Source organism: Artemia sp. Qi Xiang Cuo, chromosome 12 (genome assembly GCF_049724085.1).
Source record: "Artemia sp. Qi Xiang Cuo chromosome 12, ASM4972408v1, whole genome shotgun sequence".
Taxonomy (NCBI): Eukaryota; Metazoa; Arthropoda; class Branchiopoda; order Anostraca; family Artemiidae; genus Artemia; species Artemia sp. Qi Xiang Cuo.
Window position 1 is genome coordinate 39,320,514 of NC_142805.1, and position 72,089 is coordinate 39,392,602.

The window sequence follows — 72,089 nt, forward strand, 5'->3', positions numbered from 1 at the left end:
AATCATAAGTTTCACTCAACACACATCAACGAAAGGCTAAGAAACCTAGCTCATAAAAGCCTGAAATAGCAAACTACTCATCCCAAACTATTGGTTTCAGACAACATTCACCTAGGAAATACTAGGAAACCTTAGCTCAGAAAAGCCTGAAGACTCTGTAAGTAGTAAATTACTTAGTAATATGATAATTTTTAGACTGATTTTCGACCAAATGTGTCGACCAAATTTTCACTCTTAGGTTAATAATTTAGAAGTGCCTGAGTTGTCCAACACCTTTGGTCCTCAGTTTTATAGATTATGAGCAAGCGTTCGATTTTGTTGATAGAAGAGCTTTAGTAAACGTTTTATAAATGTATGGTATACCAAACAAATACATTAAAGTGATTAGTGCTGTGTACGAGAATAACAATGCTGTGGTTAAGGTAGGAAATATGGTTAGAAGCTGGTTTTGTGTTAAATCAGGAGTTCAGCAGGGTTTTGCTCTATCCTCCTTTATATGAATTATTTTGATGGACTTTGTCTTAAGGACCACAGGAAATGCAATGGGAGACCACGGAATCAAATGCGGAGGGAAAAGTCTCCTGGACTTAGATTATGCTAATGATTTAAGCATCCCAGATGAAAGTGTGAGCAAAATGAATGAAGTTTTAGAGGGTTTGCGAGTTCAGGGTGCTAAAATAGGTGTGAAAATTAATGTTAAGAAGACTAAGTCACTAATGCTAGGAATAAGTGAAGATGAAAAGGTGACGCTAGGTAATGAAAACATTGATCAGGTGGGCTCCTTCGCTTACCTTGGTAGTATTATTAGTAAAGATGGTAGGAGCAGTGAAGATGTTAAAAGTAGAATAGCCAAGGCTCAGGGTGTTTTTTCACAGTTAAAAAATTTTTGGAAGAATAGGAAGATAAGTCTGGAAACCCAGGTTAGAATATTAGATGCTACAGTGATGACAGTGGTCAAATACGGCTCTCAAACATGGACGCTCCGAAAAGCGGATGAAGATTTCCTAGATGTTTTCCAGAGAAATTGCTTAAGGATTGTTCTGGGTACCCGGCTGACTGACCGTATTTCAAACAATAGGCTATACGAAAAATATGGTTCAATACCGCTTTCTAGGGCTATGATGAAAGAAAGGTTTAGGTGGCTAGGGCACGTTGTGTGGATGAAGGATGACAGATTGCCGAAAATTGTTCTTTTCGGCCAACCGTCTAGGGCTAAACGAAAGCAGGTCGTCCTCGTCTGGGGTGGGAGAACGTCATAAAGAAGGATTTAGATGGAATGGGAACTTCGTGAGCAGATGTAAGAAGGGAGGCCTTGAATAGATTGGGGTGGAGGAGGAGCGTGTGTAGCTGTCATGGCCTCAGGTGGCTTGATACTGCGGTGAGTTGTTAGCAGTAGTAGCATTAGATGAGAATGTATTTCAAGTTTGTGGGAGAAAGAATAAGGGCCAGACGGTTATGAAAAGTTCTTCAAGGAATTTAGTGCAAGACTTGAAGGCCAAGAATTGCAACTATGGCAATCACCTGTGGATAAATCTCCGAGTCTTACTTTGTATAGAGAAGTGAAAGAGAATTTTGGACGGGAGTTTTATTTTAAGCTGGGGTTGCCCATTAAGAATATGAGAATTTGGATTCAGAATCGAGCTATTTGTCTTCCAATTTATGTTAAGGTTGTAAGGAAAATGAGGGAAGGTCCGGAGGCCGAATCGGTCCGGTGGGGATCGATTATCCAAGAATGGGAAAATAGGCTGCTTCATGAGTTAATGGGGTTTAGGTGTCCCCGTTATATTTTTACAGTAGGAAATTTTGTATTGAAGGGAAGGATGTCAAATGGAGAATTTTTCTTTAGCATTTGTCTTTTTTATATGGCTTTAAAAGGCTTTTAAATACAGATTATTTTTATTTTTATTACTAATCGTTTAATTCTGTTACCTAATTCACTGAAATGTCTTCAATGCTTCTCAAGTGCATAAAAGTAATGAGGCACTTGACAATAAACTAAAAGAAGCCCAATATTAGGGCTTGTATTGGATACGCCTATACAAGGCCAAGACATGAAATTATAACTAGGTTTAATTATGTAGCATGGACTTATAAAACGAAACAAAATATATGTATATGCTTAACTGCTTGAGATATAACCAATAACAAAAAAACAGAAGGCTAAATAAGTATATTTTAGTTCCCAGCATCTCAGGCGATGATTTCTCACCTGCTCAAGAAATATTGGCGGTTCAACCACATCCCTCACATTTCCAGGAAAGCATACTCCAAACAGTGGGCAGAATTATACGTAAGCTATGGAAGAAATCATTCCTGCTTGAGTTTTGATTTATCAATGATCTACCACTAAAAGATTTTTACCATATGAAATTAGCTTATGAATAGAAGATTTTCAAAGAATCAGCAGCCTAATAGGAATTAGCAAGTAAATAAAGATCGAAAGAGATGCTGAATTGGTCAAACGAGCCATATAGTACTAATATCAAATAATGTGTGGATGTCACAAATTTTACTAACTTGAAAGAGTCTCTGTGTTGTGTATTTCTCAATAAAAAAAGTAAAATTATTTTGCAAATTACCAATGAGTTCTAGGGATATGCCTCTTTGGTTGAATTAATTTAAAATTTCGCAATAAGTGGTTTGGTATTATAGTGACTAATAATCATGACCTATATTTCATAATTAATTCAGTGACTTTCTATCCTTTCGGAACAATTGGCTTGGGGTAGTTACATGTAATACTGATCTATATATATTAATTGAATTATTGGATTTTATTATTATTGGATATTTTTGCATTTTTGATTATGTGAAGTAAACCTTCTGACGAATTTCAATTAATATTTGGCATCCATATCCTTCACGCCCTACAGCACGCAGGATTCATTCCTACCTAGAGGCAATTACGCTGCACCTAAGGTGGCAGGAAAAAAGTAAGCAGAAGAGGGGTGACACTGTATTTAGCACGAGCCGTAGTACCCATCGATCTTGCCCGTTAAATTGCGGGGACAAGGTAGACAGCGCTAAACGCTTCAGTTACTTCTCTCGTGCTTACCTCTCCGGAGATGGACTTGTAAATTTCATTTTTTCTCACCTAAAGGACTGGCTATTTTCTATGGAAAACTATATTGGATTAGGGATCTTACTGATTGATTTGGAATCGCGCAAAATTGGTAGTTTCTATACGTGTCTGTCCAGTTTTGAACTTTCTGTTGCAAAACATTACAAAAGAAAATGATACCGTTATTAAGATTGCTGCAAAATTTTTGCAAAACATGCGATAAAGGAGGCACGAGGATGTGTGCAAAACTGCCTTGAAATTTGATGCTCTCAAAAGGCGTAGGGACTCACATCCAAGGGCAATATCTTTTATAATTTTTTCGTGGTTTGTTGAGTTGTTTTTAGCGCGCAAGAAGGAGCTACTCCTTTTTGTAATAGTTGATCCTTGGGACGCACCACCTATCCCTAATGAATCAAGCACTATTATAGCATCTAGTTTAAACGGGTACGTGAGGACGTTTAATTTTCTCGTTGAAAAGCAGGAAACCTCGATAAAGCCCCCATGTCCTATAGTCTGGCCCTCAGCGCAAGCTCAAGCGCAATGTTCTGAACAACTTGAATATTCGAATCCCAACAAATCGATGTGAGTTTGTGGAGAAACTCATTTGTACCGGTAAAGTCCGGCCTACTGTGGTGTGACGAAAAATCAGCGGCTGCCCTTGTTGCTGCAATATCGAGCACACTAAATATTAGAGCGAAGGTAGTGATGGACGAATATGCCGGCATTATCTGGATGGACCATGAAAATGAAGTTTCACAAATGCCTCTTCCAGTTAGAAGTGTGAACAGTGCAAGCAGATTCGGTAATACGTCGGTAGTCCAGTTAAAATTCATATCAAAAGATGAATTAGATCGTACTATTAAAGACGGAATCAAGATTGAATATGGTTTATTTCGAGTTACGTTGCCGATTGAGAATCCGATGCAATGTCACAATTGTGAAGGCTTTGATAATTTTGCTAGAGACTGTTTTAATCCAACTAAATACAGCAAATGTGTCCGTAATCATAGCAACAGTGACAGGAGCTTTCAGGAGCAGTCTTTTTCCTGTGCCAACTGTGGTGGCAATCATCAAAGCAACAGTCTGTCGGCTTCAGAGGTCAAGAAATATCTACCTACTCGAGGGTCTGATGTTAGAAGTGAAACTATAAACCGTGCGCGTTAATATTGGCTCCAACCCTAGTGGAATAGCTTTTGTATTTTTTTCAGAATATTAATAGCACCCGGGAAAAAATAAGAACTTTCGAGAACCTGTCATTTAAGTATCATATTTTCTGTTTAGCCAAACACTTGCTTAATGTGAATAACTCTTCAATGCTAGAAGTTTCGTCTGACCGTTTATTTCTTATTAGACCCGCTAAAACTACTGCTGACTGTCCATCTGGTGGCTTATTAGTTGCTGTAAATAAGAAGTTTAGATGTAGTCGTTTTGAATCTAGAGATATATACCTTGTAGTTGATTTAGGTAGTATTGTTGTTGCATGTGTTCATATGCCAACTAATTATTGAAATGCTACATCTAGCCGACAATATCCTAGGGATTCTTATGCGTCCCTGTCAAAATTATTGCAAAAAGTTAAATCATCAAATAAAGCACATTTTATATGTGGCGAATTCAACTCAGACCTCAAAGATGCTGCTGCACCTTATGTTGTAAAAATTACGTTATTTAGAATTTCGGTTACTGTTTGCCTGAGTCGCTCCTTACTAAAATTTCGTTACCACAATGTGTCAAATCCAAGTTTTTTGTTTAGAGCTGATAACTTCAAAGTGGAAAAAATAGGTGTATTTTATTGAAATCTAAGAAATTATTTGACAACTCGTGAAAATTTTTATAGGGGGGGGGGGTTTGGTTTTAGAGACTTCTGCTCATGTGCTTTCATGAACGACGTTCACTGTGTATTAAAATCATGTTTGGACTAAAACTCTTTTTTAGACTTGTCTGACCTTGACCGTCTTGGCACTATCGATTCACTTCGACCTGATTTCAGTTGTCTATAGCTGTTGGCTGCTGTATTTCCACTCTCAGAGAAGAGTTCAAATTCGCCGCATTTGGAAGTATTTCGTTCACTGCATTGGAATAATGCTAGGACTTGAATATTTAATGTGCTTAGGACTGCCTCCAATTTTATGCTTTGGTAAGTGTTCGGTCCAGATTATCTTTATGACTTCATCTACTGATCAATAATAAGACGAAACAAAATGCTCTAAGGCTTATATCTTCTTTCACTTTACACTTATGCTAGTGTTGATGTGGTATAGATTTTACCATCAGTGTTTTCAAGGAATGAAGAATTGCTTTCAAAAGTGAATATATCGAACAAAATTTTAGTAAAATAAAATCCGAAGAAATTAATACTATACTAATAAAGTAAGAAACATATCGTTGAAAGGAATGTATTTACAGCAACTAGGCCCATAAGTATTTTTATTAATTTTGTTTTGTGAGAGTCAGTTCCTAATAAATTTTCAAAAAAACAAAAACAGCAGAAAATGGTTTCAAACCTAGATAGAGGGATAAATTGAGAAAAATACAAAATTTGCCTTTATGCCAAACATACAAGAAATTATGGGAGAAATCAAAGAATTCTAGTGATATTTTGGAGGATTGACTTTTCAAAGTTGGAGAGAGTATTTTTTTTTTTATCAGATTCGAAAAGAAATGCAACAACATGTGTCTCATATCAAATATGTAGCTTGTTATAGGGCAGATCGCTAATATTTAGAAGACGTGGGACCTCCCCCTCTTCCCCTGCTTACATTTCTGACTTGAACTATGTTAAGCTAATGACTCCTCCTTATTCCTCACTCTTGTTTAAAATTATTTACACGTAAAAAAACGACATAACATGTTTCTGAAGATAATACTATTAATGGAAAAGAAACTAACAAAACCAAATAAATAAATTTTATAGCTTGAAATAGTGCAAAATAGAAAATAAAAATTAGTGCAAAAGTGAAAAAAAATGTGGAACCTTCCTTTTCAGATTACACACTTGAGAATTTGGATCGCAAAGATCGGAAAATAAACAGTTTTTACGATCCATATACCAGACAATTAGCTTAGGCTCAGTTGAAATCTACATTGTAGGCATATGATTATTAAATATTTAATGTATAAAGATGGTACTTTGATGGGTTAGGTTAGGTTTTTTATATAATGCGATCTGCCCTTCCATAACTCTTTGTTGTAGTTTCCATAATTTTGCTACTAAAATATCATATTTTCATTATATTTTGGTATATTTCATTATGACTAACCTAACTTCAAGTCCTGAGTGTGTACTAGCTAACAAGAAAGTACCGTAATATGATGCATACTTTAGTTTATTAATTTACTAAGTTTTATACTGATAAAGTATGGGTATTTAGGCCTAGACCTGTTCTGAATTTTACGAAATGGCTTTGGGAATCCTCTCTACCGCAAGCTTCTTTGTCCTTCCTATCCCTGGAAGGAGAATTCTACCTGCAAGATATCGTATTCGGGTCAGGGTGGGCCAATCAAAAGTTTTCCTAGCCAGAGCCATGAATGCGAAAAGTGTTACAGGGTGACCTTGAGAAGTAGCGAACATACACAAAATTACAGCTCATTAAACAGCGTTTGAGTGTATTATAATTTGAGTAATTGTCAGTTCCTTTGGATTTCGTTTATTTTTCTGTGGCTATTAATCATCGTTCTTGCTATGTTGTCTTATTGCGGTTTGCCCCTTCCTCAACACCTCACTTTTTACACAATCGTTTGACCTTTTGCCTTAATTCTTTAATAACTATAGCGTAAAGAGAGAGGTATTGAGGAGGTTGACCCCCCTCCCCTTATTTACGGAATAATTTCGGTTCGTTTTAAGTTTTAATGTTGTTCCTTACTTTCAGTTAAGAAAAACCTGCTGTCTTTTATTTGATTTCTGATCTTTCTTAAATAATGCCAGAAATTCTACCCTACCCACCTCCAAGGAAGTATCCCAGCACAAAAATTCAAAAACAGCAAATGGAATTATGATAAAACAACACATTTTTAATTTTTAGCAGGAGAAGCCGAAACCTTATTTTGCGAAAAAAATGAAAACCTTTTAATAACTAGCCCAGTTCTTTTATTTTTACTATGCATAGAATGATTTTATAAAATTATAAAGATAGATAGATAGATAGATACTTATTGCAAAACAAAAGCCTCTTTGGGCCATGGCAAAAACAAACACAGTTGCATATAAAGTCAAAATGCATGATAATCACATATATAACAATAACTAAGCATAGCCCGTAGCAAATAAAAATAAAATTACATAGCAATTGCAGCGTAAACGCACACACAATACTATAAAACTAACTCACATAATAACACACGATGTCACACACATAATAATAATAATAATAATAATAATAATAATAATAATAATAATAATAATAATCGTGTATTCAAAAGCCTTTCTACAGGGCCATATACACTATCCATCAAGTATAACAGGAAAACAAAAGTAAAACTCCCTTCAGCATTTTTATTCCAAACCATAACAAATCTTCTTCACAATAGTTCCTTTCTTATCTTTAGTGCCTGATCAAAAAATCTATATAATCTACACATGAGGCTAGGTACCGTCTGAGACAACATACCCCGAAGTGAAAAATTACTTTTCCCCAAAATATTCTCCCTCCAATCAGTAAGCCCCTGGCACCGGCACAGAAAATGGTCCAGATTTTCCTCTTCAATATTACAAATGGGACACATGTACCTAGACGCCGGGAACTCCTTACCTCTCTCAAATACTTTACTCCTCCATCTTAAAGGCAAACAGTTGGCCCGCAGCTGCAACCAATATGACAAATACTTACTTGGCAAATTAAATTTAAAGTAAATCTCCTGGCCAAACACCTTTTTAACATCCTTATAAACGCTTAATGTCTCGGATCTCTCAATTTCATTCCCCCATGTCTGTTTCTCCTGATCTTCTAATCTTTGTCTAACTATTACTATTATATAAAGTGTTTTTTTGCTGTCAACCTGGATAAATCCCCTCCACGGAAAATGTTCCCCAAAAAATACCACCCCCCAATGGAAAGTTTTCCCGCAGAAAACTCACCCGTAAAAATTTTTCCCACGGCAAATCCTCCAAGGAGAATTTCTTCGACGGAAAATCCCCCCCCCCCAGAAAAATCCCTTGGGAATTTCAACCCCGCTGATAATTTCCCCGTGGCAATTCCTCTGGAAAACCTCAACATGGAGAATTTAGTCACCAACAAATAAAAAAAGTTCTTGTAGGAATTATGGCCAATTTCCCCCTGTGAAGTTTACCTTGGAAAATTCATCCCCGGAAGCTTGGCTCCCCGTGGAAAACTCTCCCAGAGAACATAGTTCAATTATCATTATTGAATATCCAATCTGTTGAGAAATAAAAATGTTGGAATCCCACACCCGAATTGAATTTTCAATCAAGTTCACGGCATTCACCTAACACAGTGGTCAGCAGCCATTTTAGTTAAGAGACTCAAATATAAACAATGGGACGATTATTTGATACTTGTCAGGAATATATATCTATTAATGCATCAAATCTATTTCATAGCTTTAAACCTTGACTCATTTACGAGTGCCTAACCCGCAATTGCCCCCACCCACAAATATTACTATTTACATTATTTCTACCCTAGGATGAAAGGATGATATATATATATATATATATATATATATATATATATATATATATATATATATATATATATATATATATATATATATATATATATATATATATATATATATATATATATATATATATATATATATATATATATATATATATATATATATATATATATATATATATATATATATATATATATATATATATATATATATATATATATATATATATATATATATATATATATATATATATATATATATATATATATATATATATATATATATATATATATATATATATATATATATATATATATATATATATATATATATATATATATATATATACCTCATTGATTATTTTATAGGAAATCGAAGACTGGCAGGATCAATACAAGATACTAGGGTATATAGGAGTACTGTTATTGATATTAAAAGTAAAGATCACCATATAGTAGTGTCTAGAGTTACCATAAAGCTGAGATTTCGGAGGAGTAACTACCTCCCGGGAAGTTATGATGTTGGTTGACTCCAGGATAAGAATTTGAAAGAAAATTTCCAGGAACAGTTGAATACTAAACTTAAGAGTTTAAAATTTGGAAATTTGCAAGATGGTTGGAAAATTTTTTTTTAAATAATTTGGGAAGTTGCTAAGGGTTTCTTAGGGAAGAAAGCTAGAACTGTAGCTAAGACCATTAGTGAAAAAGCTTTATGTTTAATACTAAGGAGAAGGGATTTGTACAATAATTATCTGAGTGATAGGTCATATGAAACAAAGGGAATGTAAAGAAAGTGGAGAAAGTATTATAACTGGAACTAAGGAGGTGTGAAATGGAGGCGATGGGTAAAATTGCCGAGGATCTGGAAGATACACCTAGACGGAATAATAGTAAAATATTGTACTGGCATGTAAATAAAGTGAGAGGGAGTAGTCAATCCAGACTTTACCAAGTTAAAGAAAGGGACGGGGCCACACTTAGTGATAAGGGTAGAGTTAAAGAGAGACGGGCAGAACATTTTGAGAATTTGCTAAACCAAGATAAAGTTGCAGGAAAAGATAGATAGAGGAAAAGATAGAGGAAAATAAAAAAGTTTGTAATACCTTGGATGTAAAGGAAGATTTATTTTCTGAGGAAGAATTAACAACAGTACTAAAAGAAATAAAGAATAATAAGGCTCCATGTGCTGATAGTGTGGTAAATAATTTTCTTAAATATCGTAGCTCTGAGGTTAGAAATAAATTACTGAAGATTATGAATAAGATTTTTGAAAAAAAACTGAAGTACCTAAAGATTTTAGGAAAACCTTAATTAAGCCGCTTTGAAAGAAATGTGATAAGAGTGAGTGTAGTTATTGTCGAGGCATTAGTATGTTCTTTCTAGGTAGCAAATTACTTAGTAATATGATATTTTTTAGAACAAGATATGCTGTAGAAAAAGCCTTAAGAAAAGAACAGTACGGTTTTAGAAAAGGTAGAGGATGTTGCGACCAGACTTTCACTCCTAGCCTAATAATAGAGAAGTGTCTGTGTTGTAAAACACCTTTGGTCCTCAGTTTTATAGATTATGAACAAATGTTAAATTCTGTTGATCGAAGAGCTTTAGTAATGGTTTTATCCTTGTATGGTATACCAGACAAACACATTAAAGTGATTAGTGCTATGTACGAGAATAACACTGCTGCGGTTAAAATAGGAAATGAGGTTGGAAGCTGGTTTCTTATTAAATCAGGAGTTAAGCAGGGTTGTGTTCTATCCCCCTTTATATGGATTATTTTTATGGCCTTTGTCTTAAGGAGCACAGGAAAGGCAATGGGAGACCACGGAATCAAATGGGGAGGAAAAATTCTCCTGTACTTTGTTTATGCCAATTATTTAAGCATCCTAGATGAAAGTGTGAGCAAAATGAACGAACTTTTAGAGGTTTTGTGAATTCAGGGTTCTGGAATAGGTTTGAAAATTAATATTAAGAAGACTAAGTCAATGAGGCTAGGAATAAGTGAAGATGAAAAGCTGACGTTGGGTAACGAAAAGATTGATCAGGTGGGCAGCTTCACTTACCTTGGTAGTAATATTAGTAAAGATAGTGGGAGCAGTGAAGATGTTAAAAGTAGAATAGTCAAGGCTCAAGGCGTTTTTTCACAGTTAAAAATAGTATGAAAGAATAGGAAGATAAGTCTGCAAACCAAGATTAGAATATTAGAAGCTATAGTGATGACCGTGGTCAAAAATGGCTCTTAAGCATGGGTGCTCCGAAAAGCGGATGAAAATTTGCTACATATTTTCCAGAGAAATTGCTAACGGATTGCTCTGGGTACCCCGCTGACTGGCCGTATTTCAAACAGAAAGCTGTACGAAAAATGTGGTTCAATACCACTTTCTAGGACTATAATGGAAAAAAGATTGAGGTGGCTAGAGTACGTTGTGTGGATGAAGGATAACAGATTGCCGAAGATTGTCTTTTTCAGCCATCCGTCTAAGGCTAAATGGAAAGCAGGTCGTCCTCTTCTGGGTTGGGAGGATGTCATAAAGAAAGATTTAAGGAATATGGGAACTTCCTGGTAGGGTGTAAAAAGAGAGGTTTTGAATACATTGGGATGGAGGAGGAGCGTGCGTAGCTGTGGTGACCTCAGGAGGTTTTTTGCTGCGGTGGGTTGTTAAAAGTAGTAATTGTAATTGTTGTAGTAGTAATAGTAGAAGTAGTAGTAGTATACGTAAACAATCGGAAAAGTTCATAACTTGCAGCCTTTTCACCGGGGGCCGGGAATCATTTCATCCCCAAAGGCATGGTTACTGGACCTTTCAACTATTTGAACAAAATGACTATCTAAATATTTCGTCGGACGACTTTGGACGAAAACGGGGAGGGGGGGGGGCTAATTACCGTCCAACCTTTTGGTCACTTAAAAAGGGCACCAGATCTTTTGATTTCTGTTCAAATGAGCAAGAAAACACAACAGATTTTCCATAATGTCAGAACACGAACAGAAAGTTGAAAAGTACTAAACAGACATACAGAATTTTCACAATTCAGAAACACACTTACAGAGCTTTCAAAAAAGTAAGAAACAAGTGAACAGTATTGTGAAACGAATCAGAAACACGTCAAATAAAACGAAATTTTTTTTAAAGATCATTAACATGCAAATAGACTTTTCACGAGAGTCAGAAACGCATGAACAGAATTTTTAAAAAGATAGAAACTTGTGAACATGCACGAATGTATTTTTGAAAAAGAGTCAGAAGCCTGCGAACACAATTTACAAAAAGTAAAAAAAAGTGAATAGACAGCAATAGATTTTTCATAAAGTCAGAAACAGGCAAACGAAATTCAAAAACACACGAACAGAAATTTGAAGAGGTCACGTAAGAAGAAAGATTAAAGAAAAACCATAGGTGTAGTGATTCATGAAAGCCAATTTTTTCTTTGTCAAGACAATGGAATAGATTTTTTTATCAACTACATTCAGCTAAGGTTTGGCACGGTGGTTTATTTGTCACGGCGCGTGAAAACTAAACCTAACTTAACTTAAAAGCGTAAAAGCGTTTCTTCTGTTTCTTTAAGTATGTGAACTTTCATGACAAAAAAACCTTAGGTGAATGTCGTTAAGAAAAAACCGTTCCATCACAACCGTTTCATCACAAATCACTACAATTAGGTTTTTTTTTTAATGTTTCGTCTTACGTGACCTCTTCACACTTCTGTTCATCTGCTTCTGATTTTTGTTTACACGTTTCTGACTTTATGAAAAATTTATTGGTGTGTATTCACTTGTTTTTAACTTTTTAAAAATTCTGTTAACATTTTTCTGACTTTTTAGAAAAGTATATTCGTGTAGGTTCACATGTTTCTGACATTTGCAAAATTTCTTGTCGCATTTTTGTGACTTTAAAAAAAATATATTCAGGTGTGTTTACTTATTTCTGACTTTTTGAAAATTCTTTTCGCTTGTTTCTAACATCTCTTCCTTAGTTTCTGACTTTTGTGAAAATTCTATTCGCATATTATCGGATTTATGAAAAATGAATCCGTCAATGTTCACTTGTTTTCTTGTTTTTTCTTAAAAATACTGTTCACTTGTTTCTTATTGTTTTGAAAGATATTTGTATGTGTTTCTTACTTTTGAAAATTCTTTTCGTCTGTTTTTTAATTTTTCAACTTTTTTTCTGTTCTGACTATGGAAAATCTATTGGTGTGTGTTCAGTTAAATTGACTTTTTGAATATATCGATTTATTTTAAGCGTATGCGTCTGAATTGTTCGGGGTCCACAATTTATTCGGGATATGGATTTAAGCCAACAGATTCCAGTGAAGAAATGACACTACTTTATCTCTCTAGGTTAAAATCTAAGGGTTTAAATAATCTAACAGTAGTAATAAAACCAGATTTATCTTAAGTGTATAGTTCCGATATATCCGTGGTCCCTAATTTATTCGACATATTATTTTTGGCCATAAGATGTAACTGGAGACTTGAGAGTATTTATTCACACGAAAGTAACTTAATTTTCTAAACAATCTAACAATAGTAATAAAAAGAGATGTGTTTTCAGCGTATGTGTCTAAAATGCTCGTGGTCCACAGGCTACTCTAAATATACTTTTTACCCGTATGATTTTACCAGAGATTTGAGAGTAATTATTTTCTCAAGATTGAAATCTAAGTTTCTTAAAACTATCTAAAAATAGTAATAAAATAAGATACATTTTAAGAATGTGCGTCTGAAATACCCATTGTCCACAAGTCACTCGGAATATTCCGAGTGAAAGTACTGAAACATGAAAGTACTTTTTTTTCATAAGAATGAAACCTGTGTATCTTAAAACTATCTAACAATAGTATTGAAATCAGATATATTTTAAGTGTATACGTCTGAAGTGTCCATGGTCCAAAGGTTACTGGAGATATGCATTTTAGTCAACATATGGCATTGAAACATGAGGTTGCTTTATTTTTCAAGATTGAAATCTGAGTTTCTTAAAATGGTCTAACAATAGCAATAAAAACAGTTATATTTTAAGCATATGTGTCTGAAATACTTAAGGTCCACAGGTTACTCAAAATTAACGTTTTAAGAAACTCAAGGGGCAAATTTCTCAAGAGGCGAATTTTATAAGTATCTGCATGTAGAAGATTAGATCTAAAGAAAATCTATTAAAGAAAAAGAAAAAGACACTTTTTGTCCATGTATTGTTACTAATAAACAAATTTGCAAACATTATTTGAAAAAAATTTTCTTAGGGACACTGAATCAGAGTTATGTAGGTAGAAAAGTGTATTTTCCACTATGCAGCTATTCAGGCGAGAGCTATTCAGCTATTCAGTACGAGGCAACGACCTTTCTTATTGCAAAAAGGACGGAGGGCGGGCCACGACGTTCAGGGTGACAACTTCCTTCTTTATTCCATTTTGTCTTATAATATTTTTGTAATTTTTGAAATTTTATTTTTACTAGTAGAGAGTGCAGTTACCAATAAGTATTAGCAAATCGAATCAGAAATTTTCATTTGCCTTATTTTCATCACCATTCCTTGTATATAAATTAAATACAAACAATAAGTTTTTTTCAACTGAAAGTAAGGAGCAGCTCTAATACTTAAAACAAACAGAAATTATTACATATGTTAGGGGAGGTACCTCCTCCTCGATACCTTACTCTTCAACCTATAGTGTTTCAAGTTGTTTTTAAAAATATATTTATTGTTCTAGTTAAACGACCTTTGTGTCTCATGAGTCATTCTTTAAGATTTAGGACGAAAAGTTAATCTTTGTGTAAAGAGCAAGGCATTGAAAAGGGGCAACCCCCTTTATATACAAAATAAATTTCTGTTTGTTTTAGGTTTTCTTGCTTCTCCTTACTTTTTGTTGAAGAAACTTTTTTTCTTTTTTAATTTCTGGTCGTTATTTTAAATAATTCCGAGAAATCCTGGTTCTCCTCCATGGAAAATGCCCTCCCCCATGAAAAATCTCTCCATAGATAGTTACTCTCATGTAAAATACACCCTTTCCTTTGCAGAATAATTCCCCCCAGACAATTCCATTCTCGCTAAAAATTCCCCCTGGAAACTTCTTGCGGAGTATTCCACCTGAAAAATTCTTCTCAGTACAGTTTAATTTGGAAAAGACTTTACTTTCTTATTTTTTTTTAAAATCATTCCGGAGATTCGCCCCCTCCGTGGAAAAAATTTCCCAGAAACAACCACCCATCCCAGGGTAAAGTTGCTTCCGCAAAAAAATTCTTCATGGAGGATTTCTTCCGCGGGACCCCCACCAAACGGATAGATCCTCTAGACAATTCCAGCCCTGTAAAAATTTCTCCCGGAAAATTACCTTTAACACCTCTACGTGTAAAATTGGGTTGGCAGAGAGAAAGTATGACTAATAAAAAGAATTATATAGGCTATAAGAATTCTGGCAAATCTCCAGTATAAAATTTGCCCTGGAAAGTTCACTCACGGAAACTTCCCTCTCCAACGAAATCTCCCGTGAACCCCCCCAGAAGAAAATTAACCCCCCCCCCTCCCAAAGGTCTTTATGCTTCCCAATAAGAAAATACTGGACGTAAACAATGGATAAATTTAATAACTAACAGACATTCCCCACGGCTGTGGGGGTCAAGTTAGCGGCAGAGGCATAGTTATTGTACCTTTCAATTATGCTGAAGATAATGGCTATCAGACCACTTTGGGTGAGGGAGGGGGCACGGAACGTGAGAGGGGTATTTCTGTTCTCCAATGTTTTTGATCACTTAAAAAGACCCCCGGAAAAAAACATACCCCCGAAAAAAACATATTAAGATTTAAAATTTTTCTGACAAAGAAAAATTTTAAATACCACATTTTTACAGTAGGCTTCTCTGATAGGCTGAATCTGATGGTTTGATTTTCATTAAAATTCCTTGACTTTTTTGGGATGCTTTTCCCTTCTTCAAAATCAGGCTAATTTTCTCAGGCTGTTAGCTTATGGGTAGCAGTAAACTTAATAAAGCTTATATGTTTTTAATCAGAATCAAAAGGCGGTTCCTTTGATGTATCTATTTATAACAAAATTCCGTTTTGTAGATTTTCGGTAACTATTGAGCTGAGTCGCTCCTTACTTTAATTTCGTTACCACAAACTGTTTGATGAATATAAGTAGACCTAATTTAAGCAATTTTAAATTGAATTTGGTAGAATAAATTAAAAAATTAGGAGCAATCATTACGACGAGTAATTAATTATTTAGCAGAGGTTAAATAAGAGACGTAAAATTTAAATAAATGGAAATTTTTGTTAACAAATGAAAATTCTGGTAATAAATGAAAATTTTGTTAGAATTTGGTGTGAATATTTTTGGGAATAGGGGGGGGGCACTAATCAAGATTTTTCCCTGGACACATGAGAGAATAGAACCGCCATTGAATACAATAGTTCGTCTTTCAAAGTCGTGGCGATTCCTGTAGCAATTTTAAATTTTGTTTTTTGATTGTTGTGGCTTCAGTAGCATCCAAATATCTAACCAGTCAAACAGATCGTGGTAACGAACTGTAAGTAAGAAGCGACTCATCCCAATAGTAACCGAAACCTTAAAAATCGAAATTTGATAACAATAGATATATTAAAAGAATATACTTTTTAAGCTGATTCCAAATATATAAATTTACTATGTACAATGTTACTAATCAAAAGCTACAAGCCTGAGAAAATTAAGCTGATTTTCTCAAAAGGGGTAAATATTCCCCAAAAGTCAAGAAATCTGATTAAAAATCGTAGCATTAGATTCAAGATAAGAAACCATACTGTAGAGGTTTCAAATTCCAAATTGCGAAAATGTGGAATTTTGCTTTTTTTTCCCAGAAGAAAGATCACAAATGTATGTTTAATTGTTTTTTTTTTGTTTTTTTTTTCAGAGGTGATCAAAGCGAGCCAATTTCAAGACAATAGAATGGTGTTTTTTATTCTCAATGACATTCGCGTAAGGCTTTTGTTATGACAGTTTACGTAAGACGATAAAGTACTGTTGTGTCCCAAGTGGGACACTTACCAATATTGGTAAAAATTGTAATCTGAGTTACTTGTGGGCAATGGGTATTTTGTATACACTTTAAATATATCTTATTTTGCTACTATAATTAACTCATTTTCAGAAACTTAGATCTCAATTTTGTTAAATAAACTGTTTTCATATCTCAAGTGGCATCATAGGAGTAAAAACTATAGTTCAAGTAACATATGGGCCAATAATATTTCAGACACATATACTTAAAATATCTAGTTTTATTACTATTGTTACATTATTCTAAGAAAAAATATTTCGGTCTAAAGGAATAAAGCACTTTCATAATTCAAGTGGATTCATATGAGTAAAAAGTACATTTCGAGTAACTTGTCGACCGTGAGCATTTCACACGAATAAAATTAAAATATATCTGATTTTATTACTACTGTTAGATTGTTTTAGGAAACTGAGGTTTCATTCTTCTGAAACAAACTACTTTCATGCCTCAAGGGGCATCTTAAGACTAAAAAGTATATTTCGAGTAACTTATGGACCATGGGTATTTCAGATGCATACACTCAACATATATCTAATTTTCTTACTTTTGTAAGATCGTTTTAAGAAACTTAGGTTTCATTCCTGAGAAATAAATTACTTTCAAGGGTCAAGGGGGATTATATGGGTTAAATATTCATTTCAAGAAAAATGTGAACCAGGAGCATTTCAAGACGCATAAACTTAAAATACATCTGATTTATTACTATTGTTAGATCGTTTTAAAAAACTTTGGTGTCATTCTTGTAAAAAAAAATCACTGTCATGTCTCAAGCTGCATCTTATGGCTAATTTGGAAAAAATTTGAGACCATACAATGCCCCTTCAGACCTGAAAGTACTTTATTTCACAAGAATTAAACCTAAGTTTTTTAAAGCACGAGTTACTCAAGATATATTGTTTTGCCAACAGACACCACTTGAGATGTGACAGTACTTTTTTTTATCGGCATTGAAATATAAGTTTTTTAAAGTGATCTAACAATTGTGATAAAACCAGATATATTTTGTATGCATCTGAAATACTCGTCATCCGCAAGTAAGTCGAAATATTCTTTTGAGCCATAAGATGTCACTTGAGATATGAAAGTGCTTTATTTCACAAGAAGGAAACCTAAGTTTCTTAAAACGATCTAGAAATAGTAATAAAATTAGATAGATGTAAATGTTTCTGTCTGAAGTACCCATTGTCTATATGCTACTTGAAATGTACTTTTTCTTAGACATGACAGTGCTTTGTTTAACAAGAATGAAACCGAAGTTTCTTAAAACGATCTAACGATAGTAATAAATCAGATGTATTTTAAGTTTATGCGTCTGAAATGCTCCTGGTTCACACATTTATTGAAATAAATTTTTAACCCATATGATCCCCCTTGAGACTTCAAAGTACTTTATTTCTCAAGAATGTAACCTAAGTTTCTTAAAACGATCTTACAAAAGTAACAAAACTATATATATGTTAAGTGTATGTGTCTGAAATACCCATGTTCCATAAGTTACTCGAAATATACTTTTTAGTCTAAAGATGCCCCTTGAAACATGAAAATAGTTTATTTCAGAAGAATGAAACCTTAAGTTTTTTAAAACGATCTAAAAGCAGTAATAAAATCAGATATATTTCAGTTTTGTTCGTGTGAAATGCTCACGGTCGACAAGTTACTCGAAATGTACTTTTTACTCATATGAATCCGCTTGAATTATGAAAGTGCTTTGTTCCTTTAGACCGAAATATTTATTGCTTAAAACTATGTAACAATAGTAATAAAACTAGACATATTTTAAGTATATGTGTCTGAAATGTTATTGGCCCATATGTTACTTGAACTATACTTTTTACTCATATGATGCCACTTGAGATACGAAAAGAGTTCATTTCACAAAATTGAAATCTAAGTTTCTTAAAATGAGTTAATTATAGTAGCAAAATAAGATATACTTTAAGTGTATGCAGAATACCCATTGTCCACAAGTAACTCAAATTATAATTTTTACCCATATGATGCTACTTGGGACACAAAAGTACTTTATCGTCTTACATAAACTGTCATAACAAAAATCTTAAGTGAATTTTATTGAGAATAAAAAGAACCATTCTATTGTCTTGAAAAAGAAAAAATTTGCTTCCATGAGTCTGTACAAGTAGGTTTGTTACTTTAATGTTTCGTCTTATTTGAGCAGCTATTACAAAAAAAACCTTACATGAATGTCGTTAAAAAAAAATTATAATATCGTTAAGTATTCGTCATTACGAACATCTAATGCTAATATAACTATTTCCGTTCCAGACACTTTCTTGATGTAATTCATCCTCACTTTTACAATAAGATATAAGGAATTACTCTACTAATGCACTATTAGTACTGATCGAAATCGTACCGTAAACTAACTAGTGTCCTTGACCAAAAATATACTTTGATTCCGAGTACCCACTAAAAGCGATTTTCTGTTCACTCAGAGTTCAAAATAAGAACCGGTTAAATATTTGGGATTGTAAGTCCGTTAACAGGACCATCGCATTTGTTATTACTTTGAGGTTTTGATATGAAAAATGTTCTATTGATCTATTTTTTTTCTGGATATACCTTTCGTATAGCGTATAACTTATGATCCGCCACCGCTAGTTGTTGTCGATGATGCTCAGACATCTATTGTTCTATTCATTCCCTAGAAAGACGGGTTGAATAAATGAGAAATGTTATCTCACAGTTCAAAATAAAAACCGTTTAAACATATTTGGGCTTGTAAGAGTGTTAACAGGACCATTGCATTTCTTATGGCTCTGAGGATTTGGTACGAAAAATGTTCTATTGATTTAGCTTTTCTGGATATACCTGTCGTATAGTGTAAAATTTATGATCAACCACCGCAAGCTGTTGTCCCTGATGATCAGCATCAACATCTATAAGAAGAAATCTAAAGAAAATCTATTCAAGAAAATAAGACAGAATTTCTTTGTACATACATTTTTATTTTTTAACAAATTTACAAATATTTTTAGAACACTTTAATATTAGGGACACTGAAATCAATATTATACAGGTAGGAAAGTGATTTTTCACTCTGAAGCCGTTCATGTGAGATTTGTCCACGTAAATTTTGAGAAATTCTTTATAAGTGCTAGAAATATCTCACCCAAGGCTTCGTAGTACCAATTGATCAGTAACAAAGGATTTGAATTTCCATAGATATCGGTTCAAATTTCTATAGTGAGTAATAATTGCCAGAAATACCTCAGAAAAACATCGTATATCCACACAGGCCTTTTGTTCCGAGAAAAAGAAATTTCCTATTAAGGTACCAAAATGTCATCTATACAAACATAAACATTATCAGAAACTGTGGACATTTCACCTTTGTTAACTTTAATAATAATATTCACGCTTATATTCATTCTGTGAAGGTCCCTCGCTGGGATCGCTAAGTTTAGAAAGGACCATGACCTCCAAAGTGACGAGCTTATGATGCAGAGGGGTTCTTGTACTATGACGTAGATAATGACAATTATTAATATTAGAAGGATGTAGGTACGGGGCAACGACCATTCTCATTATAAAAAGGACGGGGATCCAAGAACGGGGCGACAACAACTTAACTGCAGGGATTAAAGAGTAAAGGTATGAACAAACTAGGAGGGGAGGAAGAATTTGCGGAACTATGTTGGTCTAAGATGGTTTTGCACAGTGAAGAGTTGTCAGCAGTAGTGATTGCACTGATAGATTTGAGAGTGATGAGTGATGAGGTAATATAAAAGAAATTAAAACTTTTCTTCTTAATATTTTCCTCTTGTAGAATATCCATGGAGCAGTATTGATGGTTTGACAGAATGGATTTATTTCCTTGAATATCCAAGAGCTATAGATCCCGTAAAAATGTTTTGTAAGTATTTATAGTTGCTTTATAGTTATATCTCACCCTAGGATCAACAAATATTTTGAATTGCTATGCAAGAAATCTAGGGTAGGTCAGTGATATTTTTCTTAAATCTTTTCACAGAAATATCTAGGTTACGAGACATTGTCTTTGAAAATTCCTTTGAAGTTTTGGGGGAACTTTCTTTGTAAGTTTTCATAAATATACTGAAGTTGGGACATTTCTGCCTTCATATGGCATTTCTTTTTAAAATTAGATGCTTCGAATTATCTTACTGTCTGTTTTATAAAAAGTGTGAGTTTTTACAAGATTATTTTAATTCCCTCTTAATTGTGGTTGTAATTATGTCAGGGAGTACTGCCAAGGACTATTGAGGAGTGAGGGGATATTCAAAAAAAGTAAAGTTAACTGGTAAACTAACATAAGCGTGAATAAACTTCGAAAATAAAGCTGACTTAAAAGATCGCCCAGAAAATTAACGGTGATGATTTTGGAGTCAAAAGTCTTTATAAAAAAGCCTATAGATCGTCATTGTTGTTGTCATAACGCTAACATTGCTATTGCCATTACGTCACCCAGGTTATGTTTTTCTCTTCCTCAACATAAAGAGAATCAATGATCATAAAAATTTAGGGCAAGAGTCATTAAATTGCAAGGAAATTGTTTTAAAATTAGTTATAATTGTCATAACTGATAAGGAGCAAACCTGCCACGACTTTAACTTCTTATGTACTAGGATGTCCTTGGAGCTCCATATGTCATCGTTCAAAATTTAAATTTTCATAATTCAATTGAAACAGTTTAAACGTAAAAAAATTACCGATAGTTGTAATATTATCAATACTGTCTCAGGATTAAAGATCCCAACTTACATAAATAGGCTTTTCCAATCAGAGTATATACATATATATTACCAGACAGGTCCGACACAGATTTTTGTATAATTGGCCAGTCCAAAGTAAGGGCCTTTGGCACTATTGGTGAGGTAAGGATGTATCCTAACCAAATCTCACATAGTGTGGTTCGTCACAACTACTTTAATAAGCCTTTGCCCACTTTTTCTACTCTAGCCAAATACTCAATTACATAAATAAAATGTCACACCATCTTGAAAAAACCTAATCCTATTGCGTAGTAGGTTATTGGACACTTTCCTACTTTATCTTCACCTAGATTTTGCATAATAAAGCGTTTTTTCCTAATACAGTCTTCTTGAAAAAAAATTCCAAAATTCTATAGGCCACTGGCCATATTCTCAATTTATCTTAACCCAGACAATGTGTAATATAGTTTTTTCTTATCATTGCGACTAATAGATCTTTGCCCACTTTTCCTCTGCCTGGACCTACTCGATATAGCGCTTTCATTCCAGCAAAATGAAACTGCTATTCAAGAGGATAATTTTGAATTAGCAAGTAATCAAGCAGGGTGCATTTCAGATTGTAGCAAACTGAAGTGTCAGGAGAAATAGCCCTTAATGAAGGAAATAATGATTAAAAATTAAAAATGCCAAGTGTGCAGTAAAGTTTTTTCTCGTAATACTTATTTATCCAGCCATGTGATGATTCGTACAAAGTAAAGGCCTTATGAATAAGGTTCAGATATATAATGTTCAGAAAAGTGTCTGCTTTCTCTTTTTGTTTATGCACGCATATAAAGCTTCATTTAGGATAGTTGCAAAGTGGGTGTAAATTCTTCTCTCAGAGCTCTCATTTACATTAGCATCAATTTTTATACAGGAATCACCATCCATGTGAATAGCCAAAAGGAGTTACTATTGACTTACTCATTTTCACCAAAAGATGGTTGGTTCAAATTAATAAATCTAGAGTGAATAATAGTTGTTTTTTTTTACAGTAATATTATAATGTATTCTGTCTTTAGACGGCATTATTCAATTTTCCTCTGATTAGTTACTTCGTCACTCTAATTGAAGTAAGTCCAACTCTTTTCTTTTGCTTTTTAATAATAATGAAAACTAACGGTAGTATCAAAGCCAACAGGGAATAACCTAGCACGCCTTAAATTCAAATAGTCTACCTCCATATCAGAAATTCCATCATAAGAACCTCAGTAGTCAAGAAGCATCGTTACTCCGATATAATACAATGCAATAAAAATTAAAACGTAATTAGCTAAACACAAAAAGTCAAAAGGCAAACACAATATGTCGGACATTAAATCCACTCAATTCAATGCAGGAAAAGCCAAAGCAGACAATTTAGTTGACCAAACGCAATACAGCACACCTACACAAGTCGATACATGAAACTCAAAATCTTTATTAAATCTGAAACCTTGCTGCCTTCTACGTTTCCCCTTATACACATTAACGAGTTGTGTTATTTTCTCAAAATCAAAAATGATAAACAGTTTAGTGTTTTCACTAAGCTAAAAATAAATTTTAGCAACGATACTGATGGTATATTTATTAAGCAAATAATTTATACACAGTAAACTCTTATTTTTCCCCGAATTCATTTTTTTTCTTGAAATATCATCATGCTTTACATAGGAGCAATCCCTGTAAACAAGTAGAAGTGGCAGATTATTTAGAGTTAGAGTATACTCAACTTGTAGTGAAAAGTCAGATTCATATTTCTCTCAATAGAGTGTAGCTTTATGCTTATTATATCTTTTTGTATTGTCAATGAGACTGTCTTCGCTCATATTATGTAAAGTCGTTTGTTGCAATTTGTCTATTTGAACTAATGTTACGCAATTAAGTGAAATAAAATACAAGCTCTGTGAACAAAAAGATACAACATAAAAATAATAAAAACAAAAAAATACAACACAATTAGTGAACAAAAGACAAGCTGTATTAAAACTTAGTGAACGAGAACAAAGTGATGCAATATGTTGGTGAGTAGAATTAGACAAATCTAAAAACAAAAGCTCAAAACTGTCAAATTGAGGAGTAAAAAGTATGAATACTAAGAATACTGGAAAGCCGAATTATTGGACTTGTCGAATTGTATAGTTTTAAAGTTTGAGGAATATGGACTTGGGAAAAATGCTGAGTTTGTTGGTAATGAGATGCCTTTGAGTTGTTGGTTCGAGAAATATTAAGTATCGAGAAATTTAGAATTATAAAATTTGAAGGGTTTCTTGAAAAAGTGAACTCTATAAGTTGATGAATTTTTAACTGTGACAAATCTCGAGTTGGAAAGAACTGTTGAAATATAGAATATTATAGTCTAAGAAGTGCGGGTCATTGAAATTTGGTAAGTCTTGAAAAGTTGAAGACCCTGATTGCACAATCTGTAGAATTTAAAGTTTAAGAATTAGAAAGATGTGAAACATTCTTATATCCTTTCAACAACTTCAAGCAAGATGCTCTAAATGTTTACGAGAATTTAGAGATATTTACTGAAAAAATCAGCTTATTTTTTCGACAAGTCAAATGATTCGGCTTTCCAGTATTCTTAATATTCAAACTTCACACTCCTCAATTTGACATTTCTAAGCATGTATTTTCATCCTGTTTGTTCAATACTTTCGTCGCTTTACGGTCAACTAAATAAGTTTTATCCTTATTAGAAGCCAACGGCGCACATTTTACAAAATAGTAATTTTTTCTACTCACAAAGTTAAATGGAACCTCCAGTGACTTTTTTTTTAATACTTAAATGATTAGATTCAATAACAGCATAAATACTCGAAAAGCTAATGCTTGTTCAGTATTACTTTAATTAAGAACATCCTGGTGAAGATTAATTATAAAAAATGGTTGTCCGCTTTTTTAAGAGTTACTAAATTCTTCTTATCAGATTTCAAATAGATGGCGTTAAGATATTGCCAAAGAATTCAAAACTTCAATTCTTGTGCCGTAATTTATTGCTTAAAGTGGGTTTGTTTCCAACCTAAACATTAATCAATCATTTTTTTTCAGAAATAAATTATTATATCAGATTTAGATAGATTCCAATATATTCTATAAGATTGAGCCCCAGCTGCTGCTCTTGTCATGAAGACGTGTTTATTTTAAACCAGTTATTCATTTTTATAGATGATGGCGTGCTTCTCTTTTTTGCCAGCATTCAACTAGAGAATTTTGCGCTAGAAAACATGGCCTACCGACGGATGAGAGAGGAGGGTGGACCAAATAATGAAATTATAGACACTCATCATGAATACAGGAATACTGTTGAAGACTATATCACAAATATAAGGTGACTAATAATCCGTACATAGCAGAGAAAAAAAAGTTCTAAAAGTTGTAATTTTGGTAATAAATATGGTTGTGATTCAATTTACCATGCCCAAGCTTTCATTCGCACTGAATCTCTTTTGATTGCATAACTCATTTGAGTTTTTTTTTCGACCATACAAAAATGTGTTGCAGCTTGTGAGTCATGCTTATTAGGCTCGCGGGCATGTATGATCAAATATCCAATTAAATTCATTATTTTCAATTTAATGGTAGAGTTCTAATGATCCTTAAGTAAAACTCTCGAGCTAGATAAATAGCGAAAACTGGCGTGTATTCTATGTATGACTTTTTCCTCTGGTGACTTCCGATGGTCTTAGAAACTTGTAAGGGATTCCATTAAGGGGATTCATTCAACTGGCAACATAATGTTTTAATGTATTCTTAATGGCCGTAAAGACTTAAGGGGTTCACCCCAACTCCTCCCATGCCCAATTATGGTCATTGGCATTCTTGTTGCCTCCATGGCATAAGATAGAAGTTTACCCAGGTAAGTGAAGTTATGCACTAGATCAACGTTTTCGTTACCCATCACCACCTCTTCAAGCTTATTTATTCCTAGTTAAAGTGACTTAGTCTTCTTAACATTAACTTCCAAACCTATTCTTGCACCCTGAAATCTTAAGGCCCCCAAAATATCATTCATTTTTCTAACATTTTTATCTAAGCCCCTCAAATCATCTGCATAATCTAAGTCTAGAAGAGGTTTCCCTTCCCCAATTAATTCCGTGTTCTCCCGTTGCCTTTGCTATGCTCTTTAGGACAAAGTCCATCAAAATGATCGTTATAAATGAGGATAGGACGCAACCCTGCTAAACTCCTGATCTAACATGAAACCAGCTACTAGCCTCATTTCGTACCTTAACGGCAGCAATTTTATTCTTGTATATCTTCAGTGCTATTATAGGCTGCAAAATATCGCTGCTTAAGTAAAGAGCAATATGGTAATAATGTATTATTTATTTATTAATCTATTTTTAGACTAGGGCTATCGTATAGAAGGAGTCATCGTAGAAACTACGAAGGGGGCTCATTCGATTGAAAATTCAGAGGGCTAGGGCATTTTTTAATAGTCGAGAGTAATTGGAGGGCAAACAGCTCCCCACCCACGAATATCATTTCCCCAAACATATCCAATCAAAACTTGAGATAGCCATTTTGCTCAGCGTAGTTGAAACGTGTGGAAATTATGTCTTTGAGGAGTGCAGCCCACCCCCCCCAGCCCTTAGGGCAAGATTTGTAAGTTATGTCCTGGGGGCATTAAGGTTCTTATAGAAAAGGTAGTCGTATAAACCTTGGAGGGGGCTCATTAGATTGGGAATCAGAAGTCCTAGTGCCCTTTTTAAGAGTCAAAGTAATCGGAGTGCAGCTACCCCCCCCCCCATATGTCATATTTTCCCTAAATGTATCTGATAGAAATTTTTATATAGCTATTTGTGCAAAAAATAGTCCAAAGATCATAGACAGCGCAATTGCGCTGCCTAAGTAAAAAGCGATGTGGACACAATTTGTTTTTAGTCAAACTCAAAACTAGCAAAAATAAACATTTGTAGGGCTGACAACCCCTGTGCCCTCTCAAGATCGGAACACAATTTGCACTTTACTAAAAAGAAACTACGTTTAAAATGTTTTCACTTTTTTTTACTTTAATCAATAAAAAAGTATTATAACTTAAAGGAATAAATATCAAGTATATGCATATTAAACTGACAATCCACGGTCATTTGCTTTTTCTCTTTTTTTTTAGTAAAGTGCAAATTATGTTCTGGTCTTGAGAGGGCAGGGGGCTTGTCAGCCCTACAATTGTTCATATTTGCTCGTTTTGAGTTTCACTCGGCTATTTATTGTAATTATTTATTGTAAATCCTTGGAATCATGGAGGATTATAGATTGTTTATCAACGAAATTAAAAAATCTTTCCGAAAAAAAATATTTCAAAAAAAGTCAGGAGCCACATCAAAACTTAAAATAAGCAGATAAGTCTGTTATTAGTTCAAAACTAAAACGACCATAAGTACTGTCAGTGAACAATTGAAACTCAAAACGAAAAGAAATAAAAATAAATAATCCCATTATAGATAAAGGTAATAAGTACTGACATAGATGAATAATTATGTGCTACAGCGAATAGGAATTAAAATATATATTCAAGTCAAACTTAAAAGATGAAAAATTACTACAAACAAGAATTTGCCGACTGCCCCTCCCTCTAAGTGTAAACCTTCCAAAGTCTATTTGAATTAAATAATTGGACTTTTTGGCTATTTTGAAAAAAAAACAACTATCTCAAAATTTTGGTATGGGTTGAGACTGGGGGATCTAAAACGGACAAGAGGTGCTTTTTGCCCTCAAATCACTTTTCAACATCCCCTGATCATGCCCAGAGAGTTTCAATCTTATACCCTCAGTCTTTCTTCAAGTGTCACTGAAGCACTCTTTTGACAACCAGCATGCGCTTAGTCTGTCTTGATTTTGATCAACATCCCCTCAAGGTTTCCTGAAACTTTAACCTTAATATCCTAGGCCCTTATGGAGAACCAGGATTGAAATTTTCCCCCTTTCCTAAGAAAAAAACCATATGGGCAACTTGCATAGCTTACAACTCTTGTCCTAGAGGGTGTGGGGGCCTATATCATCCCCAAGGGCGTAGTTTTATTTATCATTAGATTATTCTGAACAAAATAGCTGACTCAAATTTTTGGTCACATGCGTTTGGGGGAGAGCAGCTAAATAATAGCAAGATAATTGAATGTCTTTAGGTTTAAGATCCTTCCACCGCTTACTCGAAAACCTCTGACCCTTCATTATAATGGATGGTGTGCGATTATACATCGCTATGCATGGTACACCATGCTATAAATGAATCATCTTAGATAAATGAAGTTTCAAATTAAATATCTATAAGATTCTTTTATTTTGTATGGACATGGTAGCCTACATCTCTGGAGATGAATGTGTCAGAGCGAGGCATTATTGCCTCTGAAACTGGAAAACTAAATAGTTTTCTAACAATTTCAAATTGATAGGCTGTCACGGAATTTTTATTCAATGACTCTTTGGCACTTTTTTGGGACAAAATCGTTGATTCCTGTCAATTTAAATCGTTTCGTTGTCAATTTTAATCAAATGAAAATTGAGTTACTTTATTTTTAGGTCGCCGCTTGACCTGATCAAGCATTTCATTTTCTCTGTTTTCTACTGGGTGACGCTAGCTTGTTTCTTTTATGCTGGAGCTGCACGTGCTGACATTTTTTCTGTTGGCTATATGACGGGGTCGTTTGTTTTCTTCTGGCTTGGCAATGACTTCTTTTTAAAAACAAGAAATCAAGTCGTAAGATGGTATGTTTTTTTTTTATTTGATGGTTTCATTTTTTCCATAGTAACCGTCAAGTTCTATTTAACATAACATTGCAATGGTCGGACTATAGGCGGAATTTGAGCTTCTTTTGGTTTTAGGAGTGTATCACAGTACCAAGATTTCTAACCGTTTCAAATAATGTCTTACGCTGTTGCATAGTACTCAACTTATCTCCGCCAATAGATTTTTATTTCAGATGTCTTAAGGTGACTCCTTCCTATTTCACTGCAATGTTAATTCATTTGTGGTATGAAATGTCATCTGATTCTCTAACCTGATATGTCAGCAAACTATTTTTTACAGGTGATCTTAGAAATAAAAGAGAAAAACCTTCCCAAAAAACTTTTTAGCTCTTCCAATTTTATTGGCTAAGATTATAAGAAAACCAAACGTACAATTATGTAAAACACTGTAAAATTGGTTTGAAGCATGAATAATTGACATACAAAAAAGGAAAAAAGTCTTAGCCATTTAAAAAATTGTTATAAGAAACCTTTAATATTTTTTAAACATGTAGGTTTTTTATTTGTTCTCATTACATCTTTTCTACTTATCGCACATTATATGGGATATAAAACTAATCTTTTTCTAAACTTTTATCGCCTAAAATTAAAACTAAGTCAAAAGTAAAATTACTTCAAACACCGTAAAATTGGTCAGGAGCATGAAAAATGGACCTTTAAGAAAAAGAAAAACGTCCATCTAAGAGCTTTTTTTTTTAGAAACGTTGAATTTTTTAAACACAGTTTTTACATGTTATTATTAGATCTTTCCTTCTTATTTATCCCATATTGTATTTCAAACTAATCTTATTATATACTTTTCCACCTGATAGTTTTTCTGTAGGTTACTAGAATTTGTCGTCAATCCGAGGTATATTTACAAAAAGTAAACGATCAATTGCTGAAAAGGGTTAAGTTAATACAATTATTTTCAGCATGCACAAAATGTGGTTAGTAAACAAGTGGCGCAGCCTTGAAATTGGCTAAATAGTTGTTTTTTTTTTAAACTGCCATTCTGAAATTTCTGGCCATATACGATCTAAATAGGCCAAAACTTTAAGAAATGATTTGTATTTTTCCCAGGGTGGTTGTATTGAACCTATGGTGACGCCATGACATCAAGAAGAGGCAAAACAAGCGATAAGGAGAATTAATATATAGAAGCCTGCCACGTAGTCGTGCCGAGGCCCGGCATCATACCCACTGGGCTATATATATATATATATATATATATATATATATATATATATATATATATATATATATATATATATATATATATATTTTTTTTTTTTTATATATATATATATATATATATATATATATATATATATATATATATATATATATATATATATATATATATATATATATATATATATATATATATATATATATTATTTAATTAATAAATTATTTTATTGTGCTCCACAATTTTAAGGTTCAGTGACATTGGTTCTGCCGTGTATCTTCCCCCCCCCCCCCCAAAAAAAAGTAAGAGACAATCACGTCCAATGTTAAGAAATATAAAAACCCATAGTTCCTAAAAAAGGAGTCAGATCAAAACAAAAAGTACACCACTAGAACCATCTTGTCCGAAACCCCTGTATAGGAAACTTTCTGTCCATTGGCTTGAACAGCAAGGGGAATATATTGGCTTGAAAATCAAAAAGTGGCAGCTACCACAACATTCTGCCTAACCGGCATATTTTTTTCTTTTTTTTTCTTTCTTTCTTTTCCACAGATAGCTTGGCACTGGAACATCGTAGAGAGTTGTTCAATAGCTCATTTTAAAGGAAATTAATTGGGCTAAAAATCTTTAGTAGCTAAAATAAATTATTTCTAAGAGAGAATAAATTTTTTCACCAAAAACTGTATTTTTGATGTCTTTTCATACTGCAGTCATTTCAAAGATATTTGATTTTTGTACATATAAATCATAATCGTATACCAGCGGTAAGATTTGAATCCACGCCTCCGAAGAGACTGGTGGCCAACACCAGCGCCTTGGACCACACGGCCACGCTGCCTCTCATAACTATATATGTGAATCCGGGTTGCAGCAATAGCTAGCAACCTAGTAAGAGACGATCAGTCCAATGCTAAGAAATATAAAAACCCAGAACTCCTAAAAATAGAGTCAGATCAAGACAAAAGTACATCATTAGAACCACTTTGTCTGATCTGGGTTGCAGCGGTAGCTAGCAACCTAGTAAGATAAGAAATATAAAAACCCCTAATAACTCCTAAAAAAAAAGAGTCAGGTCAAAACAAAAAGTACACCATTAGAACCGCCTTGTCCGAAACCCCTGTATAGGAAACTTTCTGTCCCTTAGCTTGAACAGCAAGGGATATATATTGGCTTGAAAATCAAGAAAATTGGCAGCTACTACAACATTCTGCCTCAACGGGATATTTGTTTTTCTTTTTTCTTCTTTTCCACAGATAGCTTGGCACTGGAACATCGTAGAAAGTTGTTCAATGGTTCATTTTAAAGGAAATTAATTGGGTTAAAAATCTTTTGTAACTAAAATAAATTATTTCCAAGAGAAAATAAATTTTTAATTAAAAACTGCATTTTTGATGTCTTTTCATACTTTAGTCTTTTCAAAGATATTTGATTTTTATACATAAATCATAATCGTATACCAGCGGTAAGATTTGAACCCACGCCTCCGAAGAGACTGGTGGCTAACACCAGCGCCTTGAACCACTCGGCCAATCTGCCTCTCATAACTATATATGTGAATTTGGGTTGCAGCAGTAGCTAGCAACCTAGTAAGAGACTATCAGTCCAATGCTAAGAAATATAAAAACCCAAAACTCCTAAAAATAGAGTCAGATCAAAACAAAAGTACATCATTAGAACTACCTTGTCTGAATTACATTAAAAGACGATCATTGGAATAACAAACAATTGCATACATTGGAATTAGTTAGCTACTTGATGGTTTGAGGTTCGTCTCTTACTATTTCAAAGAAGAAAAAGCCGTAGGCTTTTCCTGTTTGTAATTAGTTTATTATCCGGGTTGTTATAATAATCTTAATAAGCATACAATATTTTAATAAATCATCATAAGCATGATGATGCAACACACTTGTCTTTTAACAAGTTTACATATTATAATAAAGAACGACTTCTTGCCTATTCTAAATTATATACGCCACTTAATTAAAGTATAGGTTAGTAATTCCACAGGTAGCTTGTCACTGGATTATGTAAAGGTTTGATACAGTACATGGGAATTTTACATAAGGGACCGATACATTTCATCATAAATGGTATTTGTCAATTTGGTTTTTCATATAATTATCCATTATTATGTAAAATGTTATAATAAAGAACAACCTCTTGCCTATACTAAATTTTATACGCCACTTAATTATAGTATAGGTTAGTAATTCCACAGATAGCTTGGCACTGGTACATCATAGAGTTGTTTAATGGCTCATTTTAAAGTTATATAAAGGACCGATATAGTTCATCATAAATATTATTTGTCAATTATTACAATAATTATATTAAAAGACGATCATTAGAAGAACAAACCATTGCATACATTGGACTTAGTTAGCTGCCTGATTCTTTGAGAGTCGTTTCTTATTAATCCAAATAAGAAAATCCGTAGGCTTTTTCGTGTTTGTAATAAGGGTTTACATAATCTGCTTCCGGGTTGCAGCGGTAGCTAGCAACCTAGTAAGAGACGATCACGTCCAATGTTAAGAAATAAAAAAACCCATAGCTCCTAAAAAAGGAGTCAGATCAAAATAAAAAGTACAACATTAGAACCGCCTTGTCTGAAAACCCTGTATAGGAAACTTTCTGTCACTTGACTTGAACAGCAAGGGAAATATATTGGCTTGAAAATCAAGAAAATTGACTTTAACTGCGTTATTCTCCACAAACGGCATATTTTTTTTTCTTTCTTCTTTTCCACAGATAGCTTGGCACTGGAACATCGTAGAGAGTTGTTCAATGGCTCATATTAAAGGAAATTAATTGGGTTAAAAATCTTTAGTAACTAAAATAAATTATTTCTAAGAGAGAAAAAATTTTTATAATAAAGAACGAACTCTTGCTTATACTAACTTTTATAGACAACTTAACTATAGTCAAACAGTTCGTGGTAAGGGTAAGTAAGGAAGTTACAGTAAAGAACGATTTCTCTCCCATAGTAATACAATAAAGAATGAACTCTTGCCTATACTAGCTTGCATAGGCAACTTAACTATATTATAGGATGGTAAAGTTTTATATAAAGTTAATATGTGGAGTGATTATAGTATCACGGTTGCAGCTTTAGCTGTAATCTAATTTATAAATCTAATCCGGGTGGTAGTGGTAGCTAGCTACCTAGTAAGAGACGATCACGTCCAATGTTAAGTATAATAAAGAACGACTTCTTGCCTATACTAAATTTTATACGCCACTTAATTACAGTTTAGGTTAGCAATTCAATAGATAGGTTGGCACTGGAACATCGTAGAGAGTTGTTCAATGGCTCATTTTAAAGAAAATTACTGGGGTTAAAAACTTCTTGTAATTAAAACAAATTATTTTTATTACATTAAGAAATTTTAATTATGTTCCTTAAGATTTTTTTTACAGTAAAGAACGATCTCTCATCCATAGTAACTGATAAATGGTGGTTCCAGGGGTAGTTACTTGAGGTTCGTCTCTTACTATTTCAAAGAAGAAAAAGCCGTAGGCTTTTTCCTGTTTGTAATGATATTGCATAAAAGAAAACCCAAGTGGTAACTGATTCACAGTATTACAGTAAAGAACGATCTCTCTCCCATACTAACTGATATATGGTGGTTCCAGGTGTAGTTACATAAAGGACGAATATAGCTCATCATAAATGGCGTTTGTCAATTATCCGGGTTGCAGCGGTAGCTAGCAACCTAGTAAGAGACGATCACGTCCAATGTTACGAAATATAAAAACTCATAGTTCCTAAAAAAGTAGGCAGATCAAAACAAAAAGTACGCCATTAGAACCGCCTTGTACGAAACCCCTGTATAGAAAAACTTTCAGTCCCTTGGCTTGAACAGCAAGGGAAATATATTGGCTTGAAAATCAAGAAAATTACAATAAAATACGATCATTGGAATAACATACCACTGCATACATTGGACTTAGATAGCTACTTGATTGCTTTAGGATCGTCTCTTACTATTTCAAAGAAGAAAAAGCCGTAGGCTTTTTCCTGTTTGTAATGATATAGCATAAAAAGAAACCCAAGTTGTAGCTGACGTCATTCTGGTTGTTATAGTAAAGAATTATAATAAAGATTAATTAAAAGACGATCATTGGAGTAATCCAGGTTGCGGCGGTAGCTAGCAACCTAGTATCCGGGTTGCAGCGGTACCTAGCAACCTAGTAAGAGACGATCACGTCCATTTTAAAAAATATAAAAACCCCTAACTCCTAAAAAAAAGAGTCAGATCAAAGCAAAAAGTACACCATTAGAACCGCCTTGTCCGAAACCCCTTTAAAGGAAACTTACCGCCCTTTGGCTTGAATAACAAAGAAAATATATTGGCTTGAAAATCAAGAAAATTGACTAACCACGTTATTCTCCACAAACGGCATATTTTTTTTTCTTTCTTCTTTTCCACAGATAGCTTGGCACTGGAACATCGTAGAGTTGTTCAATGGCTCATTTTAAAGAAAATCTCTAGATCTAGTGCTATTTGTACTTAATTTTTTTTTAATTATTGTTATTTAGAACGAGTTTTATATTTTGTCTCCACACAAAATGAGTTTATTTTTGTCTTCATTTAATAGAATTCTCACGTGAGGATTTATATAATTTTTATTTATATGTATCGTACCATTTATCTCGCTGTTTTTGTTACACAGATTTGAAACAGCAAACAAGTAGAGCTGCCTCTAAATAGTTTTAAAAATTGAACGGTAGTCTCATGGATGAAACTTCTGTGTCTCAAGAAAAATTGAAGACCAAAAAAAGAAGATTTGCAGACACAAGTTACAAAATAGTCTAAAGTACTATAATTTGTCTGATTTACTACAAATTTACAAGAATAAAAAAAATGAGCTATGTCCTATAGTTTCATCGGTGACCCAAAGAGACAGTGGCGTTTTGAAAGGGTTTTGCTATGGAAAATAACAAGAAAAGTCACAAGAAGAAATAAATTTGCAAAGAAGGAAAGGGTAAACTTCCTGGTTCTGATCTTAAAGCAGAAGTTTTGTTCAAGTTAAAAATGTAGTTGTGCTCCCATTTAAAGTTCGGGCATTGGAACCTCATAAGGTAAACAGTTTTTGGCAACGAATCATGGTTGAGGCATCTGCTGCAACCATGTATAGAACCAAGTCTCGTCGATAGTAACCGAGAAAAATAAAAAAGTGTTTTAAGAAGAAAACTGTCAATGAAGAATTTCCATTTCAATCTGGTTCAGGAGATTATTATTATTTCGATTATTCTCAGCGGCAAAAGTATGTTGCGAAAACAAATTTATGGGAATTTAGAAAAAAAGCCTGAAACCCCAAATAGATGGCGCCAAATCGAAATGAAAATTGTGCTATTGGAATCACCATAGCCGAAACCCGCATTTAAGACAATTACAGTCCCCACCCTTAGCAACAAGGAAAATCACTTTCGCTGGTAAGCAGTGACGTGTCTTCTTTTTTCTGTTTTCTGTTGTTGTTTTTTCTTGTCAGCAAAGACCCAGTCGTAGAGTAGCCAAAGTTTTTGTTATAATACATCTATCAAAATAATCCAGTGCTTGTGACGGGATTCAATAAGGTTTGAAGTTGTCAATGAAAGGTATTAGTAGAAGACAATTTACATACAAATCAGAAAAAAGCTAAGACAGTAGCAAAAACTGGGGTATCTTGATGAAAATAATACTTTTATATTTTCATATATACAAAAATTCAAAATTATATTTTTATTTGAAGTTATAGAGAACATACAGACATTTCTACTCGTTTTCTGTTTTAACACTTTCCTGTTTTAGTGAAGCTATCTGGTAATGCGAGGCTTCAATCTCAGCAGCTGAAAGGTTGGATGAGGGGCTTGCGACCGTTCCCTGTAAAAAAGCCCCATCATTTAAAACGTTGACAAAAGTCGACATAAATGTGTCATCAGTAGTTCTGGAGAAAATTTATATTTATTTATGGTGCTGTTTACTTTCGTTTGGATTCACAGCCGTATGATGTCATCAATGCATATCATGAAGAACAAAATGTTCTTTGACACAATTAGTTTTTAGCTTTCTAATTTTTTAACAGAAATTTCAAAAAGTACCAAAATTATTGTATGTGATAGAAGAAACAAATAATTAAAAATTTTAAGAGAATATACAAGACGCGAAAATTTTGAGAAACAATAAATTAGAGGTTTCAGGTTAAGACTTGGGTTAGTGTGAGACGGTAAAGACTTAGGATAAAAAGTGATCAAAAACTCCTGAAAATAATTGTAAGCTTAATAATGGTAGCAACATTATCCACTCCGGTTGTCCAAAGTCTACGGGATGAAAAGCCATTTGATGAATTAGCCATTGATGAATTGAAAAAATGTCTACACCAAAATTCGACTGATGTCTACTTCCAAAACTCGACTAATTGTAAAGGCAATCCAAAGAGTGAGTGTGTTTGTTATACAAACTTTAACCAGGCAACAAATGCAACTGTTGCCTGTGGAAAATTGAACGGAAAAATCATTAACAAACAGAAGAAGGTTTGCAAACACAATGTGCAAAATAATGCAAAACTCTTTAATATGGCCGATTTATCGCAAAATTGCAAGGATAAAGAGGGAGCAATTTCCTATGCTTGCTGGGCTAACCCAAAGTGATTATGCCGTTGTGAAAGTGTTTTTCCATGGTATGTCACAAGAAGAGAAGCAAGCAAAATTTGTAAAAAAGCAAACTGTAAACTTACAGGTTTCTCTGGAAAGTCTGACAAGAATGGTGCTGAAGTTTTCTTTGAACATCTGAGCAACAAATATCCAATTAGGCAATATATAAAAAATCATAAGAAATTCAATTTGGATGAAAACCATTCCACATATGTTGACTGGTCGAAAGCAAAAACCAGAATCAGTATATATTCAGCGAAAGAAAATGAGACTATGCCGTTTGTTTGCGAATTCCAAATAACCGATGATCTCAAGTACTTAAAGCAATCGTCCTTAAAAATATGTAATATTCGCGATATACTACTGTATATCACGACAGCTTTGCAACATCCCGAATTGTATAGCCTCGTGGCGCATATACTGTTTATAGTGTTTTATTTTGTATTATTAAAAAATATTGCTGAACCCAATGAGATGAATGGGAAAACAGTTATCCTAAAGACCATTGAAAGTAAAGTTTTTCCTGCATATGCAGCCCAAGTCTTAGATCCACACACAGTCATTATTTCTGGAGGTGGTCAAAGCAACACTGGCACTTTCAATGGTCTGGCATTCTTGAGAATCGAGCATGATGGTAATTCTGGCTACTCAGTTCTTGATGGCACTTTTTCGACAACAGAGCAAGCAGATACTATGGACATACATGAACAAGACAACGAAAAATTCATTGCTGTTGGACTAAGCAAACAATGTTTGGTTTGTAAAATTTCTAGAAGGAGGAAACAAGCGGACTCTTTGGCCAATGGAATTGAAGACATCCGTCCCATAGAATACTCTGCTGTGACACTTAGTTCTGAAGTGGTCTATGCATCTAGTTGTGTGACTCGGGTGAGAATATCTCCGGACGGTACTTTTTTAGCAGTTGGTTGTGAAGATGGTTCCATCAAGATCTATTCATTCCCTGGTATGGTCCTAATTCGAGAAATATTGGCGCATAATGAATTAATAAGTGATATAGATATTACTGAAGATGGACAGAAAATTTGCAGCGTTGCCGGAAATGGATCAGGAACTATGTGGCAAGTAAAAGATGGCAAACGTCTAAATGATTTAGAATTACCAAGATGCGCAAAGTACACCTTTAAGCGGATCAAGTTCTCGAATGCAGGTAGAAAACAATGGCTGTATACAATTGCAAATCCAGTTGTGAAATCGACGAACCCATCTGTGCTTTACAAATTTAATACGGCCAATTTTTCAATTGAAGAGGAAGCAAGATTTTCTAAGGACCTACTTTCAGCTCTTGCCACTAGTTCTGACTCCTCATATATAGGTATTGGTAACATGAATGGTGGTGTGATGGTGCATGATGCAAAAACACTCAGGCGGATATACTTATTCAAAGATGATAGATTTGGTGCCATAACTGACTTGAAATTTCTTCGTCCTCCTATTCCTTTTGAAACGATAGATGGCAGCATGACTCTGGCGCTGGTATCGACGAGCTTAAATGGCTTCACTAGACTACATTCCCTTACAAAAGTTTTTACTGGTGATGATCCGGGTTGCAGCGGTAGCTAGCAACCTAGTAAGAGACGATCACGTCCAATGTTAAGAAATATAAAAACCCATAGTTCCTAACAAAGGAGTCAGATCAAATTCAAAAGTACACCATTAGAACCGCCTTGTCCGAAACCCCAGTATAGGAAACTTTCTGTCCCTTGGCTTGAAACAGCAAGGGAAATATATTGGCTTGAAAATCAAGAAAAGTGGCAGCTATTACAACATTCTGCCTAGACAGGATATTTTTTTTTCTTTTTTCTTCTTTTCCAGAGATAGCTTGGCACTGGAACATCGGAGAGAGATGTTCAATGGCTGATTTTAAAGGAAATTAATTGGGTTAGAAATCTATAGTAACTAAAATAAATTATTTCTAAAAGAGAATAAATTTTTCCACCAAAAACTGCATTTTTGATGTCTTTTCACACTGCAGTATTTCAAACATTATACCAGCGGTAAGATTTGAACCCATCCGGGTTGCAGCGGTAGCTAGCAACCTAGTAAGAGACAATCACCTCCAATTTTAAGAAATATAAAACCCACCAACTCCTAAAAAAAGAGTCAGATCAAAACAAAAAGTACACCATTAGAACCGCCTTGTTCGAATCCTCTATAAAGGAAACTTACCGCCCTTTGGCTTGAATAACAAACAAAATATATTGGCTTGAAAATCAAGAAAATTGACTTTTACCACGTTATTCTCTACAAACGGGATATTTTTTTCTTTCCGCTTTTTTTTCCTCCTCAGCTAGCTGGGCACTGGAAAATCATAGAGAGCTGTATAATAGCTCATTTTAAAGGCAATTGCAACATCTAGTGCCTTTTGTAATTAAAAATAAAACACTTTTTAAAGTAGAATCAATTTTGTCAAAAAAATTGCATTTTTGATGTATTTTCATACTGCAGTCTTTTCAAAGATATTTGAATTTTTAAGCAATCAAACAGTTCATGGTAATGAACTCTATACTAATAATAGCTCCTCGTCTCAATAGTAACCGAAACTCCTGGAACCAAAATTTTCTTTTTTGGCTTAATCGCTAAAATTATTATGTAAACTGCAAAAATATTTATGATGCCTAATCAGTAATAGTAAGTTCTTAATTTAAACAACAAAAATACATAAAAATTTTGTAATTAGTTTTACTGTTTGTCTCCTGGAAGAAAAAATTTTTTCATCTCAGTTCAAAGTTATTATTGTATCCTGGAACCAAACTTTTTTTGGTTTGTAACCCGTAAAGTACGTATCTCCAAATTATTGTCTTATAATTGCAATTATTTTAGTTTTCAGTCCAGAATCGCTAAACTTATTATGTAAACTGCAAAAATATTTATGGTGTCTAACCAATAATACTAATTTTTTAATTAAAACAATATAAATACGTTAAAATTTTAAAATTAGTTTTTTTATGCTAGGTTTTAGATACTCGACAGAGGGTATTGTGTACTTAATAATTTTAAAACTTGAAAAAATATGTTCTAACTTTAATTGAAAAAAGAAAGAATAACAAAAAATAATATCAAAATAGAGCAATCCAAATTTCTACTAATAAAAAACTTTACTACACAAAAAATAAAGCTAACTTCCTGAAATATCAGAAAAGTTTATTTAAAAGAGATAAAAATGCCACCGAACGCAATAAAGCTCGAGCACGCGTAAGGATTGCTACTAAGATGTCTTGTGATCCAAGATTTAAGAAAATGAAATATGACAGAGCAAAACAGAGGTATCTTACGGATCAGGGGTATCGAGAAGGGAAAATTGAGACAGCCAAACAAAAGAGCAAGGAACGGTATGATAACGATATAGATTACCGAAACAAACATAAGGAAAAAAATGCTACCAGAATAATGGGTAGATACTGGGGTGACAAAAGGTATAATGAAAAAATTAAATTCTCTGCGAGTTTGTACCGAAGAACGCATAAGGACAAAGGGAAAAATTACATCCAGAAATACAAGAAGATAGCAAAAATGCAGGCTGATCTTTGTAAATTGAGAAAAATTTTACGCATGTTTTATCGGGATCACGAAAAGTATTCAAAATTACAGATTAAAATTCTCTTTGAAAGAGCGGATGCTGTTGAAAAGTCGGCTAGAAATGCTTTGGCAAAGCTTCATAGTAATATCCAAAAGAAATGTTGTCAGTTTAACGAAAAGCTTCCAAGGTATGGATTGGCAACTGCGGAACAGTTTATAGATGCAATGGAAAATGTCCGACAACACAGTGAATATACGGAGGCGTATTTCTTAGAAAATTCGTATATTAATTTTGGAAGGAGCAATTGTAGTTTATGTAGCAGCAAAAAAAATATATATACAAGCAAACCTATCAACAGTGAAGGAAAAGCAATGTTTTTCAATTATGGCGAAAATGAGCCTGTTAGGGTTATTAGTAAATGTGTTTGTAAGACTAATGATTTAGAACAAATTCCTGGAACACCGACTCAAGAAAAAAGCATTTCTAACTGTGTTTTAAACAGTTCTTTTAGTTCTACTGAATATTTGGCAAAAAATTCTCTGTGTAGTAGAACAAACTGTCCTGAAAAGTAAGAGACAACTATTGAAAAATGCTCTAAAACTAGATCTGACAAGGAAATTATGATGGTTGAAGTCACCTATAACAATCTGAGTAAACATTCAAAACCAAAAATTGGGCAACAGGTTACTTGGCAATGTCACCCTGATATCTGCAAGCTCTATCCGACGGATATTGAATTATGTCAAATTCTTTTTGATATCCTTGAAAATAATATAGCATTAAAATTTTCAACTGACAAAGTGGTTAATTTCTACCTTGGCGGCTTGGATTATTGTGAAATCAATTACAGGGACACAAGAAAGCATGGGCATTCGTTATACAGGGACACAAGAAAGCATGGGCATTCGTTATACTGTAGCCCAAATGCGGGATGTCAGAGCTATTTGCGTTCTCTAAGGGCACTAGCTCCACATTTTCCTGTCTTGAACTGTTTCATCCGGGTTGCAGCGGTAGCTAGCAACCTAGTAAGAGACGATCACCTCCAATGTTAAGAAATATAAAACCCCCCAACTCCTAAAAAAAGAGTCAGATCAAAACAAAAAGTACACCATTAGAACCGCCTTGTCCGAATCCTCTATAAAGGAAACTTACCGCCCTTTGGCTTGAATAACAAAGAAAATATATTGGCTTGAAAATAAAGAAAATTGACTTTTACCACGTTATTCTCCACAAACGGGATATTTTTTCTTTCCGCTTTTTTTCCTCCTCAACTAGCTGGGCACTGGAAAATCATAGAGAGCTGTATAATAGCTCATTTTAAAGGCAATTGCAACATCTAGTGCTTTTTGTAATTAAAAATAAAATACTTTTAAAGTGGAATCAATTTTTTAAAAAAAATTGCATTTTTGATGTATTTTCATACTGCAGTCTTTTCAAAGATATTTGAATTTTTAAGCAATCAAACATTTCATGGTAATGAACTCTATAGTAATAATAGCTACTTGTCTCAATAGTAACCGAAACTCCTGGAACCAAATTTTCTTTTTTGGCTTAATCGCTAAAATTATTATGTAAACTGCAAAAATATTTATGATGCCTAATCAGTAATAGTAAGTTCTTAATTTAAACAACAAAAATACATGAAAATTTTATAATTAGTTTTAATTTTTGTCTCCTGGAAGAAAAATTTTTTTCATCTCAGTTCAAAGTTATTATTGTATCCTGGAACCAAACTTTTTTTGGTTTGTAACCCGTAAAGTACGTATCTCCATATTATTGTCTTATAATTGCAATTATTTTAGTTTTCAGTCCAGAATCACTAAACTTATTATGTAAACTTCCAAAATATTTATGGTGTCTAACCAATAATACTAATTTTGTAATTCAAACAAGATAAATACCTGAAAATTTAAAAATTAGTTTTTTTATGATAGGTTTTAGATACTCGACACGGGGTATTTTGTACTTAATAATTTTAAACCTTGAAAAAATATGGTCTCACTTGAAAGGAAAAAAAGAAAGAATAACCAAAAAAAATATCAAAATAGAGCAATCCAAATTTCTAGTAATAAAAAACTTTACTACACAAAAAATAAAGCTAACATCCTGAAATATCAGAAAATTTTATTTAAAAGAGATAAAAATGCCACCGAACGCAATAAAGCTCGAACACGCGTAAGGATTGCTACTAAGATGTCTTGTGATCCAGGATTTAAGAAAATGAAATATGACAGAGCAAAACAGAGGTATTCTTACGGATCAGGGGTATCGAGAAGGGAAAATTGAGACAGCCAAACAAAAGAGCAAGGAACGGTATGATAACGATATAGATTACCGAAACAAACATAAGAAAAAAGTTGCTACCAGAATAATGGGTAGATACTGGGGTGACAAAAGCTATAATGAAAAAATTAAATTCTCTGCGAGGTTGTACCGAAGAACGCATAAGGACAAAGGGAAAAATTACATTCAGAAATACAAGAAGATGGCAAAAATGCAGGCTGATCTTTGTAAATTGAGAAACATTTTACGCATGTTTTATCGGGATCACGAAAAGTATTCAAAATTACAGATTAAAATTCTCTTTGAAAGAGCGGATGCTGTTGAAAAGTCGGCTAGAAATGCTTTGGCAAAGCTTCATAGCAATATCCAAAAGAAATGTTGTCAGTTTAACGAAAAGCTTCCAAGGTATGGATTGGCAACTGAGGAACAGTTTATATATGCAATGGAAAATGTTCGACAACACAGTGAATATACGGAGGTTTACTTCTTAGAAAATTCGTATATTAATTTTGGAAGGAGTAATTGCAGTTTATGTAGCAGCAATAAAAATATATATACAAGCATACCTATCAACAGCGAAGGAAAAGCAATGTTTTTCAATTATCCGGGTTGCAGCGGTAGCTAGCAACCTAGTAAGAGACGATCACCTCCAACGTTAAGAAATACAAAACGCTCCAACTCCTAAAAAAAAAGACAGATCAAAACAAAAAGTACACGATTAGAACCGCCTTGTCCGAAACCCCTATAAAGGAAATTTACCGCCCTTTGGCTTGAATAACAAAAGAAAATATATTGGCTTGAAAATCAAGAAAATTGACTTTAACCACTTTATTCTCCATAAAACGGGATATTTTTTTCTTTCCGCTCGATCTTTCTCCTCAGCTAGCTGGGCACTGGAAAATCATAGAGAGCTGTATAATAGCTCATTTTAAAGTAAATTGCTACATCTAGTGCCTTTTGTAATTAAAAATAAAATACTTTTTAAAATAGAATCAATTTTGTCAAAAAAATTGCATTTTGGATGTATTTTCATACTGCAGTCTTTTCAAAGATATTTGAATTTTGAAGCAATCAAACAGTTCATGGTAATGAACTCTATAGTAATAATAGCTACTTGTCTCAATAGTAACCGAAACTCCTGGAACCAAAATTTTCTTTTTTGGCTTAATCGCTAAAATTATTATGTAAACTGCAAAAATATCTATGATGCCTAATCAGTAATAGTAATTTTTTAATCCGGGTTGCAGCGGTAGCTAGCAACCTAGTAAGAGACGATCACCTCCAATGTTAAGAAATATAAAACCCCCCAACTCCTAAAAAAAGAGTCAGATCAAAATAAAAAGTACACCATTAGAACCGCCTTGTCCGAATCCTCTATAAAGGAAACTTACCACCCTTTGGCTTGAATGACAAAGAAAATATATTGGCTTGAAAATCAAGAAAATAGACTTTTACCACGTTATTCTCCACAAACGGGATATTTTTTTCTTTCCGCTTGATTTTTCTCCTCAGCTAGCTGGGCACTGGAAAATCATAGAGAGCTGTATAATAGCTCATTTTAAAGGAAATTGCAACATCTAGTCACTTTTGTAATTAAAAATAAAATACTTTTTAAAGTAGAATCAATTTTGTCAAAAAAATTGCATTTTTGATGTATTTTCATACTTCAGTCTTTTCAAAGATATTTGAATTTTGAAGCAATAAAACAGTCCATTTTAATGAACTCTATAGTAATAATAGCTACTTGTCTCAATAGTAACCGAAACTCGTGGAACCAAAATTTTCTTTTTTGGCTTAATCGCTAAAATTATTATGTAAACTGCAAAAATATTTATGATGCCTAATCAGTAATAGTAATTTTTTAATTTTTCATCATATTAAAAGACGATCACTGAAATAACAAACCATTCCTTACATTGGACTTAGTTAGCTACTTGATTGTTTGAGTTTCGTCTCTTACTATTTAAAAGAAGAAAAAGCCGTAGGCTTTTTCCTGTTTGTATTTATAGTTAAAAAACGAACTCAAGTCCAAAGAAACTGAACACTGTGGTTCATTCATATTATATTCATTATTTTAGCTAGAATGTAAATAAACAAGTTTCTTTTTTAAATTTTAAATTGAAAAGATAGTGCTTTTAATTCAACATATTAAAAGTTCTCCCCGACGGGGAATCGAACCCCCTTCTCCCAGGTAATAAGTGAGCATGCTTACCATTAGACTATCGAAGACTTGTAAAATAAAAGTTACATATAAGATATGATAATAATTTTTTATCCGGGTTGCAGCGGTAGCTAGCTAACATTCAAGGACGTATACAAAGGGTTTAGTTGGTTTTGAACCCCCCCCCCTCCCCCAAAATGTTTTTCAGATTCATAATAACGAATATAAAATGAATAAAACAAAATTGAATATAAAAAAATATACAAAAATGAATATGAACAACTTTTTTATGCGTTTTTGAATTACATTAAAAGACGATCACTGAAATAACAAACCATTCCATACATTGGACTTATTTAGCTACTTGATTGTTTGAGTTTCGTCTCTTAGTATTTAAAAGAAGAAAAAGCCGTAGGCTTTTTCCTGTTTGTATTTATAGTTAAAAAACGAACTGAAGTCCAAAGAAACTGAACACTTTGGTTCATTCATATTATCTTCATTATTTTAGCTAGAATGTAAATAAACAAGTTTCTTTTTTAAATTTTAAATTGAAAAGATAGTGCTTTTAATTCAACATATTAAATGTTCTCCCCGACGGGGAATCGAACCCCCTTCTCCCAAATAACAAGTGGGCATACTTACCGTTAGACTATCGAAGACTTATAAAATAAATCCGGGTTGCAGCGGTGGCTAGCAACCTAGTAAGAGACGATCACGTCCAATGTTAAGAAATATAAAAACCCATAGTTCCTAAAAAAGGAGTCAGATCAAAACAAAAAGTACACCATTAGAACAGCCTTGTCCGAAACCCCTGTATAGGAAACTTTCTGTCCCTTGGCTTGAACAGAAAGTGAAATATATTGGCTTGAAAATCAAGAAAAGTGGCAGCTACTACAACATTCTTCCTAAACGGGATATTTTTTTCTTTTTTTCTTTTTTTCTTTGTTTCCAGAGATAGCTTGGCACTGGAACATCGTAGAGGGTTGTTCAATAGCTCATTTTAAAGAAAATTAATTGGGTTAAAAACTTTTTGTAACTAAAATAAATTATTTCTAAAAGAGAATAAATTTTTCCACCAAAAACTGCATTTTCGATGTCTTTTCACACTGCAGTCTTTCAAACATCCGTGTTGCAGCGGTAGCTAGCAACCTAGTAAGAGACGATCACGTCCAATGTTTACATTAAAAGACGATCACTGGAATAACGATCCGGGTTGCAGCGGTAGCTAGCAACCTAGTAAGAGACGATCACGTCCAATGTTAAGAAATATAAAAACCCATAGTTCTTAAAAAAAGAGTCAGATCAAAACAAAAAGTACACCATTAGAACCGCCTTGTCCGAAACCCCTGCATAGTAAAATTTCTGTCCCTTGGCTTGAACAGCAAGGGAAATATCTTGGCTTGAAAATCAAGAAAAGTGGCAGCTATTACAACATTCTGCCTAAAAGGGATATTTTTTTCTTTTTTTTTTTCTTTTTTTTTTCTTTTTTTTGTATCCAGAGATATCTTGGCACTGGAACATCGTAGAGGGTTGTTCAATAGCTCATTTTAAAATAAATTAATTGGGTTAAAAATATATAGTAACAAAAATAAATTATTTATAAAAGAGAATAAATTTTTCCACCAAAAACTGCATTTTGATGTCTTTTCACACTGCAGTCTTTCAAACATAATCGTATACCAGCGGTAAGAATTGAACCCACGCCTCTGAAGAGACTGGTGGCTTACACCAGTGCCTTGGACTACTCGGCCAGGCTGCCTCTCTTAAATAAATATATATGTGAATTTGGGTTGCAGCAGTAGCTAGCAACCTAGTAAGTGACGATCAGTCCAATGTTAAGAAATATAAAAACCCAAAACTCCTAAAAATAGAGTCAGATCAAAACAAAAGTACATCATTAGAACTACCTTGTCTGAAACCCTACTAGATAAATAATGAACGTCATCATAGTTTTATATTAGAGCTATGACGTGAATAGAGTGACGTCATAATTAGTATATAATCCGGGTTGCAGCGGTAGCTAGCAACCTAGTAAGAGACGATCACGTCCAATGTTAAGAAATATAAAAACCCATAGTTCCTAAAAAAGGAGTCAGATCAAAACAAAAAGTACACCATTAGAACCGCCTTGTCCGAAACCCCTGTATAGGAAACTTTCTGTCCCTTGGCTTGAACAGAAAGGGAAATATATTGGCTTGAAAATCAAGAAAAGTGGCAGCTACTACAACATTCTTCCTAAACGGGATATTTTTTTCTTTTTTTTCTTTGTTTCCAGAGATAGCTTGGCACTGGAACATCGTAGAGGGTTGTTCAATAGCTCATTTTAAAGGAAATTAATTGGGTTAAAAACCTTTTGTAACTAAAATAAATTATTTCTAAAAGAGAATAAATTTTTCCACCAAAAACTGCATTTTCGATGTCTTTTCACACTGCAGTCTTTCAAACATAATCGTTTACCAGCGGTAAAATTTGAACCCACGCCTCCAAAGAGACTGGTGGCTAACACCAGTGCCTTGGACCACTCGGCCAGGTTTTTATAATAAAGAACGACCTCTTGCCTATACTAAATTCTATGTGCCACTTAATTATAGTTTGGTTTTCCGAATTTTGGGTTGCAGCAGTAGCTAGCAACCTAGTAAGAGACGATCACGTCCAATGTTAAGAAATATAAAAACCCATAGTTCCTAACAGAGGAGTCAGATCAAAACAAAAAGTACACCATTAGAACCGCCTTGTCCGAAACCCCTGTATAGGAAATTACAATAAAGAACGACACCTAGCCCATGTTGACTGTGACATAAATAGGGATCATGTAATTTCCATAATTACATTAAAAGAGGATAATTGGATTAATCCGGGAAACGAGTCAGATCAAAACAAAAAGTACACCATTAGAACCGCCTTGTCCGAAACCCCTATAAAGGAAACTTACCGCCCTTTGGCTTGAATAACAAAGAAATTATATTAAAGAACGATCTGTTACCTATAGTAATCCAACAGTTCGTGATCTCTTACTATTCCAAAGAAGAAAAAGCCGTAGGTTTTTTTACTGTTTGTATTCAATTTTTTCCGGGTTGTTATAATGATTACAATAAAGAAGGACACCTAGCCCATGTTAACTGTGACATAAATAGGGATTATGAAATTTCTATCAGTATCATGGCTATAAAGATGGCTGAAACCTAGTACAGAAAATTACATAAAGGATCGATGTCAGTTAAGAGAATCTAATGTAGTACTAATTAATATAATTTTTAATTAGACTTTAGATAGATAAATATATAAAAATCTTCCCTGGCAGGATTTGAACCTGCAGCCTTGGGATTAGAATTTTACATAAAGGATCGATAACAATCATGATAAATGGAGCTTAAGCTACTTTCAGCGAATATAGCTGAAACCGAGTAATTTTAATAAAGAACGACCTCTTGTCTAAACTAAATTTTATACGCCACTTAATTATAGTATAGGTTAGTAATTCCCCAGATAGCTGGCACTGGAACGTCGTAGAGAGTTGTTCAATGGCTCATTTTAAAGAAAATTAACGGGGTTAAAAACTTTTTGTAATTAAAACAAATTATTTTTAATATAGAATCAGTTTTTTTGCAAAAAATGTATAATAAAGAACGACCTCTTGCCTATACTAAATTTTATAGGCCACTTAACTATAGTATAGGTTAGTAAAGTTTTATAGTAAAGAATGAGTTTTTGACCGAATTTTTACATCAAAAGACGATCATTGGAATATCAAACCATTGCATACATTGGAATTAGTTTTTATAGTAAAGAACGGCATCTAACCAATGTTAACTGGAAAATAAATGGGGATTATGTAATTTTCATCGGGATCATAAACCTAATAAGGAACAAGCCATGGGACATATTAGACTTAGTTTGATTTGCAATTATAAAACCTAGTAGAAGACTAGAAACTTAGTAAAGAACAAACCATGTCACATAGTAACTAAAAGATAAGATAACACAAGCATTACGATATAAGTATAACGCCATCAAAATATTCGACTGGCTCATTTTAAATGAAATTGATGAATTTTAAAACCATTTGAAATTAGCACAATTATAATAAAGAACGACCTCTTGCCTATACTAAATTTTATACGCCACTTTATTATAGTATAGGTTAGTAATTCAACAGATAGCATGGCACTGGAACATCGTAGAGAGTTGTCCAATGGCTCATTTTAAAGGAAATAAATGGGATTAAAACCTTTTGTAATTATTACTATATAAGAAGCGTCAGAACTTTAAATGTTCTCATTCATAATTACATAATGGTTTCAATCAAGCAAGCTATACGCAAGTTGAAAAAACAGTACTACACAAACAACAGAGATAGTAACTTGAAAAGAAAAAAGCAAAGGTATTCAACCGACCAGGCGTATCGAGAAGTAATACTTGAGAGAGCAAAACAAAACAGCAAGATGTGTTAAATCAATGATGAAGATTATAGACATGCAAAAATTGAGACAGCCAAACAAAAGTTCAAGGATAGTTATCACAATGATGAAGATTACCGCATCAAATATAAGAAAAACCAAAAGCAAAGGTATTCAACCGTCCAGGTGTATCGAGAAGTAAAAATTGAGACAGCCAAACAAAAGATCAAGGAGCGTTACTGGGGTGACAAAATCTATAATGAAAAAATTAAATTCTCTGCGAGGTTGTACCGAAAAACGCATAAGGACAAAGGGAAAAATTACATTCAGAAATACAAGAAGATGGCAAAAATGCAGGCTGATCTTTGTAAATTGAGAAATATTTTACGCATGTTTTATCGGGATCACGAAAAGTATTCAAAATTACAAATTAAAATTCTCTTTGAAAGAACGGATGCTGTTGAAATTACATTAAAAGACGATCACTGAAATAACAAACCATTCCATACATTGGACTTAGTTAGCTACTTGATTGTTTGAGTTTCGTCTCTTACTATTTAAAAGAAGAAAAAGCCGTAGGCTTTTTCCTGTTTGTATTTATAGTTAAAAAACGAACTCAAGTCCAAAGAAACTGAACACTGTGGTTCATTCATATTATCTTCATTATTTTAGCTAGAATGTAAATAAACAAGTTTCTTTTTTAAATTTTAAATTGAAAAGATAGTGCTTTTAATTCAACATATTAAAATTTATAATAAAGAACGACCTCTTGCCTATACTAAATTTTATACACCACTTAATTATAGTATAGGTTAGTAATTCAACAGATAGCTTGGAACTGGGACATCGTAAAGAGTTGTTCAATGGTTCGTTTTAAAGGAAATTAATGGGGTTAAAAACTTTTTGTTTTTGCAGCGGTAGCTAGCAACCTAGTAAGAGACGATCGCGTCCAATGTTAAGAAATATAAAAACCCATAGCTCCTAAAAAAGGAGTCAGATTAAAACAAAAAGTACACCATTAGAACCGCCTTGTTCAAAACCCCTTTATAGGAAACTTTCTGTCCCTTGGCTTGAACAGCAAGGGAAATATATTGGCTTGAAAATCAAGAAAATTGACTTTAACCACATTATTCTCCCCAAACGGTATATTTTTTTCTCTTTTCTTTGTATCCAGAGATAGCTTGGCACTGGAACATCGTAGAGGGTTGTTCAATAGCTCATTTTAAAGGAAATTAATTGGGTTAAAAACCTTTTGTAACTAAAATAAATTATTTCTAATTTTAATAAAGAACGAACATTTTACCGATTATCTACTAATAACCATATATGACGTAATAAGTGACCTGACGTAATATCTAAAACCTATTGTGTACTAATAACCATATATGAATTAATTACCGACGTGACGTAAAAATTGAAAAATTTTATTTTATTTTCGTTTTTAGTTCATTACAGTAAAGAACGATGAGTCTCCCATACTAACTGATATATGGTGGTTCCAGGTGTAGTTACATAAACGACGAATATAGCTCATCATAAATGGTGTTTTTTAATTTTCGGGGTTGCAGCGGTAGCTAGCAACTTAGTCTGGGTTGCATTAAAATAAGGTTATAATAAAGAACGACCTCTTGCCTATACTAAATTTTATAGGCCACTTAACTATAGTATAGGTTAGTAAAGTTTAAATAAAGGACCGATATAGTTCATCATAAATGGCGTGCGTGAATAAGTAATCCACGCAGCGTCGCAAGTAATCCAGGTTACAGCGGTAGCTGGCAACCTAGTAAGAGATGATCACGTCCAATTTTAAGAAATATAAAAACCCATAGCTCCTAAAAAAGTTACAATAAAGAACGACACCTTGCCCATGTTAACTAAAACATAAATAGGGATTATATAATTTCCATCAGTATCATGGCTGTAGAGATGGCTGAAACCTAGTTACAATAAAAAACGATCATTGGAATAACAAACAACTGCATACATTGGAATTAGCTAGCTACTTGATTGCTTGAGACTCGTGTCTTACTATTTCAAAGAAGAAAAAGCCGTAGGCTTTTTCCTGTGTGTAATCAGTTTATTATCATAGACAGCGCGCTAGCACTGCCTGAGTAAAGAACGATGTGGGCACAATGTGTTTTTTTCTTATTCAGTCAGGCACTTCGTATCGAAGGAGTCGTCGTATTTACAATAAAGAACGATGTTCAGTCCATAGTAACTGAAGTGTTATTAGGATTACAGTAAAGAACGATCTCTCTCCCATACTAACTGATATATGGTGCTTCCAGGTGTAGTCAAACAGTTCGTGGTAACGAACTGTAAGTAAGGAGCGACCCGGCTCAATGGTAACCGAAACTCTAGAAAAAGGGTTTTTGATACCAATAGATATATCAAAAGAATCAAATTTCAATGCTGATTTCAAATATATAACTTTCGTCAAGTTTAAAGCTACCCATCAAAAGTTACGCGCCTTAGAAAATTTGGCTGATTTTCAAAAAAAGGGGGAAAGACCCCCTAAAAGTTATAGAACCTTAATGAAAATCATACCATCATATTCAGCGTATCAGAGAACCCTACTGTAGAGTTTTCAAGCTCCTATCTACAAAAATGTGGAATTTTACATTTTTTGCCAGAAGAAAGATCACGGATGCGTGTTTATTTGTTTTTGTTTTTGTTTTTTTTTTTTCCCCAGGGGTGATCGTATCGACCCAGTGGTCCAAGAATATCGTGGGAGGGCTCATTGGAACGGAAATTAAAAGTTCTAGTGCCCTTTTTAAGTGACCAAAAAAAATGGATGGCAACTAGGCCCCCTCCCACGCTTATTTTTTCCCAAAGTCAGCCGATCAAAATTTTGAGATGGCCATTTTGTTCAGCATGGTCGAAAATATGATAAATATGTCTTTTAGGATGACTTAATCCCCCGAAGTTCCCAGAGCGAGGGATAAAAGTTATGAACTTTACCCAATGTTAACATATAGTTTTGGTTTTTGAGAAGTATACAGATCTTTTCTGGTTTTTTTTCTGGTTGTGGGTGGGATGGGTGGGTCGGTGTAATAAAGAACGACCTCTTGGCTTTACTAAATTAGGTATGGCGTTGTAAGAGAATTAGCTCTGTCTGGAGTTGTGAGATCGATCCCAATACCCTACTTAATATTTATTCATTCTCTTATTCTTGCAAAGGGATTTTTTTAGTAAATACAATTCTTGTAAAACTCATTGTAGAGAGCTAGAAATAAAATTACATTAACATTATAAGAAATCATTATATAGATGATGAATTTTATTTAATGATTAATATTAGACATAAATTAAAATCTTGTTTATGGTAAAAGACCAGTTAATAGATTATAAACCATAATTATTTTCTGAAAAATAAAAGTCCGACCGGATTCGAACCGGTGACCTATCAATCTGCAGTCAATTGCTCTACCTCTGAGATACGAACCCTTGTTATTAAGAGAGAATTAAAGATGTTTACATGAATATTAGAAATTACAGTAAAGAACAAGCTTCCAGCCCATAGTAACTAAAATAAGATTATAATAAAGAACGACCTCTTACCTATGCTAAATATTATACGCCACTTAATTATAGTATAGGTTATCCGGGTTGCTACAGTAAAGAACGATCTCTCATCCATAGTAACTGATAAATGGTGGTTCCAGGGGTATAATAAAGATCGAACTCTTCCCTATACTAACTTGCATACGCAACTTCACTATAGTTAAGATTACAGTATTTATATTATACATCATTATAAATTATAAAAGGTTCAAATGTTCGAAGATACATGAAAATTCTAAAATTAGTTTTGCTTTTTGTCTCCTGGAAGAAAATTTTTTTCATCTCAGTTCAAATTTATTATTGTATCCTGGAACCAAACTTTTTTTGGTTTGTAACCCGTAAAGTACATATCTCCATATTATTGTCTCATAAATGCAATTATTTTAGTTTTCAGTCCAGAATCGCTAAACTTATTATGTAAACTGCAAAAATATTTATGGTGTCTAACCAATAATACTAATTTTGTAATTCAAACAAGATAAATACCTGAAAATTTTAAAATTAGTTTTGTTTTATGCTAGGTTTTAGATACTCGACATGGGATTTTGTGTACTTTTATAATAAAGAACGACCTTTTGCCTATAATAAATTTAATACGCCACTTAATTATAGTATAGGTCAGTAATTCTACAGATAGACTGGCACTGGAACATCGTAGAGAGTTGTTTAATGGCTCATTTTCAAGAAAATTAATGGGGATAAAAAGCTTTTATATTAAAGAACGAACTGTATACTATAGTAATATTTCTAGGATCGATACTGTATACGATCCGGGTTGCAGCGGTAGCTAGCAACCTCCGGGTTGCAGCGGTAGCTAGCAACCTAGTAAGAGACGATCACGTCAAATGTTAAGAAATATAAAAACCCATAGTTCTTAAAAAAAGAGTCAGATCAAAACAAAAAGTACACCATTAGAACCGCCTTGTCCGAAACCCCTGCATAGTAAAATTTCTGTCCCTTGGCTTGAACAGCAAAGGAAATATATTGGCTTGAAAATCAAGAAAAGTGGCAGCTACTACAACATTCTGCCTAAACGGGATATTTTTTTCTTTTTTTTCTTTTTTTTCTTTTTTTTTATCCAGAGATAGCTTGGCACTGGAACATCGTAGAGGGTTGTTCAATAGCTCATTTTAAAGGAAATTAATTGGGTTAAAAATCTATAGTAACTAAAATAAATTATTTCTAAAAGAGAATAAATTTTTCCACCAAAAACTGCATTTTGATGTCTTTTCACACTGCAGTCTTTCAAACATAATCGTATACCAGCGGTAAGAATTGAACCCACGCCTCTGAAGAGACTGGTGGCTAACACCAGTGCCTTGGACCACTCGGCCAGGCTGCCTCTCATAAATAAATATATATGTGAATTTGGGTTGCAGCAGTAGCTAGCAACCTAGTAATAGACGATCAGTCCAATGCTAAGAAATATAAAAACCCAAAACTCCTAAAAATAGAGTCAGATCAAAACAAAAGTACATCATTAGATCCGGGTTGCAGCGGTAGCTAGCAACCTAGTAAGAGACGATCACGTCCAATGTCAAGAAATATAAAACCCCCCAACTCCTAAAAACAGAGTCAGATCAAAACAAAAAGTACACCATTAGAACCGCCTTGTCCGAATCCTCTATAAAGGAAACTTACCTCCCTTTGGCTTGAATAACAAAGAAAATATATTGGCTTGAAAATCAAGAAAATTGACTTTTACCACGTTATTCTCCACAAACGGGATATTTTTTTCTTTCCGCTTTTTCTTTCTGCTCAGCTAGCTGGGCACTGGAAAATCATAGAGAGCTGTATAATAGCTCATTTTAAAGGAAATTGCAACATCTAGTCACTTTTGTATTTAAAAATAAAATACTTTTTAAAGTAGAATCAATTTTGTCAAAAAAATTGCATTTTTGATGTATTTTCATACTGCAGTCTTTTCAAAGATATTTGAATTTTGAAGCAATAAAACAGTCCATGTAATGAACTCTATAGTAATAATAGCTACTTGTCTCAATAGTAACCGAAACTCCTGGAACCAAAATTTTCTTTTTTGGCTTAATCGCTAAAATTATTATGTAAACTGCAAAAATATTTATGATGCCTAATCAGTAATAGTAATTTTTTAATTTAAACAACAAAAATACATGAAAATTCTAAAATTAGTTTTGCTTTTTGTCTCCTGGAAGAAATTTTTTTTCATCTCAGTTCAAATTTATTATTGTATCCTGTAACCCGTAAAGTACATATCTCCATATTATTGTCTCATAATTGCAATTATTTTAGTTTTCAGTCCAGAATCACTAAACTTATTATTTAAACTGCAAAAATATTTATGGTGTCTAACCAATAATACTAATTTTGTAATTCAAACAAGATAAATACCTGAAAATTTTAAAATTAGTTTTGTTTTATGCTAGGTTTTAGATACTCGACACGGGATTTTGTGTGCTTAATAATTTTAAATCTTGAAAAAATATGGTCTCACGCGAGTGGAAAAAAAGAAAGAATAACCAAAAACAATATCAAAATAGAACAATCCAAATTTCTACTAATAGAAAACTTTACTACACAAAAAATAAAGCTAACATCCTGAAATATAAGAAAAGTTTATTTAAAAGAGATAAAAATGCCACCAAACGCAATAAAGCTCGAGCACGCGTAAGGATTGCTACTAAGATGTCTTGTGATCCAGGATTTAAGAAAATGAAATATGACAGAGCAAAACAGAGGTATCTTACGGATCAGGGGTATCGAGAAGGGAAAATTGAGACAGCGAAACAAAAGAGCAAGGAACGGTATGATAACGATATAGATTACCGAAACAAACATAAGAAAAAAGTTGCTACCAGAATAATGGGTAGATACTGGGGTGACAAAAGCTATAATGAAAAAATTAAATTCTCTGCGAGGTTGTACCGAAGAACGCATAAGGACAAAGGGAAAAATTACATTCAGAAATACAAGAAGATGGCAAAAATGCAGGCTGATCTTTGTAAATTGAGAAACATTTTACGCATGTTTTATCGGGATCACGAAAAGTATTCGAAATTACAGATTAAAATTCTCTTTGAAAGAGCGGATGCTGTTGAAAAGTCGGCTAGAAATGCTTTGGCAAAGCTTCATGGCAATATCCAAAAGAAATGTTGTCAGTTTAACGAAAAGCTTCCAAGGTATGGATTGGCAACTGCGGAACAGTTTATAGATGCAATGGAAAATGTTCGACAACACAGTGAATATACGGAGGCGTACTTCTTAGAAAATTTTATAATAAAGAACGACCTCTTACCTATACTAAATTTTATACGCAACTTAACTATAGTATAGGTTAGTAATTCAACAGATAGCATGGCACTGCAACATTGTAGAGAGTTGTTCAAAGGCTCATTTTGAAGGAAATTAATGGGGTTAAAAACCTTTTGTAATTAAAACATGGAAGTTACAGTAAAGAACGATCTCTCGCCAATAGTAACTGATATACAGTGGCGCCAGGGGTAGCTACAAGTACATAAAAGGATCAATAGGGTTCGTCGTAAATGCAGAATATGTAAGTTTCATCAAATATTTCCAGGTTGCAGCGGTAGCTAGCGACCTAGTAAGAGACGATCACGTCCAATGTTAAGAAATATAAAAACCCATAGCTCCTAAAATACAATAAGGAACGAACTGTAACCCATAGTAACTTAAGTATGAAATCAAACGGTTAGTGGTCATAATAAAGAGCTGTGTAATGGCTCATTTTAAAAAAAACTACTGTATATAGAAACCTTTTGTAATTAACAAAATTAATTCTACATTAAAAGACGATCATTGGAATAAAAACTTATTGCATACATTGGACTTAGTTAGCTACTTGATCGTTTGACGTTCGTCTCTTACTATTTCAAAGAAGAAAAAGCCGTAGGCTTTTTCCTGTTTGTAATATATTATAATAAGGAACGAACTGTAACCCATAGTATTATAATAAAGAACGAATATAAAGTTATTATAATCATTACATAATTTACAGTAAAGAACGATCTCTCATCCATAGTAACTGATATATGGTGGTTCCAGGGGTAGTTACTTGTGGTTTGTCTCTTACTATTTCAAAGAAGAAAAAGCCGTAGGCTTTTTCCTGTTTGTAATAATATAGCATAAAACGAATTCCAAGTTGTAACTGACGTCATCCTGGTTGTCAAATTAGCTAATTAATTTCATCTAATTTTGTTTTAAAAATAATTCCCACACAGCGATTCGAACCCAAGCCAATTAATTGAAAGCCAACTATCCCAAACCACTAGACCATATGAGATGTATATAGAAAGCTAATTAATTGTTTTATGATCTCTTATAGCATATGTAATAAAGATCAAACTCTTCCCTATACTAACTTGCATACGCAACTTCACTATAGTTAAGATTACAGTATTTATATTTTTACATTAAAAGACGATCACTGAAATAACAAACCATTCCATACATTGGATTTAGTTAGCTACTTGATTGTTTGAGTTTCGTCTCTTATATAATAAAGAACGACCTCTTACCTATACTAAATTTTATACGCCACTAGTAATTCAACAGATAGCATGGCACTGGAACATTGTAGAGAGTTGTTCAATGGCTCATTTTGAAGGAAATTAATGGGGTTATATAATAAGGAACGAACTCTAGCCTATAGTAACTAAAATATTAAAATAAGTAATTACATAAAATATAACGAACTCTTCCCTATACTAACTTGCATAGACAACTTCACTATAGTGAAGATTACAGAATTTATATTATACATCATTATAAATTATAAAAGGTTCGAATGTTCGAAGATTATAGGATAAAATTTTCCCACACCGGGAATTGAACCCGGTCCTCCTAAGTGAATTTTAACTATCCTAGCCACTAGACCAAATGGGACCATAAAGAAGTATGATTTAAGAACCATATGCATATTATTATTTCACCATACCAATTATAATAAGGCCATATCCGGGTTGCAGCGGTAGCTAGCAACCTAGTAAGAGACGATCACGTCCAATGTTAAGAAATATAAAAACCCATAGTTCCTAAAAAAGGAGTCAGATCAAAACAAAAAGTACACCATTAGAACCGCCTTGTCCGAAACCCCAGCATAGTAAAATGTCTGTCCCTTGGCTTGAACAGCAAGGGAAATATATTGGCTTGAAAATCAAGAAAAGTGGCAGCTACTACAACATTCTGCCTAAACGGGATATTTTTTTCTTTTTTTCTTTTTTTTCTTTTTTTGTATCCAGAGATAGCTTGGCACTGGAACATCGTAGAGGGTTGTTCAATAGCTCATTTTAAAGGAAATTAATTGGGTTAAAAATCTATAGTAACTAAAATAAATTATTTCTAAAAGAGAATAAATTTTTCCACCAAAAACTGCATTTTGATGTCTTTTCACACTGCAGTCTTTCAAACATAATCGTATACCAGCGGTAAGAATTGAACCCACGCCTCTGAAGAGACTGGTGGCTAACACCAGTGCCTTGGACCACTCGGCCAGGCTGCCTCTCATAAATAAATATATATGTGAATTTGGGTTGCAGCAGTAGCTAGCAACCTAGTAATAGACGATCAGTCCAATGCTAAGAAATATAAAAACCCAAAACTCCTAAAAATAGAGTCAGATCAAAACAAAAGTACATCATTAGATTATAATAAAGAACGACCTCTTGCCTATACTAAATTATATAGGCCACTTAACTATAGTATAGGTTAGTAAATTTACATTAAAAGACGATCACTGAAATAACAAACCATTCCATACATTGGACTTTGTTAGCTACTAATTGATTGTTTGAGTTTCATCTCTTACTATTTATAATAAAGAACGACCTCATGCCTTTACTAAATTTTATACGCCACTGAATTATAGTATAGGTTAGTAATTCCACAGATAGCTTGGCACTGGAACATCGTAGAGAGTTGTTCAATGGCTCATTTTAAAGGAAATTAATTGGGTTAAAAATATTTATAATAAAGAACGACCTCTTGCCTATACTAAATTTTATACGCCACTTAATTATAGTATAGGTTAGTAATTCAACAGATAGCTTGGCACTGGAACATCGTATCCGGGTTGCAGCGGTAGCTAGCAACCTAGTAAGAGACGATCACCTCCAATGTCAAGAAATATAAAACCCCCAACTCCTAAAAAAAGAGTCAGATCAAAACAAAAAGTACACCATTAGAACCGCCTTGTCCGAATCCTCTATAAAGGAAACTTACCTCCCTTTGGCTTGAATAACAAAGAAAATATATTGGCTTGAAAATCAAGAAAATTGACTTTTACCACGTTATTCTCCACAAACGGGATATTTTTTTCTTTCCGCTTTTTCTTTCTGCTCAGCTAGCTGGGCACTGGAAAATCATAGAGAGCTGTATAATAGCTCATTTTAAAGGAAATTGCAACATCTAGTCACTTTTGTATTTAAAAATAAAATACTTTTTAAAGTAGAATCAATTTTGTCAAAAAAATTGCATTTTTGATGTATTTTCATACTGCAGTCTTTTCAAAGATATTTGAATTTTGAAGCAATAAAACAGTCCATGTAATGAACTCTATAGTAATAATAGCTACTTGTCTCAATAGTAACCGAAACTCCTGGAACCAAAATTTTCTTTTTTGGCTTAATCGCTAAAATTATTATGTAAACTGCAAAAATATTTATGATGCCTAATCAGTAATAGTAATTTTTTAATTTAAACAACAAAAATACATGAAAATTCTAAAATTAGTTTTGCTTTTTGTCTCCTGGAAGAAATTTTTTTTTCATCTCAGTTCAAATTTATTATTGTATCCTGTAACCCGTAAAGTACATATCTCCATATTATTGTCTCATAATTGCAATTATTTTAGTTTTCAGTCCAGAATCACTAAACTTATTATTTAAACTGCAAAAATATTTATGGTGTCTAACCAATAATACTAATTTTGTAATTCAAACAAGATAAATACCTGAAAATTTTAAAATTAGTTTTGTTTTATGCTAGGTTTTAGATACTCGACACGGGATTTTGTGTGCTTAATAATTTTAAATCTTGAAAAAATATGGTCTCACGCGAGTGGAAAAAAAGAAAGAATAACCAAAAACAATATCAAAATAGAACAATCCAAATTTCTACTAATAGAAAACTTTACTACACAAAAAATAAAGCTAACATCCTGAAATATAAGAAAAGTTTATTTAAAAGAGATAAAAATGCCACCAAACGCAATAAAGCTCGAGCACGCGTAAGGATTGCTACTAAGATGTCTTGTGATCCAGGATTTAAGAAAATGAAATATGACAGAGCAAAACAGAGGTATCTTACGGATCAGGGGTATCGAGAAGGGAAAATTGAGACAGCGAAACAAAAGAGCAAGGAACGGTATGATAACGATATAGATTACCGAAACAAACATAAGAAAAAAGTTGCTACCAGAATAATGGGTAGATACTGGGGTGACAAAAGCTATAATGAAAAAATTAAATTCTCTGCGAGGTTGTACCGAAGAATTATATTAAAGAACGATCTGTTGCCTGTAGTAATAATATAATAAAGAACGACCTCTTGCCTATACTAAATTTTATACGCCACTTAATTATAGTAAAGAATTAGTAATTCCACAGATAGCTTGGCCCTGGAACATCGTAGAGAGTTGTTCAATGGCTCACTGTAATCCGGGGTGCAGCGTTAGCTCGCAACCTAGTAAGAAATGATCACGCCACGTTGTAAAAACTAATGTATAAAACCAATAAGTCCTAAAAAAAAGTCAGATCAAAATAAAAAGTGCACAATTAGAACTGCCTTGTCAGAAACCCCTGTATAAGAAGCTTTCTGTCCCTTGGCTTGAACAGCAAGGGAAATATATTGGCTTGAAAATCAAGAAAAGTGGCGGCTACTACAAGATTCTGCCTAAACGGCATATTTTTTTTTTCTTTCTTCTTTTCCACAGATAGCTTGGCTTGAAGTTATATTAATCCGGGTTGCAGCGGTAGCTAGCAAACCGGGTTGCAGCGGTAGCTAGCAAACCGGGTTGCAGCGGTAGCTAGCAACCTAGTAAGAGACGATCACGTCCAATGTTAAGAAATATAAAAACCCATAGCTCCTAAAAAAGGAGTCAGATCAAAACAAAAAGTACACCATTAGAACCGCCTTGTCCGAAACCCCTGTATAGTAAACTTTCTGTTATTTGGTTTAAACAGCAAGGGAAATATATTGGCTTGAAAATCAAGAAAAGTGGCAGCTACTACAACATTCTGCCTAGACAGCATCTTTTTTTCTTTTTTCTTTTGTTTTCTTTTCTACGGGTAGCTTAGCACTGGAACATCATAGAGAGCTGTTCAATGGCTCGTTTTAAAGAAAAGTAATGGGGCTAAAAACCTTTTGTAATTAAAATAAATTATTTATAAGAGAGAATAAATTTTTTCACTAAAAACTGTATTTTTGATGTCTTTTCATACTGCAGTCTTTTCAAAAATATTTGAATTTTGAAGCAATCAAACAATTCATGGTAATCACAATAAGAGACGATCACGTCCAATGCTAACATAACAATAAAGAACGAACTCTAATTAAATTTTGTTATTATTATAATACATTTATAATAAAGATCAAACTCTTCCCTATACTAACTTGCATACGCAACTTCACTATAGTTAAGAATACAGTATTTATATTATTACATTAAAAGACGATCACTGAAATAACAAACCATTCCATACATTGGACTTAGTTAGCTACTTGATTGTTTGAGTTTCGTCTCTTACAATTTAAAAGAAGAAAAAGCCGTAGGCTTTTTCCTGTTTGTATTTATAGTTAAAAAACGAACTCAAGTCCAAAGCAACTGAACACTGTGGTTTTATAATAAAGATCGAACTCTTCCCTTTACTAACTTGCATAGGCAACTTCACTATAGTTAAGATTATAGTATTTATTTTATACATCATTATAAATTATAAAATGTTTTACAATAAAGAACGACCTCTTGCCTATACTAAATTTTATACGCCACTTAATTGTAGTATAGGTTAGTAATTCAACAGATAGCTTGACACTGGAACATCATAGAGAGTTGCTCAATGGCTCATTTTAAAGGAAACTAATGGGATTAAAAGCATTTTGTAAAATTATTTTTATTACATTAAGAAATTTTTATTGTGTTCCTTAAGAAATCATCATAAGTAAAAATTTCTAATACGGAAATTGAACTCAAGCCAACTGGGTGAGAGCTATACCAACCTCTAGACCATATAGGATATATTAAAATACCCGATTATTGAAGTTTATGTTAAAGAAAGAATTATAAACCTAGTTAGTTGTCTGATTATTTGAGGATCGTCTCTTACTATTCCAAAGAAGAAAAAGCCATAGGCTTTTTCCTGTTTGTAATTTATGATCTTGGTTTAAGCGGTATTACAGTAAAGAACGAATTATAGCATACAGAAACTGAAACATAAAATACATGATGACACGGACAAGTGATGCAACACACATATCTTTTGACAAGATAATATAACACATTATCTTTTGAATAGTTGCTTCTCTGGGGTATGGTGCCATATTTGACTGATTTACTGCCTTATTTACTGGGATTTGTCTTTTATCATCCCAACCAAGGAAAAATGTTAAGGTTGTTTTCGGTTTTAATTACATCTGAGAAGATTACTAAAAATCATGGTTGCACTTAAACTAAAACTTCCGTAAAAAAATAAACACTGGTACACTTAAGCATAGATTTGAACATATAATAATAAACGAACTTTTTCCTATATTAAGTTAAATTAAAGTTTTTATATTTAGATAGGAGGCAGTTAAACTGAATTTCTTTAAAACTTTAAATTTAAGAGATATTGCTTTAAATTCAATATATTAATATTTTGAGAATATTTTAATATAAAAGAATATATTAATTCAAATATTGAATCCCCATCGGAAAGAATATATTAATATATTGAATTTAAAGCAATATCTCTTAAAGTTAAAGTATAAAAAAGATATTATAATAAAGATCGAACTCTTCCCTATACTAACTTGCATAGGCAACTTCACTATAGTTAAGATTACAGTATTTATATTATGACGGTGAAAAGGTATGAGAAGAAAGTGCAAAACTCTGTAAACTGCAAATATATTTAAAATGTTTGAGTAACAATTTCACTTTATGAAAATCCGGGTTGCAGTGGTAGCTAGCAACCTATTAAGAGACGATCACGTCCAATGTTAAGAAATATAAAAACCCATAGTTCCTAAAAATAGAGTCAGGTCAAAAAAAGTATACCGTTAGAATCGCCTTGTCCAAAACCCCTATATAGGAAACATTCTATCCCTTGGCTTGAACAGCAAGGGAAATATATTGGCTTGAAAATCAAGAAAAGTGGCAGCTACTACAGCATTCTGCCTAAACGGCATCTTTTTTTCTTCTTTTTTTTCTTTTTTTGTGTCCAGAGATAGCTTGGCACTGGAACATCGTAGAGGGTTGTTCAATAGCTCATTTTAAAGGAAATTAATTGGGTTAAAAATCTATAGTAACTAAAATAAATTGTTTCTAAAAGAGAATAAATTTTTCCACCAAAAACTGCATTTTTGATGTCTTTTTTACAGTAAACAACGATCTCTCGCCAATAGTATCCGGGTTGCAGCGGTAGCTAGCAACCTAGTAAGAGACGATCACGTCCAATGTTAAGAAATATAAAAACCCATAGTTCCTAACAAAGGAGTCAGATCAAAACAAAAAGTACACCATTAGAACCGCCTTGTCCGAAACCCCTGTATAGGAAACTTTCTGTCCCTTGGCTTGAACAGCAAGGGAAATATATTGGCTTGAAAATCAAGAAAATTGACTTTAACCACGTTATTCTCCCCAAACGGGATATTTTTTTCTTTTTTTCTTTTTTTTTCTTTTCCACAGATAGCTTGGCACTGGAACATCGTAGAGGGTTGTTCAATAGCTCATTTTAAAGGAAATTAATTGGGTTAAAAATCTATAGTAACTAAAATACATTATTTCTAAAAGAGTTACATTAAAGACCGATCTCTCGCCCATATTAACTGAGATATGGTGGTTCCAGGGGTAGCTGCAATTTTACAGTAAATTTATAATATAGAACGACCTCTTGCCTATATTAAACTTTATAGGCCACTTAACTGTAGTATAGGTTAGTAAAGTCCAGGTTGCAGCGGTAGCTAGTACCATCATCTGGGTTGCAGCGGTAGCTAGTATAATATAGAACGACCTATTGCCTATATTAAACTTTAGAGGCCACTTAACTGTAGTATATGTTAGTAAAATTTACATTAAAGAACGAACTTTAGTCCATAGTCCGGGTTGCAGCGGTAGCTAGCAACCTAGTAAGAGACGATCACGTCCAATGTTAAGAAATATAAAAACCCATAGTTCCTAAAAAAAGGTGTCAGATCAAAACAAAAAATACACCATTAGAACCGCCTTGTCCGAAACCCCTTTATAGGAAACTTTCTGTCCTTATAATAAAGAACGACCTCTTGCCTATACTAAATTTTATACGCCCCTTAATCCGGGTTGCAGCGGTAGCTAGCAACCTAGTAAGAGACGATCACGTCCAATGTTAAGAAATATAATTACATTAAAAGACGATCATTGGAATAACAAACAATTGCATACATTGGAATTAGTTAGCTACTTGATTGTTTGAGGTTCGTCTCTTACTATTTCAAAGAAGAAAAAGCCGTAGGCTTTTTCCTGTTTGTAATCAGTTTTTTATCCGGGTTGCAGCGGTAGCTAGCAACAACAACCGATATAGTTCATCATAAATATTATTTGTCAATTAGGTTTATTTATCCGGGTTGCAGCGGTAGCTAGCAACCTAGTAAGAGACGATCACGTCCAATGTTAAGAAATATTAAAACCCATAGTTCCTAACAAAGGAGTCCAATCAAAACAAAAAGTACACCATTAGAACCGCCTTGTCCGAAACCCCTGTATAGAAAACTTTCTGTCCCTTGGCTTGAACAGCATCCGGGTTGAAGCGGTAGCTAGCAACCTAGTAAGAGACGATCACGTCCAATGTTAAGAAATATAAAAACCCATAGTTCCTAACAAAGGAGTCAGATCAAATTCAAAAGTACACCATTAGAACCGCCTTGTCCGAAAACCCTGTACAGGAGACTTTCTGTCCCTTGGCTTGAACAGCAAGGGAAATATATTTGCTTGAAAATCAAGAATCCGGGTTGCAGCGTTAGCTAGCAACCTAGTAAGAGATGATCACGTCCAATGTTAAGAAATATAAGAACCCCTAACTCCTGAGAAAAGAGTCAGATCAAAACAAAAATTACACCATAAGAACCATCTTGTACAAAACCCCTATTAAGGAAACTTATCACTCTTTGGCTTGAATAACAAAGAAAATATATTGGCTTGAAAATCAAGAAAATTGACTTTAACCACGTTATTCTCCACAAACGGGATATTTTTTTCTTTCCGCTTGATTTTTCTCCTCAACTAGATGGGCACTGGAAAATCATAGAGAGCTGTATATTAGCTCATTTTAAAGGAAATTGCAACATCTAGTCACTTTTGTAATTAAAAACAAAATACTTTTTAAAGTAGAATCAATTTTGTCAAAAAAATTGCATTTTTGATGTATTTTCATACTGCAGTCTTTTCAAAGATATTTGAATTTTGAAGCAATCAAATATCCGGGTTGCAGCGGTAGCTAGCAACCTAGTAAGAGACGATCACGTCCAATGTTAAGAAATATAAAAACCCCTAACTCCTAGAAAAAAAGTCAGATCAAAACAAAAAGTACACCATTAGAACCGCCTTGTCCGAACCCCCTATAAAGGAAACTTACCACCCTTTGGCTTGAATAACAAAGAAAATATATTGGCTTGAAAATCAAGAAAATTGACTTTAACCACGTTATTCTGCACAAACGGGATATTTTTTTCTTTCTTTTGTTTCCAGAGATAGCTTGGCACTGGAATCCGGGTTGCAGCGGTAGCTAGCATCCGGGTTGCAGCGGTAGCTAGCAACCTAGTAAGAGACGATCACGTCCAATTTTAAGAAATATAAAAACCTCTAACTGCTACAAAAAGAGTCAGATCAAAAAAAAAGTACACCATTAGAACCACCTTGTCCGAAACCCCTATAAAGGAAACTTACCGCCCTTTGGCTTGATTATAATAAAGATCGAACTCTTTCCTATACTAACTTGCATAGGCAACTTCACTATAGTTAAGATTACAGTATTTATATTATACATCATTATAAATTATAAAAGGTTCAAATGTTCGAAGATTATAGAGTTAAAAATTTTCCCACACCGGGAATCGAACCCTGGCCTGTTAAGTGAAAGTTAACTATCCTAGGCACTAAACTATATGGGACCATTAAGAAGTATGATTTAAGAGCCATATGCATATTATTATTTCACCATACCAATTATAATAAGGCCAAAACAAAATCGTTGACTTGCAACCTTACTTTTGACACATTAGTTAAATCTTCATCAGACTTTAAAAATGTTTTGCTAGTTTTACATGAAAGAACGAACCTTAGCCCATAGTAGCAGAAATAAGAATATCTAGGTTGCAGCGGTAGTTAGCAACCTATTACACAATCCGGGTTTAAGTGGTAGCTAGCAACCTAGTAAGAAACTTCAAATTAAAAGATGATCATTAGAAAAACAAACAATTGCTTATATTGGACTTAGTTAGCTGCCTGATTCTTTGAGTTCTTATAATAAACAACGACCTCTTGCCTCTACTAAATTTTATAGGCCACTTAACTATAGTGTAGGCTAGTACAGTTATATTTAAGGCCAATATATTAAAATTTTCCATTAAAAGACGACCATTGGAATAAAAACCCATTACATATATTTGATTTAGTTATCCGGGTTTTTACATTAAAAGACGATCATTGGAATCCATTGTATAGTAAAGATTACATTAAAAGACGATCACTGAAATAACAAACCATTCCATACATTGGACTTAGTTACCTACTTGATTGTTTGAGTTTCGTCTCTTACTATTTAAAAGAAGAAAAAGCCGTAGGCTTTTTCCTGTTTGTATTTATAGTTAAAAAACAAACTCAAGTCCAAAGAAACTAAACACTGTGGTTCATTCATATTATCTTCATTATTTTAGCTAGAATGTAAATAAACAAGTTTCTTTTTTAAATTTTAAATTGAAAAGATAGTGCTTTTAATTCAACATATTATAAGTACTCCCTGACGGGGAATCGAACCCCCTTCTCCCAGGTAACAAGTGGGCATACTTACCATTAGACTATCGAAGACTTATAAAATAAAAGTTACATATAAGATATGATAATAATTTTTTAATCCGGGTTCCGCGTTGCAGCGGTAGCTAGCAACCTAGTAAGAGACGATCACCTCCAATGTTAAGAGACATAAAACCCCCCAACTCCTAAAAAAAGAGTCAGATCAAAACCGCATCGTCCGATACCCCTATAGAGTAAATTAACTGTTCCTTGGCTTGAAAGACATGGGAAATATGTTAGTCTGAAAATCAAGAAAAGTGGCTGAAACTATGTTTCCGGGTTGCAGCGGTAGCTAGCAACCTAGTAAGAGACGATTACAGTAAAGAACGATCTCTCTCCCATAGTAACTGATGTATGGTGGTTCCAGGAGTAGCTGCAAGCTATCCAGATATCAGCGGTATCCGGGTTGCATTAGAATAAAGAATGAACTCTTTCCTATACTAGATTAGATACTCAACTTAATTATAGTTAATTTTTTTACATTAAGGAACGAACTGTAGCCCATAGTAACAGAAGTAATAAAATTACATTAAAAGACAATCATGGGAATAACAAATCCAGGTTGCAGCGGTATCCGGGTTGCAGCGGTAGCTAGCAAGGCAGTAACGACCTGGCTACAAACTATAATTATGACATCATTGATCAATCTTTAACATGAAATGTTCTTTACTGTGAAAACCTGAGAAAGGCAGTAACAGGTCTGTGATGCCCTTAGATGTCCTGGGCCGCACGCGCGTTATAATAAAGAACGACCTCTTGCCTAGACTAAATTTTATACGCCACTTAATTATAGTATCCGGGTTGCAGCGGTAGCTAGCAACCTAGTAAGAGACGATCACGTCCAATGTTAAGACATATAAAAACCCATAGTTCCTAAAAAAGGAGTCAGATCAAATTCAAAAGTACGCCATTAGAACCGCCTTGTCCAAAACCCCTGTATAGTAAACTTTCTGTCCCTTAGCTTGAACAGCAAGGGAAATATATTGGCTTGAAAATCAAGAAAAGTGGCAGCTACTACAACATTCTGCCTAAACGGGATATTTTTTTCTTTTTTTTTCTTTTGTATTCAGAGATGGCTTGGCACTGGAACATCGTAGAGGGTTGTTCAATAGCTCATTTTAAAGGAAATTCATTGGGTTAAAAACCTTTTGTAACTAAAATAAATTATTTCTAAAAGAAAATAAATTTTTCCACCAAAAACTGCAGTTTTGATGTCTTTTCACACTGCAGTCTTTCAAACATAATCGTATACCAGATTTGAACCCACGCCTCCGAAGAGACTGGTGGCTAACACCAGTGCCTTAGACCACTCGGCCAGGCTGCTTCTCATAATTTGGGTTGCAGCAGTAGCTAGCAACCTAGCAAGAGACGATCAGTCCAATGCTAAGAAATATAACAAAACTCCTAAAAATACAGTCAGATCAAAACAAAGGTGCATCATTAGAATTACCTTGTCTGAAACCCTACTAGATAAATTAGATTTATCCGGGTTGCAGCGGTAGCTAGCAACCTACTAAGAGACGATCACGTCCAATGTTAAGAAATATAAAAACCCATAGTTCCTAATTTACAGTAAAGAACGATCTCTGGCCCATAGTAACTGATATATGGTTCCGGGTTGCAGCGGTAGCTAGCAACCTAGTAAGATTATCCGGGTTGCAGCGGTAGCTAGCAATCCGGGTTGCAGCAGTAGCTAGCAATCCGGGTTGCAGCGGTAGCTAGCAACCTAGTTAGAGACGATCACCTCCAATGTAAAGAAATATAAAACCCCCCAACTCCTAAAAAAAGAGTCAGATCAAAACAAAAAGTACACCATTAGAACCGCCTTGTCCGAAACCTATATAAAGGAAACTTACCGCCCTTTGGCTTGAATAACAAAGAAAATATATTGGCTTGAAAATCAAGCAAATTGACTTTTACCACGTTATTCTCCACAAACGGGATATTTTTTTCTTTCCGCTTGATTTTCCTTCTCAGCTAGCTGGGCACTGGAAAATCATAGAGAGCTGTATATCCGGGTTGCAGCGGTAGCTAGCAACCTAGTAAGAGACGATCACGTCCAATGTTAAGAAATATAAAAACCCATAGTTCTTAAAAAAAGAGTCAGATCAAAACAAAAAGTACACCATTAGAACCGCCTTGTCCGAAACCCCTGCATAGTAAAATTTCTGTCCCTTGACTTGAACAGCAAGGGAAATATATTGGCTTCAAAATCAAGAAAAGTGGCAGCTACTACAACATTCTGCCTAAACGGGATATTTTTTTCTTTTTTTCTTTTTTTTTTCTTTTGTATCCAGAGATAGCTTGGCACTGGAACATCGTAGAGGGTTGTTCAATAGCTCATTTTAAAGGAAATTAATTGGGTTAAAAATCTATAGTAACTAAAATGAATTATTTCTAAAAGAGAATAAATTTTTCCACCAAATTATAATAAAGAACGACCTCATGCCTATACTAAACTTTATACGCCACTGAATTATAGTATAGGTTAGTAATTCCACAGATAGCTTGACATTGGAACATCGTAGAGAGTTGTTCAATGGCTCATTTAAAGGAAATTAATGGGGTTAAAAATATTTTATTAAACGACGATCATTAGAAGTATTATAAAGATCAAACTCTTCCCTATACTAACTTGCATACGCAACTTCACTATAGTTAAGATTACAGTATTTATATTTTTTTACATTAAAAGACGATCACTGAAATAACAAACCATTCCATACATTGGACTTAGTTAGCTACTTGATTGTTTGAGTTTCGTCTCTTACTATTTAAAAGAAGAAAAAGCCGTAGACTTTTTCCTGTTTGTATTTATAGTTAAAAAACGAACTCAAGTCCAAAGAAACTGAACACTGTGGTTCATTCATATTATCTTCATTATTTTAGCTAGAATGTAAATAAACAAGTTTCTTTTTTAAATTTTAAATTTAAAAGATAGTGCTTTTAATTCAACATATTAAAAGTTCTTCCCGACGGGGAATCAAACCCCCTTCTCCCAAGTAAAAAGTGGGCATACTTACCATTAAACTATCGATGACTTATAAAATAAAAGTTACATATAAGATATGATAATAATTTTTTAATCCGGGTTACATAAAGGCTCGATCATCAAATTTTTACATTAAAGAACGAACTTTAGTCCATAGTTTATATTAAAGGACGATCATTAGAATTATAATAAAGAATGACCTCTTGCCTATACTAAATTTTATAGGCCACTTAACTATTGTATAGGCTAGAACAGTTATATCTAAGGTCAATATATTAAAATTTTCCAATAAAAGATCCGGGTTGCAGCGGTAGCTAGCAACCTAGTAAGAGACGATCACGTCCAATGTTAAGAAATATAAAATCCGGGTTGCAGCGGTAGCTAGCAACCTAGTAAGAGACGATCACGTCCAATGTTAAGAAATATAAAAACCCATAGCTCCTAAAGCAGGAGTCAGATCAAAACAAAAAGTACACCATTTGAACCGCCTTGTCCGAAACCCCTGTATAGGAAACTTTCTGTCCCTTGGCTTGAACAGCAAGGTAAATATATTGGCTTGAAAATCAAGAAAATTGACTTTAACCACGTTGTTCTCCCCAAACGAGATATTTTTTTCTTTTTTTTTTTCTTTTTTGTATCCAGAAATAGCTTGGCACTGGAACATCGTAGAGGGTTGTTCAATAGCTCATTTTAAAGGAAATTAATTGGGTTAAAAATCTATAGTAACTAAAATAAATTATTTATAAAAGAGAATAAATTTTTCCAATAAAAACTGTATTTTTAATGCAGTGACGTCATAATTACTATATAAGAAACGTCAAAACTGTAAATGGTCTCATTCATGAATACATAATGGTTAGATCAAAGCAAGCTACACACAAGTTAAAAAATCATTACAGTAAAGAACGATCTCTCGCCAATAGTAACTGATATACAGTGGCGCCAGGGGTAGCTACAAGTACATAAAAGGATCAATAGGGTTCGTCGTAAATGCAGAATATGTAAGTTTCATCAAATATTTCCAGGTTGCAGCGGTAGCTAGCGACCTAGTAAGAGACGATCACGTCCAATGTTAAGAAATATAAAAACCCATAGCTCCTAAAATACAATAAGGAACGAACTGTAACCCATAGTAACTTAAGTATGAAATCAAACGGTTCGTGGTCATAATAAAGAGCTGTGTAATGGCTCATTTTAAAAGAAACTGCTGTATATAGAAACCTTTTGTAATTAACAAAATTAATTCTACATTAAAAGACGATCATTGGAATAAAAACTTATTGCATACATTGGACTTAGTTAGCTACTTGATCGTTTGACGTTCGTCTCTTACTATTTCAAAGAAGAAAAAGCCGTAGGCTTTTTCCTGTTTGTAATATATTATAATAAGGAACGAACTGTAACCCATAGCATTATAATAAAGAACGAATATAAAGTTATTATAATCATTACATAAATGATCAATCATAAATGGTGTCATTTATCAAATAGCTCGTGGTAACGAGTTTACAATAAAGAACGACCTCTTGCCTATACTAAATGCCATTGCCACTTAATAAGAGACGATCACGTCCAATGTTAAGAAATATAAAAGCCCATAGTTCTTAAAAAAAGAGTCAGATCAAAACAAAAAGTACACCATTAGAACCGCCTTGTCCGAAACCCCTGCATAGTAAAATTTCTGTCCCTTGGCTTGAACAGCAAGGGAAATATATTGGCTTGAAAATCAAGAAAAGTGGCAGCTACTACAACATTCTGCCTAAACGGGATATTTTTTTCTTTTTTTCTTTTTTTTTCTTTTTTTGTATCCAGAGATAGCTTGGCACTGGAACATCGTAGAGGGTTGTTCAATAGCTCATTTTAAAGGACATTAATTGGGTTAAAAATCTATAGTAACTAAAATAAATTATTTCTAAAAGAGAATAAATTTTTCCACCAAAAACTGCATTTTGATGTCTTTTCACATTATAATAAAGAACGGCCTCTTGCTTATACTAAATTTTATACGCCACTTAATTATATTATAGGTTAGTAATTCCACAGATAGCTTGGCACTGGTTACAGTAAAGAACGATCTCTTGCCCATAGTAACTGATATATGGTGGTTCAAGGTGTAGCTGAAAGCTATCCAGATTGCAGCTGGATCCGGGTTGCAGCGCCTTTCCGGGTTGCAGCGGTAGCTAGCAACCTAGTAAGAGACGATCACGTCCAATGTTAAGAAATATAAAAACCCATAGTTCCTAACAAAGGAGTCAGATCAAAACAAAAATTACACCATTGGAACCGCCTTGTCCGAAACCCCTGTATAGGAAACTTTCTGTCCCTTGGCTTGAACAGCAAGGGAAATATATTGGCTTGAAAATCAAGAAAATTGACTTTAACCACGTTATTCTCCCCAAACGGGATATTTTTTTCTTTTTCTTTTTTTTTTCTTTTCCACAGATAGCTTGGCACTGGAACATCGTAGAGGGTTGTTCAATAGCTCATTTTAAAGGAAATTAATTGGGTTAAAAATCTATAGTAACTAAAATAAATTATTTCTAAAAGAGAATAAATTTTTCCACCAAAAACTGCATTTTTGATGTCTTTTCACACTGCAGTCTTTCAAACATAATCGTATACCAGCGGTAAGATTTGAACCCACGCCTCCGAAGAGACTGGTGGCTAACACCAGTGTCTTGGACCACTCGGCCAGGCTGCCTCTCATAAATAAATATATATGTGAATTTGGGTTGCAGCAGTAGCTAGCAACCTAGTAAGAGACAATCAGTCCCATGCTAAGAAATATAACAAAACTCCTAAAAATAGAGTAAGATCAAAACGAAAGTACATCATTGAAACTACCTTGTCTGAAACCCTACTAGATAAATAATGAATGTCGTCATAGCTTTATATTAGATTAGAGCTATGACGTGA

The 72,089-nt window shown here is 33.6% G+C and overlaps 2 protein-coding genes across 2 annotated transcripts; both read left to right on the plus strand.

Moving 5' to 3' along the window:
• Positions 1 to 4,374: 4,374 nt before the first annotated feature.
• On the plus strand, positions 4,375 to 35,173 carry LOC148946100 (piezo-type mechanosensitive ion channel component 2-like). Its single transcript, XM_089097605.1, has 6 exons — positions 4,375 to 4,461; positions 4,997 to 5,198; positions 20,520 to 20,606; positions 24,613 to 24,775; positions 27,967 to 28,152; positions 35,158 to 35,173. Exons 1-6 carry the CDS (start codon positions 4,375 to 4,377, stop codon positions 35,171 to 35,173), a joined length of 741 nt encoding a protein of 246 aa, XP_088953731.1.
• A 1,300-nt stretch (positions 35,174 to 36,473) lies between these two features.
• LOC148946101 (uncharacterized) lies at positions 36,474 to 37,580 on the plus strand. Its single transcript, XM_089097606.1, has one exon. The coding sequence runs from the start codon at positions 36,474 to 36,476 to the stop codon at positions 37,578 to 37,580; it is 1,107 nt and encodes a 368-aa protein (XP_088953732.1).
• The last annotated feature ends 34,509 nt before the right edge of the window (positions 37,581 to 72,089 follow it).

Excerpts from the sequence above, each read along its gene's own strand:
- LOC148946101 (XM_089097606.1), top strand. The coding sequence starts at position 36,474 with ATGAATGGGAAAACAGTTATCCTAAAGACCATTGAAAGTAAAGTTTTT.
- LOC148946100 (XM_089097605.1), top strand. The coding sequence starts at position 4,375 with ATGCTAGAAGTTTCGTCTGACCGTTTATTTCTTATTAGACCCGCTAAA. Across the intron at positions 4,462-4,996 it reads CTGGTGGCTTATTAGTTGCT|ACTTGTCTGACCTTGACCGT; the intron begins GTAAATAAGAAG and ends ACTCTTTTTTAG. Across the intron at positions 5,199-20,519 it reads GCCTCCAATTTTATGCTTTG|AATATCCATGGAGCAGTATT; the intron begins GTAAGTGTTCGG and ends TTCCTCTTGTAG.